This window comes from Cyprinodon tularosa, unplaced genomic scaffold (assembly GCF_016077235.1).
Source record: "Cyprinodon tularosa strain WSP-4 unplaced genomic scaffold, ASM1607723v1 ctg19, whole genome shotgun sequence".
Classification (NCBI taxonomy): Eukaryota; Metazoa; Chordata; class Actinopteri; order Cyprinodontiformes; family Cyprinodontidae; genus Cyprinodon; species Cyprinodon tularosa.
In genome coordinates, this window is record NW_024038678.1 from 1,564,460 (window position 1) to 1,636,548 (window position 72,089).

The 72,089-nt window shown below is 39.6% G+C and overlaps 2 protein-coding genes across 2 annotated transcripts; both read right to left on the reverse strand.

Annotated features, from left to right (window-relative positions):
• Positions 1-312: 312 nt before the first annotated feature.
• Positions 313-4,959, reverse strand: mmp9 (matrix metallopeptidase 9). The gene is made up of 13 exons (XM_038282972.1): positions 4,636-4,959; positions 4,115-4,353; positions 3,397-3,545; positions 3,184-3,312; positions 2,923-3,096; positions 2,661-2,834; positions 2,390-2,563; positions 2,154-2,309; positions 1,844-2,063; positions 1,601-1,740; positions 1,364-1,514; positions 1,142-1,245; positions 313-1,051 (listed from the first exon to the last, which is right to left on the reverse strand). The coding sequence occupies exons 1-13, from the start codon at positions 4,774-4,776 to the stop codon at positions 927-929; spliced, it is 2,076 nt and encodes a 691-aa protein (XP_038138900.1). The 5' UTR covers positions 4,777-4,959; the 3' UTR covers positions 313-926.
• A 16,611-nt stretch (positions 4,960-21,570) lies between these two features.
• adora1b (adenosine A1 receptor b) lies at positions 21,571-33,379 on the reverse strand. Its single transcript, XM_038282973.1, has 2 exons — positions 32,538-33,379; positions 21,571-23,315 (listed from the first exon to the last, which is right to left on the reverse strand). The coding sequence occupies exons 1-2, from the start codon at positions 32,867-32,869 to the stop codon at positions 22,508-22,510; spliced, it is 1,140 nt and encodes a 379-aa protein (XP_038138901.1). The 5' UTR covers positions 32,870-33,379; the 3' UTR covers positions 21,571-22,507.
• Between the last annotated feature and the right edge of the window lie 38,710 nt (positions 33,380-72,089).

Genomic DNA, 72,089 nt, shown 5'->3' on the forward strand with positions numbered 1-72,089 from the left:
TGGAGAGGGTGGATCTTTTAAAAAATCCCCCACAATACCTTTAAAAGTTCAATAGCTCTGGAACTGTTATACCCAGAGATTTGAAATTTTCTGCAGTTGTTTACATAATGCAAAATAAATGTAAAACATGTTTTTTTCAAGCATGTCTTTTGAGAAGAAAAAAACAGCTATGAATCATGTTTTAACTGCTGCAGTACCGGCTGTCTTTTAGTCACATTAGGTTAAATGCAGACATTGGAATGAGTCATAAAAGTCTTTCCCAAAGTGAATAATAAAGATGCTGGTGAATGATAAAGATGCTGACAAAGGAAGTTTTTTTTTTTTCTCACAGAAAGTTTATTGCATTGAAAGCTGGAATATTTATACAAAATTATTAGTTTTATAAATAATTTCAATGAAGGAGACACAAAACGTCTTCCAGTGCAAGTATTCGGCTTTAAAACCATTTTCAGAAAAAACACATAAAACCACACAGAACAAATAGGCTTGTGACATTAAAATAAAAACATAATATACTGTTATAAATACCAAAAATAATCCAATACTGTCAAGGGTCTGAACCAGTCAGACATAAAATTTAATCTGCAAGTCTGGATCTTTATCCAGATAACATGTGTTTAAGTTACTTGTATGGGTCTCAAATTTTAGGCCCTATTGGCCATCAGCTCTCAGAATATCAGACTTAGGGTAGGGCAGTGCAAAAGATGAAACATTAGCTTTCCTGTTCTGGTTCTTTGACTGTTATTCAGGTCAATGCTGTATGAGTGATAATTAGACAAATTAATTCCGGGTCAGTTGTTCATGTCGCAGAGAGAACAAACATCATAAAACAGGCATGATACGCAAACATTGCATCACATTCTTACTGACACCTGCACAGAGAAACAGTTGGTTGCCACAACCTTATACCCATCTGTGCATGTATCTTAATAGCGATTTCTTGAGGGATCTGCGCATTTCAGGAGGTCATATTTCACGTAGCCTACGCGGTCCACCTGCCTACGAGAATTCATGCGCCAGTAGAAGCGATCTCTGCAGAAGTAAATGTGGCCTGAAAAAGAAACATTGATTTTAAAGCAACCAACATGAATTTGATTTTCTGGTGCAGCTTGTTGAGCTTTATTATAGGATATTTGCTTACCTTTGTACTGAAACACATCATGAGCATCATGAGGGACACCTCCAAAGACATCACCGGTATTTTTGGGGTAGCCTTTGTCAACTGTTTGGGTCTTCAGATCCAACCTGTTGGGATCAAACATAAATAAAATCTTTTGTTGCTCCTTTAATGCAGATAGTAACCTGAGGATGGAGTGTTACATTCTAAAATAATTGAAATACAAGAAGAAACATCTCCACTCACCTCCAGAAGTCTTCTCCATTGAAGAGCAGTACTTTGCTCTTCCCCCTTTGCAGAGCTCCCTCCACCTTCTGCACACTTGAGGGCAAACCAAGCTTCTCAATGCTGCGAGGACCCAGCACACTGTTTCCTGTATACACCCAGAACCTGCTTCCTGTTGGAATCCAGAAGAGATAACATTAATAACAAATTTGGCTTACATTTCTGCTCTGATAAGTTTTTGAAGAAACCATCCATTACCAGAAAAGAAGTACAATTTTTTGGTTGGAACATCCTCGAACGCAGAATCAATTACAGTTGGTAGAGCTGGCCAACTCTCAGAAATGGAAAATGGCCCCTGCTGGCCTCCGTCGCCCCTGTTTGGTACCTTCCAGAATTGTCTGTGGACACAAAAAGTATGATGTAGCACCTCATTGGGCAGTATTTCTAGAAAATGAGTGGAATTATCTAAAGAATTATAGATATAATTACAGATTCACTCACCCATCTTTGAAGAAATGCAGATGTCCCTGAATCACAGTAATGGTGTCAAACTTGATGTGCTTGCAGGCGTCTTGGGTCGGATCTACTGTGGATGGGGTGGTCACGATGGATGGTTCTTCTGTGGCATCAGTCTCGTCAGTCTCATCAGTCTCATCAGGGTAAGGAGTTGTGGTAGGCGTGTCTGGTTGAGGGGGGGTGGGATCAGGGCCTGTTCTACTTCCTGCAAAAGATCAGAATATTCTTGGTTAATACAACATTTTGTTGTGTTTGATGAAAATCCTAATTTGAAACTATCGAACTGTCTGCTTACCATAGAGATACTGAATGCCTTCAATGTCATCTTTATGCAGAGAAAAGTTTTCCACATAGCTGTACATGGGGTACATGAGAGCGTCTCTAATGTTGGAGTGATCCAAGCCGAGGGCATGTCCAAACTCGTGGGCAGCCACCAGGAAAAGACTATAACCTGGAACATGACCAGTAGTACATTTAATATTGTATAATAATGATGAATGCTAATTAATCTATTGCATTCATTATGCTCACCCTGGTCAGGACAGAAGCCCCATTTCTTGTCTTCATCATAGTTGTCAGTAGTGCCACACCACAATTTGCCGTCTCCTCTCCCCTCGCTTGTACAGGAGTCATACTCCTTGCCCAGAAACACAAAGGGAAAGTGGCAGGGCTCTCCTTCAGAGTTTCCTCCAATTACAGCAGTGTCTGGACAAACAAAGACATAAGACAAGCAGTTAAACAAATTAACAAGCCATTGTGGCAGGACTTTGTGGGTTTTACGCCTTGTGCTTCCTTTACTCACCACGGCTTGGACAGAAGCCATATTTCTTATCCTTGTCAAAGTTGCTTGTGGTGGCACACCAACGGTATCCATCTCTGCGGCCTTCTGTTGTGCAGCTGTCATACTCGTCGCCCAGGAAGGTGAAGGGGAAAACACAAGGAGCTCCATCCGCATTTCCATCAAATGTGTACAGAACTATGTGGTTACGGTTAAAAGAAAGGCTGGGTTATTTCCAGTGTTCTTCAACAAGCTTTTAAACATATGTGATATTTGTCATACTTACGTTCACTTGGGCAAAATCCGTATTTCTTGTCTTTGTTGTAGTCTGCTGTGGTTGCACACCATGGCAGATTGTCTGAGCGACCTTCAGTGGTGCAGCTGGTATAGGATTTTCCCTCAAAAGTGAAGGGGAAGTAGCAGTTGGCACCTTCTGCATTACCAAAGCGAGTCTTCACCACTGAGATGACAGGTTGGGTGTTAAAGAAAATCTTGACAGCGAACACCAGAGGGAGGCAGTAGCATGTGATTTCTCAGGTGTAATTACCTGCTCCTTTCCCCAGAGTCCAGTACTCATCATCATCAAAGTGGGCATCACCCTGCATACCCTCACCAGGAGGATAGGCGTGAGCTAGGAGGCCATCCTTACCGTCAAAAGGGTATGGATCCCCGTGGTCTAAAAGAACAAGAAGCAGCTTATCAATGCCTGATTTTTAGAGCTATGTTTATCAATTCTCTAAGATGTGCAAAAGACACACACCAGCTTTTCCAAATGATATCATGATGTCAGCAGTGCCTTGAAAGAGGCGAGTAAACGTCAGAGGAGTGACATCACTCCACACCTTGAAGGCTCTTGCAAAGGCATCATCAATCAGAGAGCGGTCCATGTCAGGAGAATAGTTCAGGATTCTGAGGAGATGAAAAATCAAGATGACTTAACAAACGTTTCTCTACCATTTCAGATCAACAGTATTATAAAGCTACAGGTCAGACTTTTCAGTGAGGTCAACCAAACTCAATTTAAATACAGTTATTTAACATTAGAACATCATGTTTTGCAACTGTTTTATACAGTATTCTTTTGATTTTAGGCTGTAAAACATTATCTTTTATACTAAAATTGACCATGGCAAGAGCAAGCCTTCATGGACATACCTGTGGTATATATCACATTATATCACAAAAGGGCCAGGTCAGTGTGTCTATTTTTTATTTTTTGGCATTTTTCAAACAATTTGTACATTATGTAGAAGTTCTCTATCCTTCCCTAGTAGTGTTAATCAATTGCACTATTGTGGCCTTTGTGATGTCATTAGCATGGTTTTTTTTTTTACCCTAAAAAGCCTTTAAAAATATATATATTTTGTAAAATCCATAACAGCAGAGTTGTTAGAGTCAGTGGATATTTGTTAAGTTATTCACATGCCACTGTATGGAACCGCTAATGTGAAACAATAGGATGCCTTATTTCAACTCACCTGTATGTAACATCATTATGGCTCCATTTGAGGTCCCCATCAAATGTTTTATAATTGGCCACGTCAGGAACACCACAGCGAGGATGCTTCATGGCCACCAGTGTTGGTTTATCCAGCTCTCCAGTTTCCTCCAGACCCATCTGCCTCTGCATCTTCTTCAGTGCTTTGGATGTGGACACCATGGACTGGAAGCCACTGCGGAGCTCTGTCTCCATGTAGCCAAATTTCTTTAGATAACTCTGAGGAAGAAGGTAAAGCAGATCACAGTTCAGTTAAATGCATTTGTTTTCATTTTTTGTTAAGTGGAACTTCTAAATAGATTCTATAAAAGTTATAGTAGTTGTATATAGTTGTATATAGTTGTATATAGTTGTAGTTTTCATTTGGTAAATAAACATTTCCTCAAACATTGGGATGTCAATCTTTTTCCAGGTAATTAGTTTCCTGCACAGATTTATCAAAACCTAATTTTCTGAGCCTGAGCCTATGAAACAAACAACAACAAACCATCTGCTACTCACTTCTGCCAGCTCTGTATCTGTCATGTTTTTGACAACTTCTCCTGGGAAGGTGACAAAGACCGACTTGACAGGAAGGTTCCATCCGTTCTGCACACCTATTCCCAAAAGTAAACACACGACTAACGCACAGCCTCCCATCATGAGATCTACTGTGGCACAAAACGCAACAAATTTCAAAACGAACTTCAAGATCAGAATATTAAGTGTGAATTAAGGTAAAAAAAAAAAGGAAAATCTCAGATGATCAACAACGTCTACACTTCAGCGATGGCTTCTTTGCTTTTGAGGTGGCTCTTGTTGCTGTCTGTCTGCACTGTGCTGCTGCTTGGGGTTGTAGATCTAGTATTTATGCAGAGTAAAGTGTTAGTCACCATACGTCGCTCCCGCCTCCTCTGTCATAAGTGCTGCTCAAGACTTTACAAGGCAGGGAATTTCCACATTTATTTTATGCCTATGAACTAATGAGTGGTTGATAAGTAGATTTTTTTTTCTAGGAAAACCTTCCGTTTGTGTAAAATAAGAACACTTATATCATATTATTCTTGTTTATAAATTGTAGCAAGTTATTGTTAAGTAGTAAACCTCTTGGCTCTTTTGTCTAACAGAATCCACTTAAAAAAAACAACAAAGAAACACTGTATTGAAGGCGATTATGTAATCAAACAAACTCATATAGATTAAAATTCACCACATTGAACAAAAAAACTAATTAAGAGCATCAAAGACAGATACAGGAGTTGATTTGTTGTCATCCTGAAACAGCTGTTTTGAGTGTGTTCATAAATAAGCAAAACATCATGAGACCAAGCCAGACACTTCTGCTATTTTATTGCTCAAAGAGTTTATATAAAAATATCTGCTTCCATTTTCTTAAATATAGAATTATATCTCCTGTTTATTTTAAGATGGATTCCAACTAAAATGTGAAAATAGGTCAAGGAAAAGACAATCATAGAGAATAGGGAAAAGATTGTTCTGATATTTAATACACCAACCAACATACTTTTACTGATTGTTCTCAAAACCAGAATTAGTGTGCATTTTATACATATAATAGTTTCAAAATAAAAGCTTAAATGCTATATAATTGTATAAGAAACAATATTAAAGGAGATCAAATAAATACCAAATGAATCAGATGTCCTTATTAAACCTTTTCAGACAGTTTCAATACATTAGTGCATGTTTGGGCTGGTTATTTGTAACTTCCGGTTATCTTGTCACTGTACCTGCTGATGCAACACTGAGGATTTCATTCAGAAATGACCCAAGTCATTAGCAGTAGCTTGTAAATTTCAAAACACATATTGCCTCAAATGCTTTGATTATCCTCCTTTAAAAAAGAGGTAAGCCTATTTTTCTCACGCATGCTTCCCTCTTGCAGCAATTACAGGATGGAGACAGACATATATTTAACTGACATTTCCCTTCTTATTAAAAAGAATAACTTGCATATTTATCTGGGATCAAAGCAAGATAGGTACATCATAATGGTGGATAAAAAAATGTTATCCAAATTTTGGGATATGCAAGAATCATGGTGGTCAGATGTTCTCCAGATACAGTAGTATGTTGTGACTTTCCAACCCACATGGATGGTTAGAGTAGAGGATTTGGACACTGTTTTTACTGCAAAAACATGTTTTGTTTAGTTTGCTGTCCAGCACTTTTTAATGCAGGCAGAAATCTGCAAAATTATTGTAAGGCCGAGAAAGAAAGCCCCATGCAAACCCATGATGAGTAATGATTCCAGTGTAAAATATTTAGAATCCTCTGCAAAAAGAAAAACCTGTTGTCAAGCTGCACTGACCTAATTCAGTCTGCCTTTCACCACCTCTGCACACCCTCTGCCTTTCAGATGTTTTACCTTTTATGGTAGTTGTCCACCTTTCAAGGGGACAAAAATATGTAAGATGATGGCCTCACCTCCTATAGAGGAAGATGTGGTCGGTCTTACTTAGTTTGACACATATCCTTCTGCAAACTTTTAGTAGATGTGACTCATAAATGTTTTTATCTCCTCCCGTTCATCTTTCAGAAATATATGCTGACAGTTGCAGTAATAATACTGTTACTGTTTGCATACAATGCAAATAAAAGCTAATACTGATAAAACTAGAAACTACATTGTGTAAAAATAGGTTTATGGTAGCAGCTAACATTTGTTTATCGCACATTTATTATTAAGTCCTATTTATATTCTAAATTGTTTTCAAAAGTGTGTCTGTTGTTTTAATGTACATCAGTGTACATCAGAGTAACAGTGCTCCGCAGTACTGAAGCAGAAATTGCAACTTCTACTTCAATATTGCTAGAATTGTCCTTTTTTTCTATTCAGATTTTGGTCGCAATACTGTGCTCATCTCAGAGCTGCTTCTAAATGCTGGGCAGAGCTCTCTCTGCCTTGCTCTTTGAACACATTTCTCCGATATGACTTCCTCCTCCTTAATGGATAAGATGTTTGACTTATAAATATGTATTGGAAAATGACATTTTTCTATTGCTACCTCTGATTTTCTTGATTACTATGGGATGAATGAAATGCCAAGTTCAGCAATTTCTATGTGTCATTAGTCTTCTGCAACTTTCCCTTCTGTTCTTTTTAACCTTGTGTTTAATCAGTGCTTTAAACATGGAAAAGAATAACAAAATAAAAAATAAATTATAATAATTTGTTACCTGTCTTTAAAGACAAATTATGTAGCAGCAAAACAGCAGCTACATTATGTCTCTTTTTTTTAACGCAGCTTTTTTGCTGAAACGCGGTGAAACTTGGTGTTTTGTTGTGCCGAAAATAATATTCTTTTTTTATTTGTTTCCTTTTTTAATACTGTATCCAAAATTACAAGGCTAATTATGTTTGTCTGTACTTCCTTAGAGCTTATGCAGCTGTCCTTCGAAAACATCTGTCACTGATTTCCCTTGGCGTCAAAGATTTAATGAAAACGGCTCCACTGACTTTTACGAATGCCTCTTTTCATTTGTTTTCTACAGTTTGCACTTAAATTGAAATTTGGCTCATACCCATGGATAAACTTTTTTTGCATGGCATTCTTCCGCAAATGGCATTCTTCCGCAAATGGCCCTGCCACAGCCTGTTGGCACACACAATAGAACCATATGAGGTCAAGCTGCGTCACCGGAGAACTGGATTATATCAGAGCTAAGCAGCAACACCCTCACTCCTCATATGGGTGGGATTTTTATATTAATTTTATTACATTCAAGGACATGAAATGCCAAAATATTATCCTTTCTGACTTTTCTATTTACTTCATTTAGTCTGTAAAAAGACAGAAATGCCAATGCAGAAATACTGCTTCATATCTGAGCCATATTTTTCAATGTTGACATTTTAAGGTGCCTATATTTACAAAAGAGTGAGAGATCTTTTTTTTTTTTTTAAGCGGAAACTCAAAACCAAGCTGTTTCACAAGAAACCAACTCATACAGTACTCCCATTTTCTGTCAGCCTACGGAGATTCAGTGTTTATAGTTTAAGTAGAGAAATTGCTTACATGCAAATCTCACTCTGCGTGTGGAGAGTATTTCACAAAAACTTAACATTTGTGCTCTATCTTTCCCTCAGGCGGCCTAGATTCACTGTTTACTATTCAGTTATTGCATAATAATCTCGGTCTAAATTTGTCTCTAATTCAGCCATGCCCTGTTTGGATTCAGCTCATTAAGTGGCTTTTTTATGCTTTATGGTATGTTTCTAGTAGATTGTTATAAAATAGATAAATAAATAAATCACTCCCTGTCTGCTGCCACTAATGTGGTTTTTGGCCTGCTTCCTTTTCAGCTGTGTTGTGTTTTATGACGACTGGCTTGTTTGGTTTGTTGACTTTGTGGTGGGACTCAGAGACTTGTCAACAAAGAGGGCCGTCACCTCATCTGATGTGGAGGAAACGTTGCCCCATCATCGAACTCCAGGTACTTTACCAAGCTGACTCTCATGTGCCCTGCAGTGATTCTGGGAAAAGTTTTGTTTTTCTAACCCTGTCAAACAGTTTATTCTAATATTCCAAGAAAAGTCTGAAGCTTTATTTTTAGTCCATTGTTGTTGTTTTTTTCAACCTCACTTCTTCAGAGTAAAAACAGTGTAAATGCATTGTCTTAGAATATATATTTAAACCTTTGTCGGGACACTTTGCGTGCTTATGGGTATCAGTGATACATCAACCATCCTTCTGGCATAAATGTTAAAACCAAAAAACTGAAAATAAAGGACAGGAAGCATGTTATCGCCTTTAAAACCTTAAATGTCACTCTCAGAGAAGTTTGTATAAAGAAAATAAAAGACAGAAGGAAATAATTCAGAGACAGAGAAGTCTAATGGTGTGTACAGTCATCTGATAGGAAATGGATAAGCACAGGAGAGTTTGACTCATTTTTTTCCCGAGGAAAAAGACCGGAAAGTTACCTCAGCTTTACCAATATCTCCGTCAAATAGAGGCTTAGCGTCAGCTCAGGGGAGTCTTACTATGACTGTGTTTGCTTGTTTATCAAACCTAATACGTTTTTACAGTACCAGGCACAGCTGAAAATTTCTTACTTAATTCATTATTTCTCACATTTTCTTACAAGGTCTATAAAACGCCATTTAAATGGACCACGAAATATTTGAATTGTTTTTGAATGGTAATACATGTCATATTTCAGAATTAAAAAAAACAAAAAAAATTTAGAAGCATGAAAACTTTGATCAGGTTTTAAAGAAGATAATCTATAAAAAAAAACAAAACATATGGATAATGATCAGATAGATTCTACCACAAACCAAGAGTGCCACAAAGAGCTAAAAAGGTTTCTTTCTTTTTTTTTTTTAGAAAAAAGACTTTAAAGCAGATAGTCATTGGATATATTGGATTCCTCAGCCGTCAAAATTAGCTGTTATGTTTTAGAATTAGACTTAGACAAAAGGAAATTTCGTTTTGTACAGCTTTAATGACATTTTCCATTTCTTAAAGTGCAGCATTGATTAAATGTAAACAGTGTTGGAGAAAAAAACATGGTGCAAAAAAACACATTCATATAGAAGTTCAAAGCCTTAAATATATATTGTGTAATTTTGCAGTGTTTTGGTCTGGTGTTGTCTGTTTGATGCAGAGTCTGTGACATGATTGAGTTTGAGTTTTTTCAAAAGCTCAGCTGTTTGATGGCAGTTGGGAAGAAGCTGTTTCGGTATCTGGACCTGCACGGAATGCTGCAAAGCCTCTTCCTAGAGGGCAGCAGGGAGAAGCAGCAGGGAGAACAGTCCATGGTGGGAGTGTGAGGGGTCATTTATGATGTTACGGGCTCGGGACAGGCAGCGTTGGGATGAAATGTCTTTAATGGAGGGAAGAGGAGCACTGCAGCCTCTACACCAAACAGTGAGACAGCTGTTTAGAACGCTCTCTATGGTGATTCTGTAGAAGGTCGCAAGGATGGGTGGGGGCAGATGGGCTCTCCTAATCCTCCGCAGAAAGTATGCATTCTTTTGTGTCCTTTTGACCAGTGAGGTTTATGTTTACAGTCCAGGTGAGGTTGTATGTGATGTGAACCCCCAGGAACTTGGTGCTGTTGACCACCTCTACACCTGAGCTGTTGATGACCAGTGGAGCGTGGTTGGGCCAATTCTTCTTGAAGTCAAGAATGATCTCCTTCCTTTTCTCCACATTCAGGATCAGGGTGTTATCTTTGCACCCATCCACCAGCTGCTCCTCGCTGTGGTCCTGGTCGTCGTCGTCTCTGATAAGACCCACCACAATAGTGTTGTCTGCAAACCTCATGATGTGATTCGAGTTGAACCTGGGGACGCAGTCATGTGTCATCAGGGTGAACAGCAGGGGGCTTAGGACGCAGTCCTGAGGGGAGCCTCTGCTTAGGGTGATGACATCAGATGTGTTCTGTCAAACCCGGACTGACTTAGGTCTGTTTGTGAGGAAGTCTAGCAGCCAATTGCAGAGGGGTGTATTGAAGCCCAGCTTTTCCAGTTTTCCTGTCAGATGCTGTTGAAAGCTGAACTGAAGTCAAGGAATGGCATTCATACGTGGGTATTCTTCTCCTTTTTGAGTGCCAGGCTCAGGTGAAGAGCAGAGGAGATAGCGTCTTCAGTGAAGCAGTTTCGTCAGTACGCAAACTGGAAAGGGTCGAAACTTAGGGGGAGACTGAGAACAAAGTGTTCTTTAACCAGCCTTTCAAAGGACATAATAATGATAGAAGTCAGTGCGACAGGCTGGTAGTCATTAAATGAGGTCTCCGGCCTGAGGCCTCTTTGAGACCGGAATGATGTGGCAGACTTGAAGCAAGCTGGCACTATGGATTGCTCCAGGTCTTAAAAATGTCTGTGAGGACACCAGCCAGCTGGTCTGCACACTCCTTGTACTCCCACCCAAGTATGCTATCTGACCTTTGGCCTTTCTTGTGTCCTCAGAATTTTCCTTACTTCAGCTATGTCAATGTTGAGTATCTCCTCCCCCTGGTGTGGAACGACTTTCACTGCTAGAGTGTTGTTTATTGCCTTAAACCTTCCAAAGAAGTTGTTTAGGACATTAATGAAGTCAACATTTGCTGCATCTACCCGGGGGGAGGAATCCTGGATCTTTCGTCTGAGGTTCTGCTTCGCTGATCTGATAGCACTGTTTAATTTGGCACCAGCTGTCCTCAGTGCATCTTTATCACCAGACTTGAAAGCTGAGTTCCATGCTTTTAGCGATTTCTAAACCTCCCCATTCATCCAGGGATGTTGGTTATGCATTCAGAGTATTCAAAACAGTCTTGGGGATTCTCCATGGCCCCCTCACACCACACTCTGATTTCTTTGTCTCTCGGTTTAGCCCTGATTAGCTGGGGGCTGTATGCAGGAATTAGCATGACATAAAGGTGATCTGATAACCCGAGGTGAGGGCGGGGAGCTGCTCTGAATGCATCTTTGGTGTTAGAGTAAACCAGGTCAAGTGTTTACACCCCGAGTTGCAAAGTCCACCCGTTGGTAGAAACGAGGGAGCACAGTCTTCAAGTTAGCCTAGTTAAAATCCCCAATAATTATGTTTGTAGCAACTTCCAAGTTATGAAACAATGAGACAATGGGTAAGTGTGTTTTGGGGAATAAAATGCATTGTTCATGTTTGTTTGTTATTTTTGCACTGTTCTTGCTTTTAAGTCATTGCAAAAATCACACTCTCCACACTCTCCTTCTGCACAATAATCTGCTTCCTTTTTAAATGCCAAGAAGGAGAGAAAATTAATTGTAAACATAAGAGTGTGGTGACAGAAAGCTTCCCAGGGATTCACTTTGATTGTAAGTATGTATTGTCAAACACCTATTAATAAAGCTGGCCATACAATGTAAGATTTTTTTTGCCCTTTTCAGGCCGATTCTTCAGTCATGCCAGAATTCTTCCCCTCGGACTGAGTTTCAGACTCATCGTGTGTCGTGAGACGTATAGTATACAGGGTGTAACAAGGGGCGACTAATCTCTCATGACCACCTCCCGATCAGGAATCGTAAGGTCGGGAGAAACATGTCTGAAATTCAGTCGGCTTTCGTAAGATCGCATCTGAGTGTCGGGCCGCACACTGTGGGAACATGCATCGTGAGGTGTGAACTTTTAAACCCTGTGGTTTTGTCATACAGTTTGAGTTGTAGCTGCGTGCAATGATTAAAAAAACACTTTATATTGTATGCCCGGCTTTAAATATAGATTCATTATGTGTAACAATGGGAACCTTTCAGCTGCTGCCCTACACTGCCTTTCAATGACTGTGGCTTAGTGACTAGAGTGGTCATCTTGTAATCAGAAAGTTATTGTTCACATTCATATCTTCACTAGAATATGTTGAGTTACCTTTAGGTGCCTATAGACTGTGGATTGCTGTGTGATTATGGGAAACTTTGTGGGTGGCTCTACAGAGGCAACATTTTGAGGGCAATATGACCAGAACAAAGATTTTTTCGAGAGACGTGGTTGTTTGAGAAAAGGGTTACAGTTCTGGTCAGAACTGGAGCACAAGTCACATTTAGCTGAATAATTCAAAGTTTAGCTGTTTAATGGATTATAGTCATAGCAAACTGTAGTTCACAACTAAACCAAATAACAGGCAGGGCTCACCACACAGAGCTATAAATTCCCTCCATAGGGTGTTGGTCTTTTAGGTCTTTAAGGCACTGTCTCACAGACAACTTCTCCTTACGTCCTCTTCTTCGTTCAAGCTGAACAGCTTACAGTCACTTCTTTCTTCTGAGGTTGCTATTGTTTGATGCAATGATATCAAAGTAAGTTGTACTACATCCCTGTTTGATAGCCTCCCATCCTGCTCTTTGATGTGCCATGCTTCCTATTTATTTCCACTTTCTCATTAAAAAAGTCTGGATTTCCAGCATCAAAATAAACATCATATAAAAAGTTTGAGGACAGTAAAGGAGAAAATTAGTATGAATTATGACAAAAACTGTTTAATTTGGCCCTGCTGTTTCACATGTTGTGCTAACCTTTTTGTTTTGTGTTCTTACATTTTGGAGCCATACGAATAATATAATTTCAACAAAAATAATTTCAAAGAAAAAACAAATGATCCCTTTAAAACAAAATTTTGCTCACATAACAGACAATTGCAAGCCTCAAAGACTCTTTCATTGATAAAGCAATATGTGAAGCACATGAAAGCTTTTAAACTGCATGAGTCATGTAGGCCATTTTTGCTTATTATTGCACTTATTGTTTGGCTTATATGAAGAATAAAACACATCCTCTGCTTGTGCTTCCAAATAGGTACTCCACAGGATTGGGACATAATGAGCTGATGAGTGAAACAGGATATGATGGAGTGCTTTCAGATGGAAGGTCTGTGCGTCTGCACGGTTCTGCAACAATTTTGTGTGGTTAGTGATGTTGGTTAAAACAGTCTTGATGCTTTATTGGGTAATTTTGGGTTTGCAGTATCTGATGTGTCATTCTAAATGTATACATGTTCTACTGGATTTGAAATGCTCAACAAGGCTCTAAAGGTTTCAGAAAGACTTTAGAATATGACAAAAGATAAAACAATAAAGAAGGAGCTTTGAAGAGAGGACTTACGAAGCAGGAAGTGAAAGGGGTTACTGTGGTTCATGGCTGGCGCCTTAATACCCAGACCACTAGTCCACCCCAAGGGAACTGCAAATCTAACTTATATTATTTGCAATCTGTGTCGACTGGTATGAATCTATAACAGTAACACAAGACGGCTCTGCTTGTCCCCTTTGCATAAAGATTGACTGAGCCGGCTGTCAGCACAGAACAAGCGGAGGCAGACGGGGGATTATAGAAGGGCAGGCTTTTTTTTCATCATTAAAAATAATGTGCTGCCAGTCTTAAGCTGTGGTTTATATGGGTGGATGCTGTCCAAAACATAACCACAAGGAGGGTAGCAATACCCATGATGGGAGCTCTGATTGCACAGAATATTATTATTGTCTGTTAACGCCCTTATAACATTTTTAAGTTGTTTTCAGAATCTGCCACCAAGAGAATAAGGCCTGTAACCCATCTACCTCCCCACCACCCTCTAGTTAAAAAAAAAAAGATTTCTGATCCATCACTCCTCTGCACTTTTTTAAATACATGCCTCCGGGGAAAAAAACGGGAAAAACTATGGGAATTTCCCCTCCTCAATAGAGTAGGAGCAGCTGATAGTAGGTTGGAAGTGAGTCAGGCTCAGCAGTGCCTCCGCTGCCACATTTTTGGGCACAAACTTGTTGAGGCAGGCAGATGTTCCTCCTTTGGATGAATGTTTGCTGCCCCTCAGGTTCTACAGTGCCAGATGTGCGGTCACTGAGGTTTGAGCTTGCGCAGTCATAGGTAAAAGCAACGCTTCTTACCAGTACACACACCGCTTATTTGTTCACACTCTTGTCAGTTTCCAGTAATCAAGCAAAACAAAACTGGACTGTGGGATTACTGCTCCAGTTACACATCTGCTGATGACTGGATCACTATCAATGCAAAAGGCAGGTGCTGACCTCACCCACTTTTAAAATGCATCAGGAGCAAAAACAACATTGCATTTTCCGAAACATGGAACGCTGTGATTGACTTTGGTGATAGAAATAATACATGACACAGTAAGGATCATCTGATGTGGGTAATGGGATATATTCTGCACCATGGCTGAAAGCTTAAGACACCAATTTAAGAAGATAATAAAGAAAGATGTTTACAATAAAAACCCATGTTTTTTTTTTTTTGTCACATCTACTAAAGAACACTGTAAATGCTTATGAATTCCTTTATTTCGGTTCTTTGCTGAGGAGGTAGAGGTTTGTGCTGAGACCTGTGGGTTGCTGGTTTGAATCCCAACTCCATTCATCTCATTAGCTGCGTCCTTAGGCAAGACAATGGATCTGCCTCACCTTGCCTGTCACCAACAAAAACCGATGCTCTTGCTTTTTTTAGTTTTACAAGATGAGAGAACAGGAGGATGTAAACATCTCACTGCCCAGCGCTGTTATCTCATCCTCCACATTATTGTGCAACCAGGTCAGTTTTGCTTGATCCGAATTACATATTAGAACAAAGGTTTTAAAAGACGATAATTGGATTATGTTTTAGCATAAGCCACTCCTCTCAAACGGAACATGATTTCATTTCACAATTTTAAAACAGTTTTGTGATTGTGTTTACACGACTTACTTTGATTCAGATCAACACTTCATTCTAATCACTCATTTTGAGGTAAACAATTCTCTCCTGCTGGATCAGCAGCAATAGTGGACCCTGTCTTTTGAGCCATTAACTTTGAGGTAATCCCTCAAACTGAGTATGCATGTAAAGCCTAGAGATGAAAAACTCCCTTTTAGCAAAAAGAGAACCAGTTTCAGTGTTGGCTTTCATCAATGATGGACTGTGAATTTAAGCAGGTAGATACACACAAAAAGAACTCAGAAACAGTGCTTTCTATTTATGAAAAAAGGAAAAGATTAATGGCAGTAGTTGCTCCTTTAGTTGCTTCATCTAGGAGAGAAATAAACACATAAAAGAAAAGAGAGCACATCAAGTCAGTCACAATAAATGCTCAGCTGGTAGCTCTGTCTAGGGGAGAGACAGTTAACCACTGAAAGGCAGGACAAAGTATGTAATTTATAGGAGTACATGACATTCTTGACAGGGTAGCTCAGTCGATGCCCGCCCTCTAAGACTGTATCCCAGTTGAACAGGATGCCAGGCCAGCTGTAGCTACACTGTTGAGAAAAAACAGAGCAAACATAAAATTATACATATACTGTAGAAAAAATTAAAAATGAATGCAAAATTAGAAACTGGTAGGAAAATGTAGGTTAGCCACTCTAACTATTAGCTTTATAAAAAAGAAAGCCTTTAAAAGTAGAGTGGATGTCTGCCTCTTTGCTTTAAACTTGCCTTTGGTTCTTTAAGAGATGGGCTGAAAACTAAAAGATCTGCCTCCCACTCCTTTCACAAACTCAAGGAATTATCTGCAAACCATCAATTTGGGAGCAAGGTGGTCTCTGTTAGAAAAAACAGTTAGATCTTTGAGGTATAATAGAGCTTTAATCTGAGAGGGGGGCTTTTAAATTGTATTATAGACTTAAACTGGAAAGAGTCACACAGTAGTGCAGCACTAGTGATAAATTTTATGTAAACCTCATTTTATCCATAAATCCGTTGGACTATTATTTCTAATAATCTTTTTATGTTGGCCCTGAATATCCCCGTATGAATATGCTCTCTTTCAGCTGTCATTATGTGCAATTATTTCTTTAAACTTTATTTTTTATAGCTTGATTATTCTTTTCTCTTTTCGAGTTAATTAGTTTCTGAATAAGAGCCAGGCTGCTCTTCAGAGCTGCCATCAAGTGAGTTTTAATAAAAGATTATGCTCTGGAAAGGAGCCAGCTAAATAATGACTTTAGGAGAAATGAAACACTTTACCTCTAATATTTTTACCAGCAGGTGGCACTCTGGTACTAGAACCAGAACAGGGCCAATGTGGCTTAAAAAATAGAGCTTTGGTCGTGGGAATTAATGGCAGAGCAGATAATGCAGCAGCGAGCTTTAAAAGTCATGCATTGCCTCTGGAAAAGCTCTGATTTACACACAAAAATAAACATGTAGCTAAAACAATCCTCACAGTTCAGTCTGAGCTGTGAAAATATAATTTTGAATAAAATATGTTGCTGCCATGTTAATTTTCCTTTCACATCACACATTAATACTATTCCACTTTATGCACAACTGTTCTTATGTATTAAATTATAAAGAGCAAATCTAAGCCATTAAAGATAAACATATCAATGCATTTTCTTACTTTTTCAGGCTTTATTTTAATAATTGATTGTGACCATACATGAATTTGTACATTTACATGACCTTTTTTATCGAAGGGTCTCAACATAGAATCAAATCTTGTTGCAAAATGATAAATTGAAGGGAAACCATTAAGGCTTTTTAATGTGCAATTTTTAATGCCTTCATTCAGTTCTCTTTGCATTGTTCCAGATGATATTCTAAATCATGTTAGACATAATTTCTGTTTACCTCGCTGGCTAATACTGAGTGTATATATTCCATCTGCTGCAAATTTAGATGCTCTGATTGTTTTTTCTATGGATATAATTTTCTCTGCATATCATTGTTGATGCAAGCGCCATAATTATCTGTGATGCCAACCTGGGGTTCATTCTCTCTGATTTGTTTTATATATATACTGCAGCAGAGCTTGACACAGATGCAGAATCAGCGCGCTTGTTTTTCTTTTATGACGGATCGCTTCTGTTAGAAGTCAAACATGCAGAGCTAATGCTCACAATTAACAGTGGATTCTGCACTTTACATTGTAGCACCACCGAGGTGTGAAAGGTTTCTTGGTCTCAGCTGTATTGTTTACCAGCTTTTCCTTACAACAGATGTTGCAGTAGCAAAAAGCATTCCTACAAGAGCGATTATTCCTGTTGTGGAGCACAAACTGAAACACAGAAGCATACAATTTCTTTTTAGTACCTGCCAAAGCAATGCAAAGGAGCATTGCCATGGCATTCCATGCTCCTTCTCATTGCATGGAGAAACCTATTATCATTCTGTGAATTAAAAGGACTCTTTATGCCTTTATTTTACCTTTATATGTTTATTCTTCTTATATCAATGTTAATTTTGCTCAACTAAAACCAGTTTCTTGAAATAAGAGTACCACAGCCTTTTCACAACACGTCCCACTGCAAATTTCAAAATAAAAGTCTCCATTTCCACTGTTATGAAGCCTCTATTAAATTAATAACGGGAAAAAAAATAACGAATAAACAATTGAAAATGGACTCCATATCACTGCTGAGTCTTACTGTATCCTTAATAAAAAAAAACCTGCAAGACTTTCAAAATAAGAAATCATGTACTCTATCAAAGAAAAAGCCTTAACATTATACACAGCAAGTCATAGAGGCATATGGCTAAACATTAACACCCAAACTCAATCACTTTAGCAAATTAGACGAACACGGCCTTTTCGGAAAAGCCTTTTCTGACAGGCGCCACCACGAAGTATGGCGGCGCTAGTTGGTACCAAGTATGGAGACATAAGTTGCCATAAGGTTTTCACACTCCTCATATGAGCTGAATCCAACTATTCCCATGAAGCCTTTGCTGCCAGTATAACAACTACGCACCAAGTGGCAGGCAGCTTCAAAATTTCCTTGGGGAACTTTGTAGTTCACTCATTATTCCTGCCTGATGAAAGCCAACAGTAGATCAATCTGCTTCACCATGTTTACCTTAAGAAATTTTATTGGGTGGCATAGATATTATGCCATGCATTTCTTCCTTAGCCTGCAGCATTGCTCGAGCTGCAGGATGTCTTTGGAAGGTTGATAACTGTGCAAGATGACCAGCATAAAACATGACAGAAATAAACAGACCAGAGGCATTTATTGATCAGCACATGTGCAGTCCACCAAAGGGAAGGGTCAGGATTATAAGGGGCACTTGTGCTGTTATTGGTAACATTCATCAGACACATAATTAACTAGTCTAATTTTCCAAACAATGAATATGGTCAGTTAAACCTTCATGCTGGTCCTTAAGGAGGTAGGATTGTCTGCCCAGTCATCTTTTATCAAGGTTATGAGACCATGATATGTGTCTAATAACTCTTTATACATTTTTATATAATATATTATTTTGATAACATTTTCTTTTGCAACTGTAAATCTGATGAGTTTTAGAACCTGTAGCTAATATCCACCTAAACCCACAGACAGTTTGTGGCTTTAGGTAAAGGTCATCTTAGTCGTCCAGCTGGAAAACACAACTCTAGTATTCTCATTTCAGAAATACTTTTCAACATGATATTTAATCCCACTCTCTACGCTCAGCATATGAATGGCCTTATATTGAAATGTTGTAGCTACACTCTTTAATGCCATTTTCAAACCATTATCAAACTTGGCCATTGATTTCTAAAAAGTTTTGGTTCAATATTGTGTTGCGTAAAACAGGACCACATATTCTGCTGTGGGAATTCTTGGGAATGTTATATCTGAGTGTAGAGAGTAAAGCTATCATGTTGGCAACTTGTTAGGAGGAAACTTGCTAGAGACACAGCATTGCGTGGGAAGTGTTTACTGAGATTACATGAGTTATGAGGAATTTCATGTCTCAACCTATCAAAGAATTTAGTTTTTTTCACGATGGGAACAAAAAATGTTCCTTTTAACAAGCACGAGCTGCATTACTGTGCTGTGTTAGAAAAGGACCCTGAAAGCCCTCTGCTGCAGCAATCTGCAAGGCAGAGAGGAATATCAAAGGCTTAGAGCTGGTGATTGTGGTCAAACAATTGTATCTCAAGTGATGAATCATAATGAGGAAACAGTAGAAAAGAAACATTACTTTCTACGGGAAATAACTAAATAGATATACAATTTGAGTGGCTGAGTTCAAACAAACCACATTTTCTCTCATAGAAAATAAAACTTTACTTGTATTGTCAGTTATTGTAAAGATTGTTTTGCTTTTACAAGATCACCAGTGGTACAGTTGTTGATATTGCTTTTAAATGATAAAAACAAACAAAAAATGTTTACCTTAAACTTTTATAAGTTATATTTTACTTTTTCAGAATTGTTAAAAGTTTCTTGGAATTTAAATCAGTGAGACTTTTTTGTCTGGTGAACCATGTGTCGGAAAATGCATCATGTTGGTTTGGTGTGAAACAAAAAATAGATACTAAAAAACAAAAACAAAACAAAAAACACATGTCCACTGCTAAGCATAGTAGGGGGTCTGTGTTGCTGTGGGACAGCTTCTTTTCAGAAATTCCTAGGACCATTTTCAATTTTATGTCATTGTGTTTTCTACCAGAAAATGTACGATATAAATCTGGTTTATTCTCTGCCTTTGATTGTTCAACACTTTGATAGCAACCTGCTATTTTTTAATTGTGCTTTCGTTATATATTAGCTGACTTGGCTGAATAAGCATATCTTCCTGCTTTTTACACATCTTTATCAAGAATGGAAGGACTGCATGTTTCTAAGTTAGTTTGCAAACAACCACTCATTTACATACATTTTTAAGCAGTTTGTGCATTTTGTACAAAAAGAACAACATGGGTGCATATGTAACTCCAGTTGTTTTATAGAATGTAGAACTTCACACAGTGCAATTTCCTTTGGACATTTCAAACATTTCAATTTCTCATGTTTTATTGGATTTTTATTTTTTGTATTTTATTGTCTTTCTGTTCTACTAAAGAAACAAATTTAAAGAAATAACACTTTTACTACCCAAACCCATTGCTGAAATGACTCATAACGCTGCATATCCTGTGAGCGCACAAAAAATAATCAGAAATGCTCCATTTGCGTGGATGTGTCTAGCAACAGTAATTTGTGGCCTGCCAGGGTTGCTATTTACAATAATTTACTCTGCAAATGAATAGAACACAGACTGGTCTACCTGACCTTTCTTTCAAATCATATTTCCTGCTGCTAATCATCTTGAGTTCACAACCGCAGGTTCTAAAAAGACAAGCCCGACTGTGTTATCAATACTCATTTATAGGACTCCTCTGAAGTTTCCTTTTCATTTTATATAGGTATCAAAATGTTCTTCATATCATCTACTAAAATGCTGACCTTTAAGGAATTGCTTTGGCGAGATTCTATTAAAAGGTTACAAGACAGAGCGACCAGGACCATCATATGTATTTAGGAAATGAGTTGTCACAATAGTTTACTACTACTGTGTGAAAAACATGCTAAGAATGAAACAAGGTGATTCTGGTTCCCCATGCCCGCCAAAAATGATCTAGTAAATGGGGAAAGGTTTAATGTTTCTTTCATAAACAATACTGCACATTTTAGGGTAATCCACACCTTAAATAATGTCATCATATAAATATAGGCATCTAAATCTAAACAAATAAAATCTTTAACTAAAAAAATGTATTTATTTATTTATTCATTTATTTATATATATATTTTTTTACCTTTGATATCTCTTGAAACTCAGAATCTATTCAAGCAAATATAATTATGCTTTTCAAACATGTTACAATCATTTTAGATGAAAATATTGATTTTGTTTTTAATAGGTTCTTTTTCTAAACTGGTAACTCCTCAGATCTTTTGTTCCAGGTACATTCATTTTGAGAAGGAGAAATCATTTGTGGCAGACCCCATACAAATGTTTCAATGGCGTAGTTTAAAAAAAAATTATTCTCATAAACACTGTAACATTTTTTAGACTAATGTCATAAGAGATGGGACCATTTGACCATCTTGAAGTAGACGACAGCTCTTAGCTGCTCTGAATTCTTTCAGAATGATGATGTCAACAGCATTAACAACTGCCAGATGTTAACCACATAACTTCATTTCAAAAGCCCAGATTTATCTCTAAAAATGAGAGACTGTTAATCACAGTTATGGCCAAAATGCTTCACAAAAGACAAAAACAGCATTACTTTCTCTTACAGTGTGTTTAAGAGGAATTTGACATTTTTTTAATTATCAGTCTTAAAATGCTTCAGTTTGGCAATATGCAAAAATAACGAGTTTACAGGTTAGTGAAACCTCACAATCTTCAGGCTGACATTTCAGAATTGAATCAGTATTCTTTAAATGTTTGAATAAGGCCAAGAAAGCCACAGTCGGTGATAGTAAACTGTTGCCAATGATGAAAAGAAAACGTACAGGATACTGACTGTCCGCTGCTACAAATGTCCTACATGTATTACTCTTATTTTGTAATTTTAAAACCTCTGTGTGCTCGTTTTTTTATCACCATCCACTCCTTCTGCAGTGGAAATCTGCAGTTGGATCACCTGAGGCCAAAGCTGGAGCTGAGAGACACTAACTGCATACAACACCCCTTATTTCTTAACCTCAGGACTCCTTGCACACGCTGCTGTACAGTTTAGACCCTGAAGATTAGTCGAGTATTCACAGCTGAATGTTGTCTCATATTTACATGATTACAATCTCTTTTTCTTTTTTTTTTTGCAGGAGTCAGTGAAAATATACAGTCTTAAATAGTAATATTACCCTTCTCTATTTAATGTATAAATGTTCAGGCAAGTTATAAGATAGAGACTTTGATAGTGATAAACCACAATAACTTATATTGCACACAAACTTTTCATCATAAAGAATAAGACAATTGAAGTGCCATGAACTCATTATCTTACTAAGAAAAGCACATAGTCAAATACTTATATTACTTCAGGCTTCCTGCAATATTTTTCTGCATGCTCTTCCCAAGAAATTCTTCCAGAGACCCATGTTGCTAATCGCAAGAGCTTTGTAGTCTTGTGCTTTAATCCATCAGTCTCATCAAATTACATTCAAATAAGAAGGGAGCCTACTTGTCCATCCAGTTTTCTCATTTGTTTTCTCATTTGTTTAGGATGCGTTCTGTTCCGTGAAATGGGAAAAATTGTATGTTTGCTGAGGTGTTTTAATCTTCTGCTCCTCCTGGAGTGTCTGTGGAGGCTGCTGCTGCAGTTCAAGTGGAGGATAAGATTTAAAGTCCCCTATATGAGTGGGTTGCTGTGGAGAGGACGACGGCGGTCCCATATTAGTCATGTCTTTTCTGTCACTTTGCTGGAAGTCCAGCATCTGCGTCTTCTTGCAGCAGAAGTACTGCTGCAAAATTTTATGAAATGCGGTGCGAAACTTTTTGATCCGAAAAGCATAAACGATTGGATTTACAGCGGAGTTGCCATGGGTGAGCAGGATGGAGATGTAGAGCAGAACCTGCGGAGCAGCGTTTTTGCAGAAGAGTGTGATGCAGTTGATTATATGAAGAGGCAGCCAGCTAATGGCAAACAGGACAAGCACCAAAACCAAAGATTTGGCAAGATTCAACTCTTTGTCGTAGTACTTGTTGGGGTCTGAGTAGCTGGAGGTGATTTTCTTGTTGTTAAGCTGCTTGTGGATCATGTAAAAGATCTCAATATATATGACCAGCATCAGCAGCAGTGGCGGCAGCACCCAGCCGAAAAAGTTGAAGTAAACCATGTAGTCCATACCAATGACTTCTTCAAACCTGCAGGTGACAATAGGGTTCGAGCTGTTTGAGCCATTCTGCTGCTGATGCTCCTTTAGCTTGTTCCAGCCTAACATGGGTGTTAGTCCCACAATAAACGCCACAGTCCAGCATACCACCACAGCCAGAGCAGCACGCTGAGAGGTCACCACCCGCTTGTACCTGCCAAAAAAAAAAAAAAAAACAATATGTCAACATGTTTTTAGTGAAGCACTGATAGGACTTGAATGTTCTCTCTAATATAATATTAGTAATTAAGTAAAATTGTTGTGCAGAGATTAAAAGATGAATGTACAGTAAGTTAATGCACATAAACTGTTGACTAGTCAGCTTTGCAATTAACCTACATGCTGAACAATGAGTCATTTTCTCTGGAATATTGGCTAATCCAACTAATCAGGGTGAGGTAAACTGAGCTGAATGGAAGAGGCAGAAAAAACAAAGCTTTTTTCAGTGGTTGGTGGCCTCTTTCTCTGTGCAGATCTGTTCCCACAAAAATATATTAAATATAGCAAATCTCCATATCAGAGTCACTAACACTTCTATCATGGTTTTTTTCTTCTTCTTCTTCTTCAAAAAAAATATAATATATATATATTTATATCAATTCTGATCTTTTCTACATCAGGGGTCACCAGCCTTTTTAAGACTGAGGGCTATTTCATGGGCACTGAGTCATAGGACGGGCCACCAATACTGATCTACAGTATGAACTGGAGGAGTCAGCATTCCCTAAACTTATTCCTTCCATAGATGCTCATTAAGATTTAGGTCAGGGCTCATAGAAGGGCACTTCAGAATAGTCCAATATTTTCCTCTAAGCCATTTCTGAGTGTTTTGGGTCATTTTCATGGTGAAGACTTTCCATCACTGGACAGCACATTTTGCTCTAGAATCCCTTGATAGTCTTGAGATTCAATTCTACCCTTCAGAGATTCAAGAAACCCTGTACCAGATGAAGCAAAGCTGCCCCAGAACATAACAGGGCGTCCTCCATTTTTCATAGTACACATTATTTTCAGTCTTTTCTAAAGAAACCACTATTTTGGTCCAGGTCTGTTTTAAGAGTTCCTGTTTTTTAAAATTATTCTGTTTCAACATGGTTGACCTTCATTTGTTTATTTTCATATAATTTTTGTTTATTATTACTTTGATCAGATCGAAGTTATTTCTGGGACCATTTTAGTTTTTCTTTCATTAATAGAGGGATGCAAACTATTTTGTCCATGTGTGCATATTAAATTTGAAAGTATTATAACCAGACACATTTAAACAGAAAAACAACTTTTTATACTGTATCAAACATGACCTTAAATTATGCAACATCTAATGAGGATAAAATCAGACACATCTTCAAATTAATTCCCTCTTAAAATCTCTAAAATTACACACAGGTGTATGAAAACAGATGATCAATACCAAGCATTATCAATACTGAACACATTGTGATGGATATTTGTCTTGTTTCAACCTCAGACATTTGGTTTATTCCTGATTGTTGAGATCTGAGTTCACACTATAGTGAGATTTCTTAAAAGAGAACATTGTTGAAATTAGAGAGACTGGTAAGTGATTCAAAGTGGTATCAAAATATAATTGTTTGGACACCAGAAGACATGTTTCGCTTAAACAAAGCACACCAACTATCAGACACCGTAACTTATGCAACATCTAATGTGCAATTACCATTTAATACCCAGTGCAATAACCTGTTTTTATAGCTGAAACCCAGTGCAACAGTTATATATTTATATATATTAGGGGTGGAACGGTTCACAAAATCCACGGTTCGGTTCGGTTCACGGTTTCGTTCTCACGGTTTTCTGTTCAGTTCGATATATGTTTATTGTTACACCGAAAAATAAAAAAATTAATAAAAATTATAAAAATTTATGAAAAAATAGAAATTTATGAAATTAATGAAATTGTAATTATTTTTAATGATTGTGGAAACCATGGATCATTTCCGCATGTTTTGCTGCTTTGAATTTAATCATCTCGCGCATGCCCTCTACGATCCCCAAGGAACTCTGAGCGGAGCGGACGGGAGCCACAGTGGGGGCTGTAGGCTTTGCTTTGTGCTTTGTGTAGTAAGCAAGAAGAAGCGAAGCAGCTTAGCCGGGTGTCACAGGGAAAAAAATCAGTTGTTGTGTGGGACTGGCGAGTGGGAAAGAACAGAAGTTGGAAGACGCGCAAGCAGCACTTTATAGGTCTGCTGTATGGGACCGCTTTGCATTTAGAGTGACCTACAATGATGGCGGAAAGAAAGTTGTGGATAAAAGTGCAACAGTGTGCAAGCATTGTGCAACACGTTTTGTTTATGCTAACAGCAACATGACCAACATGTCATGCTAACCCCGAAATCCCTCATACTCCGTCAGCAAACCCCGCTGCGCTCCAGACCGGCTGCTCAAAGAAAAGCCTACAGCCCCCACTGTGGCTTCGTCCGCTCCCCTCTGAGTCCCTTGGAGATGGTAGAGAGCATGCGCGAGATGATTAAATTCAAAGCAGCAAAATATACGGAAATGATTCAGGGTTTCCGCGGATCATTTAAAATAATTACAATCCATTATTTTTGGGGGATTTTTTCATTAATTTCATTAATTTTTATGGGATTTCAGTGTAACAATGAACATATACCGAATCGAACCGAACCGAAAACCGTGACCACGAAACCGTGAATTGAACCGAACCGTGGATTTTGTGAACCGTTCCACCCCTAATATATATATATATATATATATATATATATATATATATATATATATATATATATATATATATATATATATATATATATATATATATATATACACTCTATATTCAGCCATGCACCTTTTCTTCCTTTGGCACCTTCTTCTTCTTTTTGAATATTTCAGCCGATGTAACAAGTAAATTTCTCCAACGTGAGATCAATAAAGTCAATCAATCAATCTGGTAGAATTACCCCAGGTGTTAACTGTTGCAGTGTAATTATCAAGGTTTGCTTTTCTGTTGCAGTGGCTATTTAGTTTAACATTTGAAAATTCACCATAATTTCTACCTAATAACAGAGGGTGATGGAGAAAAAATGTGAGACCATCTTCAAAATAAAAACAACTGAAAACTGAATCTCATAGAGATGCTGTATTGTGATATAATTAACACAAGGAACAGTAGTAAGAAGTACATAGACCTAAAGTAAGGACAGGGACAAACTTCCTTAGACCACTGCTAAAGAATGATAGAGGGCTGCAGTGTGTAGTACTGAACATATCGCCATCAATGGTGATAACCATAACTGCTGTCTGGTAGGGTGTCGTAACCTTTTCCAAAGAATTTGTGTCAATACCTCTTTAGGTAAAATAACGTTTTGTTGGATGTGTGAGTGCAATTACATAATGTTTTCTTTCGGCAAGATAAAGCACACATATGAAAATATTTTCAATTAAGAACTAAACAATTTGATGGGGTGTTTTTCATGAGGTTTCATGTGAGTATCAGATTTCATTCAAAACTAGATCTCACCTACGTTTCACTGATGTGATCTTGCCCTACATGCATACCTGTCATGGTTCAGGGATCTGTGTGAGTCTGTGTTTTTAGTCTGTTTTTTTTTCCCCCAGACTTCCATGAAGCTGCAGGTTCCCTGTAAGGGCGGCGCTGAGTGGTGTGTTCCCACACACCTGCTTCCTATTACCAATCTGCTGGAGCTTAACAGAAAGAGGATGCAGGTCAATGAATGCTTGAGTGATAACCAGAGTTGTACCTCTAGCACTAGATCCTTCTACTTTTCCCCTTCTGCAATCGTTTAGGCAGGAATACATTGTTTGCATACAACTCTACGAGCTCTGATCCATTTTTATCTCAAGTATAGCTGAAATTCCACCCGCATACACAAGCTGGGCAGTAAGCATAAAGATACAGTTGCTTCTTTAACAGGGCCTGTTTAACCTTGTTTCTGTACTCCTGAGCTCCTACCATGAGTAGAAACACTATTTATTAAAATATTGTACTTATTGTGAATGTGCTAGTTGGCTGTGCTTGCTATATATGCCTAACATCTGTACAGTGTTTTTTTCTGACAATTTTTTAAGATTTTAAATGTTATTTTTCCCAAATATCACCTTGTCTCTCTTCCTCTTACACTCATGATATTTCCGTCACCCAAGATAGACCAGGGTGCCACTTCAGTCGGAGCTACTCGGACACAGTTGCAGAAATTCGATCTGATGTGTCTCTGACTTTAAGCTCCTGCTAACCCGTTTTAAAGTAACCTCCTGAACCCTATCCTATAGAATAGTCTCTGAATTCTCTGTGACATAAACCCTCCAGATCATCCACCTCAAGCAACCTGTCTGCCCTCCAACACTCAGCACTGAAACACTAGAGATGTAACAATAAATCGATCTATATTGATTCATTGATTGAATGATTAATCATCCAGTTACATTGAAGCACACATGAAGATATCAATCCACCTGAAGGACGTCTTAGCTTATTGTGTCAGTGTAAACAGCTGGTCTATTTTTAGCATTCTTTTGTTAAGAAGAAAGCAGTTTTTAATTCATATTCCAGATTTGTAAGTTCCTACATTATACTATATATATTATCAAAGCATCACATTGATTGAGGATTTCTGAAGCAAAGTGGATCAAAATCGTACTGTGAGAGACTTTTTGATATCTATAAATATTGTATTTTAATCCAAGCAAATCAATATAACACCATAAAACTGGTGCTTTACACCCCTACAGCATACCACTCAGACTGCTGCATCTCTCCCTGTTAACAACCACAGCAACACCTTTTTTTGATCAAAGCCTTCCAGTCCAGCAGCTTATTCAATTTAATTACATTCCCCCTTTCCTCCAAAGTAATACACTGTCCCAAGGTTCAAGACTACCTCCAGAATCTTGTCATTTACAGTCTGGATTCTAAATAAACACAATTTTTTATGGCCATCTACTGAGAATTATTTGCATGTCGGTTTAAAAACTGCCTGAAGCCATGACAGATTTGATACAAACTTGTTATTCTACACATGTCTCTATGTGTCTTTAGCATAAACTGTTGGTCTGAAAACTAAGGCAAAAAATTACATTATGAATGTTTAGTTAATTTACAAACTTTTTTCACTTATTAGTCCTTTCGGACAGGTGTTTTCTGTTCTCAGGCTTGAACAGTCACCTCTTGACAAGAAATAACCTCTATTGTTTTTCCTGACAAACGTGCTGAAAGACCTACATGTTTCTGTGAGACTTAATAATATTCTCTGGTCCAAATATGTTTGATTGGTGCTATCAATTTTTTTTTTATATTTTTTTTTATATCTGACTAAGAACTGTTTCTAATTGGTTTCAATTTTTGAACATCAATGCCTTCATCTGCAATATCATTAATGACATTTTCTTTTCGTGCTCTGGAAGTTGTTGGATTTTTTTGCTTAGTTTTTTTTTACATTCATGCTTTGTATAAAGTTCTTCAATTTACACTGACATTTAATTTTCCTTTAACTAGAAAGTTTCTAATTTTTACTTAAATATTCATGTTTATTAATAGCTGGAGTGTTTGTCCCTTCTGATGGGGTTTTTAATCTCCTGCAGTGTATACAGCTTTTTTGCATTCTGTCTTGTGTATACCTTGTAGCTTTCTTCCGTAAACTTGTTTTTATCATATTTTTATTTCCCCTCTAATGAGACAAGAACATTCTATTCTATTCTATTCTATTCTATTCTATTCTATTCTATTCTATTCTATTCTATTCTATTCTGGTTCTGTCGGATGTTTCTTCCTGTGAAAAGGGAGTTTTCCTCTCCTGTTGCTACAAACATGCTTGCTGAAGTGTCAGTGAGTCGATGAGATCAGCAGGTTTTTTTGAACCAACCTGACTGTATGATCTGGTTGAAATGTAAAGTGCCTTGAGATGACATATGTTGTGAATTGGTGCAATATAAATAAATTGAAATAAATAAATCTAATTATTTTCTTCTATTCTACTTATTTTAAGTGCAGCAATAATGTATCTTACTAGGGCTGTCCATTAAGTGAATAATTTAAACCCAAAGCTGGTAAACTCAAACCCTTATATCCCACTGCAGTCCAAATTAGACATATGCTGCTGAAAGTCAAATCAATAAATGTTGTACTCTGTAGCAATATTGCTTTCAATTTATGATTTTTGAGGGGGAAATTACTTCAGTATTATTTTGTTGTTGGATTTTTCATGATATAGTATTTGGCCCATTAGACGAAGTTTTCTGATACGATTTTTATATCATACACTGTAAAAGATGAATGAGGAAAGATAGACGTATGAGATTCAATAAATATTGCTCTCTTGTCTACAGAAACAAAACAGACACAGCCCTTAGGGACACATTTACACAGCTATCTGATCCACCCCAATGTTAGAAAGCATGCAGAGCAGTAATTTGATCACTTTTAGATTACTTTGATATTTTCAATGTCTGATGAGGAAACGTTTCCATCACCACAAGCTGACCTTTGCAGAAAAAGAGCCTGGAGCCAAACACGACCCTGCAGTTTAGCCTGACTGTCACTGGTGCTATGTGTTGTGTTTAGCATTGATTAGGGGATATATGTGTTCAGTTTCATCAGGAAAGATGACCACTATTCAGGCGACTTTAGATTGCTGGAAGCAATTAGACACCAACAGCTAAAAATTAACCAAGAGTGTTGCAATTAGCCCTATAGCTTTTAACTGTGATGACTTCAATTTCTAACAATAATTAACAACATCTTACTTTCAATTGCTTATTTTATCAGTTTGTTGTCATAACCTCAGACTGTTCTAGGTCCATCATTAAGGTCTGGGTCCATATCATCATTTTATGATATTACATACAATACTAAATTTTAGATATGCAAATGTATCCAAACCCTTTACTTGGATTCTCCTAAATAAAATCCAGTTTAATCAATTTCTCTCAGAAATCCCTAAACAGGTTGTTACAGTAAACAGAGTATGTAGGAATGCACTTTAATTTAATTATAATATTCTCTGAAGGCCTAAGAAGTTAAGAACATTAGTGAAAAAAACACCATAATGAAAACCTAGACACAGAGCAGACAGGTCAGGGATGTAGAAATGTTTAAAGTAGGATTTGGTGTAATAAAAACATTCAAAACTGTAAATCTACTTTGACATTCATGTTCAAATTGAACACACCACCGTTAGCATACAAAGTGTTGGTAAGGTATCTTTTGTTTAGCAGGGGCTGGGAAACCACAAAAAAGTGATGGAATGATGGATGGATCTAAAATTGGAGACGACTAAAAGAAAACCAGTTTGAGTGTGACAAATACCTGACCATGTAAAGGACAGGCTCAACAAGGAGAGCAGTAATCGGGAAAAAAGATGCCTCAAAGTAGAGCTGCAGAGATTTAAACTAAGGTGGCAACATGTTGACAGGACAACACTTTGAAATCCTTGTGGAAGAAAAAAAAGAAGAAAGAGTTTTTTGAAAGAAAGTCTATAGAAGATCTATTTGTACACCGGAAATGTATAAATGTTAATTGAACTGAAGAGTTAAATCAACACTTTTAAAATGTCTGTATTGCTCAACGCTAGATCTAGTTGAAGTAACACCTTTAAGAGTTTTAAACAGTTAACAATGAAATAAAGTTGGAAACAACACTTCATTGTTGTCATTTAACAGTCAGGATGGAATTTATCTAACACCATGGTCCAAAGAAAATCCTTCATGATGATGAGCTACTGTACATCATAGCCACAACTGCCCTGGGGCAGACAGAAGAGAGGGTACAGTACACAGACCCCTATGGGCCCCCAATGGGCCCTCATCATCAGTGGACAATGCAGTTGAAGTGTCTTTCCCAAAGATGCAACAGGTGAGATTGGATCATCTCCAGATGCAGGATGAACTTTTGCATTCTATGCCACAATTGGATTAAATTTTTGGGATTAACAGCTACTCTTTACTCTAACTTAGTAGAATAAGACAAATTAAACAAGTGTTGAATAAACACTGTACTATAAAAATACATCACCAACACAGCAAATTATTGTCTTGGAGGAGAATCAATAATGATATGGTAGAAAATCAACTTCCTGGGCTATATAGCAGAGCACTAACAATGCACATGCCTGGAATGACATCATCCACAGTGGTGGCAGCATCAAAATTTAGGGATAATTTGGTCAAAAAAAACATGGAGGCTGATCAGGTGTATTGGGAAGATCACTGACTTAAATGAAGGCAACAGAAATAGTGATTGGTTCCTGCATACAAATTGGGGGAGATTAATCTTCTTCTTGGACAGTAACCTAACAGACAACCAAAGCTGTGATTTCCATATATTAGAACAAAATCCATGGGAAAGCTTAAAAAAGTATAGGCTATCTGTAGTGGCTCTCTATTATTACAGAAACTCATTGCATTCACTCAAGAAAAAGAAAAGGAACCCTTTATTTAATAATTACAATGACAAGATCTCATCATTTTAAAAGCAGGAGAAGCATCCCTTGCTGGTTTATTACTCTGGAAAGAAGAGAGAATCTTCCAGCAGGTCAAAGTGGGCTTTTTGTCTAACTTAGGATACCTGCACAATGATGACATATATTATTGATGTCATTCATCTTAAGTAAACTCTTTATCACATGTTCTTGTACCTAGAAGGAAATAACAGCCTATCACATTTGACTGGAGGCTTTTTTCCGTTCTTGACTTCTGTCATAATTACGATTTCTTTTCTTATGAGATCCTGATCTTGTAATTATATATTTTTTTATAATATTGATTTCTTTTCTCACAAATATGAGATTAGGACCTCGTGTTTATGAGACCTATTTTTTCCTGTCTTAGTCAATGCTATGTACTTCCGTACTCCAAGCAATATTATTGAGCTTTTTTTAGCAAAGAAAAGTGAAAAAATATGATCTAGATCTGCAAAGCTTGCGAATACATAAAAATGAGTAGAAAATGCTGCAAGAGCTTTTTTTTTTTTTTTTACAAACTATTAATATAGAGGGATTAAACAAATTAATTCATGTTTTTTTTTATTTCTAGTTCTATGAAACAATGAATTTCCTTTTCCATCCATTGCACTGCTATATACTACTTGCTCTTATTTTTCTTACAAAACAACAAAAACACTATACACCAGGGGTTTGATTCTTCCCTCAAAAGGATATTATTTGGCCATTAAGGAAGCTCTTAAACTTTAGTTTGGATAGATCTTGAACGTGGAGCTAAACATAGCAATCTGAGGTGAAAAATGATCCCTGCCTGCATCGATTCTCAGGAAGAAAGCAGGAGTAGCTGTGACCTCTGCTCTGCTCATCACCACCACCTTCCCACATGGATCAGACCTAAACCTGTCCCGTCCTTCCCGTGCGCTTTCATGGAGATCCTACATTACCTGGTTGGGATCTTGACCCTGAGATAGCGGTCAATCGCGATGGCCAACAGAGCCAGGATTGAACTTTGCGTCAGGACGAGCATGATGCACGTTGAAAGCAGGCAGCTGTAAAAGTGAGTCTCAAGTCCGATGCTGACCGTGATGGCCAGGGGGATGACGAGCGCTCCCACTGCAATATCCGCCACAGCCAAGGAGACGACGAAGCAAAACGTGGTGTCTCGGAGGGACTTATTAATTTTCACCGCCCAAACCACCATCACATTCCCAATCACAGAGGCGACAGCTATCAGCACCTCCATGCATATATAGAGCCATGAGACTCCGTCAGCCATTTCTGCAGATCTCTCTGGTCACAATAATTTAAAACCTTTGTTTTCTTCTCTTGGTTTCAAATGTGTTTTTCAAATGTAATGTACGTCCATCAGTGTCATTGCGCCCATATTTCGTACTGTGGATAGCAGATGTATGTCATCAGCGAAAAATCCAACTGTTTAAAATAAGGAAAGACGCGCCAGAGGATGCGGAGGGTTCCTCTGGAGCAGGTGCTTTTGTCCAGCGGCACTAGTGGGTCGCTCCCGCACCGTTTCCTGCGTCTCCCCCACTTGCTTGGATACTCTTGCTTTGCCTGAGCTCAGCATCCTGTCCACTTGCTTCGGTTTCCTCAAGAAGTGCTTGGTGTTTATCAGCCTACGTCTTTTCTTTTGATAGAGCACGTTTTAAAAAGCGTCGCTGGTGCGTCTTTTGGCAGGAAAAAGCGCACAGATGCAGTCCATGCGCAGACGGCTGCGCGCTCACTGTCCCGCGTCTCTCTCACTCCCCCTCTCTCTCCCTCTCCTTGCTCTGCTTTTGATTTTTGTTTCTTTCAGTAAGGAGTTAACGACAGTTCCATAAAGTATGAACCTGCTTAACTGGCTTCTTCCCTTTCGTGGAAGGTTGTGATTTCTCAATTTAAAATGAATTCCCTATAGCTTTCTGCGGAACTATCAAAGGGGGACTATCTCTCACACAATGCTGGTCTCAGTTGTTTCTTTTTAAACACAACTTGTGAGTCAGTTGAAAACCCTTTAAGAGATTAAATCAAACATTTACAGATGAAGCTTAATAATTCCTGAAAAGTGTAGACACACATCCGTTTAAAGCTCCACACATTATAATTTAAGAATTTAGAATCATTTTGTTGGTATTTTTACTGAGTCCTCAAAACTTTGTAGAAAAACTTCATAGTTTTGAGTAAAAAAAAAAACATAGGCCTACAGTAAACTCGTTCTGGCATGGATATGTCATCTCTGTGGTAGGTACAGTGGTGTAAAAAGTACACACATTTGTTACTTAAGTAGAAGTATAGATACTGCAGTTTAAAAAACACTCTGGTAAACGTTGACCTGTTTACTCAAGTAAAAGTGTAAAAGTATGTGCTCCAAAAACTAATTAAAGTATAAAGTAACCTTAAAAAAAAAACAGTGAGATGCCACTATCTGAATTGAAAGCTCAATTTTTCAACTATTTCGAAAAATTCTTGAAGATAGGACCAAGGATGAGAGCTGTCTTGTTGGTCTCCGTCTCCCGAAACGCTCTCGCCTGTTTTGACCTTTCAGACATTTCAACATCTTGTTCTGAATCCTTCATTGTAGCATGGCATAGACAATTCACGTTTGCAGTTTGAAGAACATCTGCTTGCTTCTGATGATTTCCTTTAGCTAACCAATGAGGGTTTGCATTATATGACTCATCCAATTACACTAGTTTTCACTAGATGTGGATGGAGCCAATGATCTGCATTGGATGGCGCACATGATGTGAAATAAATATTTATGAACATTAAACCGAAGCCAAGAGTAACGAGTAACGTTTGTCTTAAAAATGTAAGGAATAGAAAGTACAGATACTTGTGTGAAAATGTAATGAGTAGAAGTCCGAAGTAAGAAGAAAACTAAATAATGGAGTAAAGTTAGGATACCTAAAAGTGTACTTAAGTACAGTATTTGTACTTTGTTACTTTACACCTCTGGGTATGTGTTGAACATTGGACATGGTGTTGACATTTGTTGGCTCTAGAGATGTGTTATAAATTCTTAAAAAGGATGATTTAATCTTTTCAAATAGTATGAATAAATAATTTTATCCAATACTCAATATGGCTTCCTGTATTTAGTTGTTTTTACCAGAATACCACCGTAGGTATTTTATCAAGTTCTCTTTAAACCCTTATTTGCTTCCATAATTATGACCTAAACCATTAAATAAATCTCCAAAGTGAGGGTGGAGATAAACAATATAAGACAGAGCAAGAAACATTACAAAAGGAACTGACAGCTGACTGAATGAGTTGAGAAGGATATAAATAGATGAAAAGATTTACTGATGAGCTGTACTGTATTTGTGGGTGAGGACCAGCGACAAACTTTATGTAACAAATCAATGAAGATTTTAAGACTGAACAAGGAAAAATAGCAGCCACAGCTGAACCAGAAAAAAACAACAACAAAAAAGACCTAAATACAAACAAAACAATATATAGATTACATTACCACTGTATTTACCAGATGGGGATTTTCTCCCCCCCCCCTCCCGAAAATGTCAGTCTAATCATGGCAAGATATTTACGCTGTTTTCGATAAAAAGATAACTATTTCTAAGGAGCTGCCTTATATCATGACTGTATGCAGTATATAATTATTTTTAAGTGATACAAATATAAGCGTACAGACTGGAGTCAAAGATTCAACAACTTCTCTGGAAACGTGAGTCAGCAACCAGATCCTCTTCTCCAAGTTCACGAAACAAATTTCCCACTGAGCCTGAACTAATCGCTGTGTCTTCCCCTCACTTTTCAGTTCAGGTTGAGCAACGTTCAGAGCAACACTTCTCTCTGCATTACCTCTTCAATAAAAACTATTCAACCTTTTCTCCTGGTCTCCCTGATTGGTCTTTAACATTCGGGTCTGAACTTTAATAAATCATGACATCAACAGCATTTTATGTTAATAATTTGTGTCTTTTTCAATATTAAGGCTACAATAAGGTTTTTGACATTATCACCCTGGGCTAAATCCACCTCTGGGTCGTTTGTTGCTGAAAATCTCTATCTACATCTCAGCTGACAAAGACATGTAATTCCAGTTCTGCTGCAGTTAACTATAATTTTTATGTTTGCATTTGCATTGAAAAAACAATAACAAAACCTTTTCCTTATATCTTCAAGCGAATCTGTTGGCATTGTAGACAAAGTCTGATAAATGTGAGAGAGACTCAATGACCCCCCATGCTGCCTTTGTTGCAGCTATCTTTATCATCCTACTTGTTGCATGATCTCAATTAAGAAATGAATAAATTGGGTCACATAGGAACACCAAATGTTTGTAATTGCTAATTAGAAGTAGATTGACCTAACAAGTAAATACATTAAACGAGAATATAATTATATTGCATTTAGCTACATTAGGGAAGCAATAGTCATGCTAGCATGAACTGATTTGGTTAATTCATGGCATTTCTCAATCACCTCTTGAAAAAAAAAATCAAATGTTGATTTTTCTCTCTATTTTATTTTCTTGTTAGAATATGGTGCTGCAATGAAAGATGGAATTATTTTAGAGCTTTGTACATGTTTGCAGGGGAGCAGCACAAAATACAGACAGTTCTGTACGCCAAGGCTGCAAACCTTTATCTCTTTAAGAGAATAATGAAACAAACAAGGGCAGTACTGGGATCTGGTCCAGTATCTTATCTTGATGTTTTAGGTTCAAAGTCAGAGATGTGTGTGGGCTAAAGCAGGAATGATCACACTGTATAAGCTGAATATGTGGGTGTCACAGTGAACTTTGCTCACTCAAATGTTCTATGGAAGATAGAATACAGCATTTACGCTTGACAAGTTAATTATTGCAGAAAAAGATAGGGTAACAGTAAGGTGAACATTTATGTATATTGAGAGATTATTAGGGCAGGAAGTCCACTGAAAACACTGGAGCTGAGTAGAAGTGGTCAGCATGAGTTAGTTATAGAGGTCAGCCAATAAAGAGGGTAGCAGCCATATGGTCCTGCTGCACAAACTCTTACTCACCTGGGAGATCTTAATAAGCAGGATCCAAGCCATAGATGGAAAAATCAATCATTACAGAGCATGTTGTAAACTAACACATCGGTACTGCTGACAATTACATACAATAAATTCACCCCTTGCAAGTATCTTAGTTTAAATTACAGCACAGTCTAAACAAATGTTGTTATATCATTGTGAGCCAGTGCTGGGCTCACATGTATAACTTTGTTCTCAGACATTTAAACATATTTTTTCTGGGTGTTGTAAGCAAAAATTGAGAACATTAGTACAGCTTTGAAATAAAGTATTTCAGACATCCCTACAAATGCTTAATTTAGTTCAATGTAACCCTGAAATATTTCATACCACTTATAGATTAATTTTACATCAATTTTAATTCAATCAATTCAATTCAAATTATAATAAGTCCTCATGATGACTAAAGGACACTATTTCCTTGATATAGACATTATTTGGTGAAGTGCCCCAAATTATTGAGGTTGAGAGATCTCCTTGCCATCACCTTAATCTACTGTTCCCTCCACAGTTTTTGTATAGAATTTAACTTCGAAGCTGGACAATTCCATAAGGTCAAAATCAGTTTCAGTCAGAAACAAATTAAAGAATTACTTTAAATCTTTACCTGACAGAGGTATGAATAGTTCTTGGCTTAACCGTTTACCTCTCCTATAATGGAGGTTTTTGAGGGATTTATTTTTACAAACACTGATATGACAAGACCGGTTCAGTGACACTAACTTCAATGCCCGCAGAATGTGAACATCAAGAAATGCTTCAGTAAACATTTGTCAGATTTTTCTACTTGGGGTTGAACAACCAGTGAGGTGAAGCGTGCTACAGCTGCGTGAACCAGATTCTGCACTTCAAGTACAATGCAATAGAAGAAAGTGTTTTCATACTGTAGCTTCATTTGGATCCAGACACAAAATGCTGTCTGCATGTAGATTGCTTCCCTCTCAAAATATTTGTTTGATACACATTCATTATATCTATCTTTTTGGTTTTGATATATTTGTTGATTATAAGTCTGTGACTAAACGATCTAAATTATTTCACCCCGTCCTTCAAATGAATATGCACCATCTCCTATTCAAGGATGTTTGAAATGATTATCTTGTTGTAGAAACCACTCTATTTTTTTTATAAATTCACTGATGAGGTGTCTTTCAAGTTCTGAGATGTAAAGATAATAATTTCTTGCCCTGTCAAACAGGCACCCTTTTTGTAAGCTGGAATAAAGATTTTGAAAAATTATTTATATATTTTAAGAGTTTTCTGCGTTGAAACCATTTTTGCTGGTAACTACATGTTCTTCATGCCACTTGCTACCATTTGAGCCCGTAGAATAATGGATTGACCTCATTCCTGAAAGCTTAAATGTTTTTTGGGATAAATCCTTCAGCTTTTTCTAAAGGATTTTTGTTTATTGAGACAAACACTTTTGTCAGTGCGATACCTTTATTTTAGGCTATAGAAATCATTTATCTCTGAAGAACTTTACAGACAGCGATGTGTTCTTAAGATACAGTAATTACTTCTTTATTGTCATGTTTTAGTGTTTAGTTTCAGTGAGACTAAATGGCGGCAGGGGCAGGTAACAGTTGGCAGAGTGAAGTGCGAAATCCACTAAAGAACAAAGCAATGTGAAAATTCAAAAGCACACAGAAGGACATAGAGAGTATGAGAGGGACTGAGATTAGAATGGAGAGCAGGAGAAGCTGAAAAACGGCTGAACTAAACTAAGAGGCTTTAGTTGCGGGAATGTTGATTTTTGGAACAGAAGTAGTCTGTAGAGAGCAGGAAACTCTCTTCTGCTCATTTGTTAAACTCAGTAAATCTCCAGAGTGACAACAATCGGAAACTAAAACAACGGCATTTTTGGCTGTGAAATTACATATTTCAAAATGTCACTGGCACCAGCTCCAGTAGAAAGGTGAATAGCAAAGAAGTTCATTTCAGTTTCTAATGAATTTCTATTAGTAATGGCAGAAGAAACCTTCCTGGAATAAGATGGAATAGCAGAAGAATGTGTGGGAGTAATGATTTTATTTCCATACCAGTGCAAACCTGAACTGAAAGTATCAGATCTGGAGTCTGTGAGAACAGACAGGAGTACAAGGCCAATGACAGAGGTGGGAGATTGGAATAGAAAGAGTCGATCCAGAGTTAAGATTATGGTAGGGTACAACTGATTGAACCTCGGGTCACTGTTTAATGTCTAGCTTTAATATACACTATCTATTAACATATAAAAGATTGTTTTACATACATATATGCTCATATTAATGTGCAAATCTCAAATATAAACACAAGTTTTTCAAAGCTATACATACAGTTTGTTTTTGTCTACATCTCGTCTTCCCTGCATGAGCCAAGCTAATTTGCTATTGAGGTATCCTCTTTATTGGCTCAGTCCTTCCACCTAGGTCATCCTCTTCATTTGCCTTTCACTGCTGTATTATAATTAAAAACACTCAGAACAGCTCATAGAAAAATCTCCTACACCATTGGTTTGATTATGGATGGTAATTTCGTCTTTGCAGATTTTTTTTTCTTCTTTTCAAACCTGTTGAAATATTTTATTCTTCAGGAAGAGGAGTAGTAAAATCCCAGTAGCTGACCAGTTTTAACAATTCAATGTGACGCATTCAACCATCTTGAATGTGAACCTATTCACTCTATGGCTGCATTTGAATGTTTTAAAATGTAGCCCCTAGCTCCTGTTCCTTTACCTTTCATGAGGTCAACAGTAAGAAATCTATTGTGGGTAGGAAAGAAACTCTCTAATGTTAAACCCACATATGGATAATGCTAGTTAAATGTGGGACATAAGCCTTCTGAATAGTAACTACAAATAATTAATACGTAGATGTAGCAAACGGCTTCAGCTCTCCACTATAAAATCCGAAACATTTCCAGGTTTGTACGTTTGCATTTGTCACAGAGAAATTAAGCAATGTTTTTTTTTTCTATGAGGTGCTCTTTGCTTACTCACTATGTCACTTTTTTTTTACAAATTATTTTATCTTTTTCTATAATAATTGTCCTATTTACATAATTTACTTCTAAACTATATTAATGTGTGGCCCCCAAATTATGGTATATAAAAAAACTTACCTTGCAAAGGATTGTGAGATAAAATTCCTTAGGGCTAGTGAAGGACCTTGCAAGCTCCCGACGGTAAGGGATCTATGATAGGAAGCATACAGGTTCCTTTTCTTACCTCCTTCTTTACTGCAAGCGCTATTTGGACAGCTCTTATTATGTCAAACATTAAAGCACCTCTGCCTATGCTGAAGTGTCCTTAGTGATTTATTATTATTTGGATGTTTATTAACATGTCTTGACATCTCAATGTAATGCTTGCTTTGTACAGCCGTTCAAAGAAACTGAATAAATAAATAAAATACTATCAAGGACAAAGGCCTGTGGAATAACAGCCCCCCACCACACACACACACACATATGCAGCTTTCACTATTCCCCTACCAGATGTTGTTCTTATTATATTTTTCCCCCTCCTTACACATTGTGATCCGTTTTTTCCCCTATTTTTTTGACTAATCTAAGGACTCTGGCTTTGAGTGCAGTAAGGTCTATGACACTGCATCCCATAAGTCTCTTGACTGTTTTTTGTCTTTTCTTGGATGGGTTTTACCGAAAGTTGATCTTGTCCCAAAAAACACAAAAATTATGTATCTATATGCGTAAGTATATAAAATATTGCTGTTTTTAATGCAGAAAAGAGTGTTTTGTTCCCTTTGGAGAGGGGCAGAACATTATCTCTAACGAAAAGGTTGGGTATGTTCAGTTCAAAAAGGTGCACACTTTAGAGATGTTCTTTTGAAAGATCTGTCAAGCTCATGTCTTTTGAAAAAAAAACAACAAAAATATGTTAAATGATAAAAGGCATTATGTAAAATAGATTAATATAAAAAGCTTTTTATTTTTGATATATAATATCTATGTGGATACTTTCGTGTTTGGATGAAGAACATCACAATAACACATGATCACAATTTAATGAGAAAATACATTGTCTCTCTCACTAGCCTCCCCTAGTCTGCTGGACTGAGACAGAAATGATTATTGCTCAGTAATTAAAAGCCCCAGTGATGAACTGCTATGGACAAAATGAACACTTTGAATCTTACCATATTAGTCAGGACAATATCCTCAGAGATTAGCAGTTTTATGATGTAAGCTCAAAGTTATGGTGACAAGTACTCAAGAATTTCTTGGAGCTATAAGGAAAAGTCCTTTAGCTTGAATAGGGGAAGCATCTTCTGGTTTACAGACAAATCCTAGAAGTTGAGAAATATGGTAAGGGTTTCCCTCCATCACAAGATTGTTAAATCAAGGAAAATGTATTATTAGTTACTGTGATTTGATTTGTTTTTAAGAAGTTCTGAACAGTTTGCTGCTTTAAAGGGGTCATAGAATGATTATATAGGGTATTTGGTGCTGGTTCTTAAGATTTCTGAATAGGGTGTGTAACATTGGTTGGTCTGGAAATGACATATTCGCTGTTCTATGGGCCCTAATGCAAGCCTGGTTAAAAGCCTTAGAATGAAATGACAGGTTTTCTTTCTTTTATGGTATGCTCATGAATATTTAGATGACCTGTGTGATGATTGGTTGGTTTACAACTAGCAAAGCTGCTGAGCAAAGACGCATCATAGCAGCAAGCATTCACTCACTGAAACATCGAGATTGTTGATATGGTAGGGTGAACAGGCGTCACCTTTTTCGAGGACATGTCCTACTTTTCATTCCATAAAAAAATATTTTTGGGGAATTTCAAAATCGTCTGGGATTTTGGTCAACTACAGTGCAGCGAAACCGAGCTGTAAGCTCGGGGGCTGGTCCAGGAACCCCGGCGGATGGGGGGCAGGGAGCCAGCAGTGAGATGGAGCGACCAAATCTGACTGTTAGCCTGGACACAGGCGGCACCCTGCTTCCCCCTGCCTTACCGGTCCCCTGCCCCTATCTGCCGGCTGAGGACGGGCGGCTCATGGCTCTCTTCTGTGGTCCGACCCAGTCAGATGTCCAGCTGTCGACACTTCATACCTGACAAAACTACGTAACAAAAGTACAGGCCAGAACCAAATAAGGCAACATCCCAGAGTTTACGTCAACTCGGGGCTTCGTTTGAATTCGCCCATTTTATGGTGGAAGTTTAGAATTGTAAGATTTGCCGAGAAAGGAGGTGTTGGGTTTGAACTTCTCTGTACGTCCATTTCACCTACTGAACTATCCTTATTCATCTATGACAATGTAAACTCGGTTTTGCATTCTATGACCCCTTTAAAAAGGGTATATGTATAAAGGGAGTGATTTCCATTTTTACAAGAACAATACATAGAAATGTAATAACATTAAAACTGTAATTATGATGATGGAATATTGCATATTCTATTTAAAAGCAATAAAAATGCATTTACTGTATTAAACCGTATATTATCCGTGTGACCCAGATTTAAGGTAACGTGGTTAGTGTTCTGGCTGCTGAGTCTTATGTCATGCTGTGAATAGATGTACTTCACCATTTATTGATTTTCAGTTGCAGAAGAAAAACAGCCTTGTAGACATTATAGCTCCAGTCTTCTTAGGACTGTTAGCTCCCTGACCTACAACCTGTTTGAGAAATGTACCACAACCCTCCACTTCAAGCTTGTACTGATAATGAAAATGACACTTCAACAGCAAACTGCATCGTCATGGAAAACGGCCTCCCTTGGTAAAAACAGGGATGTTTGGTGGCAGAATCTCTCTAAATACCCTGTTGATGTCAGGGATTACTGATAGAGCTGCCAGAAGCTGGAAACTGTGAAGTCACTGACTTTTTAAGTTTTTGACTTAACAAGTCCAGAGATCTAAATAGATTGTTTGCTTTATATAGCAAACATTTAATGGGCTAATATCAAAGAAAACCCCTGAATTGCCTGAATAGAGAAAAGTATTTTGCATGATGCATTGTAGTGTAACAGCACAATATGCACACTATATTATCCTGTTACACATAATGCAAAGCATGTCTGTCTTTTTATAAGAAAATCCTGTCAATCTTTTCCTTAACAGTAACTTTAGTGATACAAGTTGTGAAAAAAATACATACAATAACATCAAGCTTTCAGTTAATTCAACTATTTTGTTTAGTATAATTTTTTACATCTACTTTTACAAAATGTGGATGATTTTTTGTTCAAATCCAAGGTGTAAAGTTCATAGCAGAGTGATGTCTGTCTAGTGCACATCTGACTGGTGTTAGATGTGCGATCTTTAATAAAAGACAATCGGTCGTCACTTCATTGAAAGTATAGCTTGTTCTAAATGTAAACCAGCTGGCAGAAACAGATCAGGCAACACAGAGCAAATCAAAGGAAACAGAGTTTGATGATGGGTCTGAGGAAGAACAGGTGTGACAGTCTGCAACAGATTGAAAAGCTCCAGAGCACACACTCATGTGCACCCCTCCCCTACAGAAACAGTAAAGAAATAAGAGGGTAGGATGAAGAGCACACTTAATCCAAATTGTCATTGTGAGGCACAATAAAATATATGCTTCTTGTCTCCAATATATAAAATTCCTCTCCTTTGTCCATAACATAGGAAACCAGATTGAAAACATGTAGTACTCAGGTTTAGTTGTAGGCGTTATTGATCTGGGACTCCTCACCACCAATCTAGGAAAGGAGGAATATTCAGAAAAATCTTTCAAGCTGGTCGGGTAAAGTGACACTTAGTCCTAGTCTACCAAAGTTATAGTTATAGCCAGTAACAACAAATTAAATCATTCAATTTATTCAGTTCAGTGTCTGTACTGAATTATGCTATATATACACACATAAACTAGTCTTTACTTGCTTTGCCTAACTTCATGTATGCATTATACAAAAAAATCTTCAATTTGAGATAATGTCAGGTGATGAGCAAATTTTTAAAATGTATTAAATGTTTTCTTTTTTATTTAAAAATTAAAGACTGTTGCCGAACAATATATTTACTGAGATAAATTCTAATTAAAAAAAATGTTTCTTTATATAGTACTTGTGTAAAAGTAAAGCCTATTTAGAAAAATATGTTTTTTGTACAGCATTCTGATCTTATAGAGTATTTTACAGCCTAGCAGAACATATGATTCTGGCTGTTTTAGAAAACAGTACTTTTACAGCAGAGCTAATTAACAACTAGGTTTAATTTTCTGCCAATGTATGTAAACAGCTCTTTTGAGGTAATTTGTTGATATATACTGCCAAATTGTTTGGATTTTTCCTTTTTTACATGTTTTGTTTATAACATGTGTCTCCAGGTTTTGGAGAAATGCTTTAAGTGTTCAATCTTTAGGGATTATGAAATATCATGTTATGTGACAGGCAAAAAAAAAGCCATAATTTCTATGTAGTTGTGTTCACTGTTTTATATAGTGTTGTTGATACTGGGATTATTTATTAAGTCACTATAGTTCCTAAACAAAACATGATTAGCCACTTTTTTTGTATACTGAATATGAAAATAAAGAAACCTCATTCTGATCAGTATCTCATTCTATTTTCCTATTCTACACCTACTTCTCCACCTGTGAATGGGAACCTTTTTGCTAGCTGATAAGGCTCATGCCTATGCATGATAAGACTTGCAGCAGTGCATGTTGTTGAGGTAGTTCCTGGGAAACGTTGAGATAATACCTTGGAGCAGTTTTGCTCATTTACAGTTGGGTGGTTTAGAATTCTAATGGACCTAAGTGCATACAGGTAGACTGAGGCAGATTGTGGGGTTGAAAGTTTGATATATTGTTTTATTTAATATGTTTTTATCCCAATATATTTGGGTTGTTTTAATATTGTCATGGTTTTTCTGTCCTTGTGACATTGTCTACTTTTGGTTAGTGTACAAATCCCTCCTGCCCCATAACACCCACAAAACATGATGTTGCCAACATCAGAGTTCACAGATGCACAGTGTTCTCAGGATAGCAAGCTTTCCTCTTCTAATATTCTTTATTGTTACATCACACCACTGGATATGTCACCCAAAAACTAAGTCCATGTCCTTGAGCACTACTGTAGCCTTTAATATGTGTACTTTAATGGTGCTGTTTTTAAAGCAATTGCTTTTCACTCTCTCAGTGGCCTTCAGGCCAAGTCAGGACAGGACTTGTTTCATTTGAATAATAACACTCTGTTATCACATTTGCAGCTTGTTTTGCTTTCGAGTGTATATGCATACTTTTCAATGAAAGAGTTTATTCTCTGGGAGCCAGCTAGCATGTTCTTCCAGAATGATATGATAACTGAACACTTCCAAGGTAATTATACTTCAGTGTAATTGTTTGAGCAGATAAAGGTTGCACCCTCAGGCATGTGGAAATCGTTTGCAAGGATCATCCAGACTTGTTGGCCATTCATTTTACTTTACTGTCACATCTAGTTCTGTTTCTTTGTCCAGAAATAAATGAAATTCTACCTTAATGAAACCTCTTTTCAAGCATGTTTTTATTTGAAGTTCAGATTTTGAAGAGAGTAATATCAACAAAGAGAAATATATGCCATGCCATCTGGTATTATTTATCTATATATATATATATATATATATATATATATATATATATATATATATATATATATATATATAGTATATATATATATATATATATATATATAGTATATATATAATACTAGATGGCATATGTATATATACACACACATATATATATATATATATATATATATATATATATATATATATATTATAGTTTTTATATATGTATATATATATATATATATATATATATATATATATATATATATATATATATATATATATATATATATATATATATATATATATATATATATATATATATATATATATATATATATTACAGAACAAGCTGTAATGTAATCCTAAATACATCAAATCATAGCATAACGTACTACATTTAATGTTATATATGAACCAGCAGGTGAGTGGTGGTATTGCTCAATTAACTGTTCAACAGTTAATAAAATAAAAAACTTGGCAGCTCTGATATGCCCATCCTGTTTCAAAGAAACAGCTTTTTATTAAAGCCAAACATTCTCTTCCACCTATCTCATGCACAGGGTAACAGAAAATACTGAACATAAAATCGCTGCTCTTCAAAAACCATGGCCAAGGTGCTGATGTGAACGTCTTTATCAGGGGACATAGAAACATGGTGCATAGATTAATAACTAAGCTGCCGTCAGATGCTAACACAATGAAATGTCAATGATTCTCTCGAGAATGAGGGTGTTTGCCCAGTATGGTGATTTTCAACAAAAACTACAATCGTTTATAATGAAAAATATCATAGATAATGAGATATTAAGAAATAGATAGCCAGAAATAGAGCATACCAAGGTAGTCAATATAATACTCCAGACTACAATTCCACTCTACATCTTTACATGCCTTTCTCAAATTTTACACTTTTAATGAGGCCTAGGTGGAGTGAAAGAGGATTAATGGGGGAGCATCCTGCTCCCTAGGTATAGTAAACCTGAAAGCCACAGACATCATCACAGACCACAAAGGCTCTCAGCACGAACCCTATGGCCAGAAAAGCTCCCCACAGCAGCTGTTGCATACCACCTGCTGAATTCATATCAAGACTTCCTGAGAGTTGTCATAAAAATAATGTCACCTTTTTTTCCAAGATGACCTAAATCAGCCATGAAATGGCACTGCTTTTGAGACATGCCATACACAGTCCTTCTATAAAGAAATGTAAAGATGTATGAAAGTTTGTAAGCAGTTCAGCCTGACCACAGTTAGGTCAAAGATAAGATCGAGATATATCATTCTAGGAAAACCTTTATACTTCTTTTAAAAAGAACGGGGCTTATCAGTTGACAAGAAAATGAACCTGAAACTGAGACTTAAACTAAACTATTTCATATTTTATTTTTCTGCAAATAACATAAAAGTGCTAGCTCTCCATTTATCCTTTGTTTAAGGAGCAACCTGGCAGAGCAAAAATATTCCTTATAGGGAGACTGTTTTATTATGTGAGAGATCTGTAACCAAGACGCACTGTTTGAAGCCAAGGCAAGAAAAAATCAAATTGTTCCCTAAACAGGGGCTACAAAAGCCATAATGAGACAAATACTGAAAACCGATGACAAGCAGAATAAAAAAGGGTAAACAGCATAGAGAATTACAAATCTGGCAAAATGCAAAAAAGTTGAAGAAGTTATACTTTTTCAGTCCTCTGTCGCTCAGTTTAGAAGACTAGCTTAATAACACTATAGGCTGTAGATTCACTGAGGAAAAATGAAAGAAAAAAAACAACTGATGCACTGTAAAGGGATTCATCAATGGCTTTAAGTCCTACCGGTATGTAGCATACAGCCCTGTTGGATCTCTTTATGTCTGAAGAGTGAAAAGAGGAACAAAAAAAGTAGCAAAGCATACATTTCTCCTCCATGTAAACATAAAAAGACCCTCTGGCCGGGCATTTTAAGCATCGACGGGAATGAGTCCTGCATTCTCTCGAGACAGTCACTTTGGAGGCCACAGAACTGTCTAAGATGGAGAGGACATTTTTGTAAAGAAGTGGGAACAAACAGAGCAATTTTGAACCTCTAAGAGTACAACCCCTTAAGGTATTGCTCTCCCACTTTATAGCTTCTTCACACTGCCTGGTGAATGTGGACAAATGAAATTGGAACTGTAGTTGTTTCATTCTGAAAAACTCACATGGAAAGAAAAAGACAATTAGAAAAATTTTACTGATACAATTACTTTAACTCTTTGGTGCTCAGACCTCTGCAGGAAACATGAATGCTGAATTTTGTTTGATATGCATAAAGAACAGTGATTTTTGGTGAGATGGTGTGCTTGAGCTGTATGGAGAGATCCAGCGGACTGCGTGAGCTGATGCTATTGCTTCACTCAGGGACCTGGCAAGATGGAAGTCCAGATTGGATAAAAACCCAGGTTGTGAGAACCTGTCCATGATGAGCAAGCTTGAAGCAACAGTGGAGAGGAAAAACTCTTCATTGGGAAGAAACCTCTGACAGAACCATGCTCAACATGGCGATCTTCTGCCAGACCGGTTGAAATGAGACAGGGAACGCAGTAGGAGTCCCAGAATAATGACACTTTGATGAAACTTTAGCTACGATGGTGGAGGAGGGGCTGGAGGTGGGTCGAAATGGGGTCATCTAAATCGATGTCAGACATAGCACAACCACCACCTGCACTTTGGGTAGCAGACTGAGATGTGAATTGGAGACCTTTTATGATGAACTCTGGATGCTGATTGGGCTTTTGTGGAGGTGTAGTTCAAAGCTGATTAGCCTGTGTAGGAGGTGGATGAGGGTAAGTAGCCAAGGCTTCATTTCAAACTCTTTCTGTCACAATGCAATTGCTTACAGTATAGTAAAAATAAATTCAGCAGCCTGAGTAAAAAAATTGTCAAAGTTTAAATTAAAGCTACAGTGTGTAATTTTCAGCGACATCTAACGTCCAGACTGCAGACTGCAGCAACATGAACATCTCCCCCCCACCGCTTCTCCCCCCCAACAGTACGGCGAGCGTTACGGGACAAAATGTCTTCCACGACGTCCGCATCACCTACCTTCTCAAGTGATGAGGTTTGTTTACATAGATAATTTTACAGATGGTATTTCATTAGTCTGTGTAGGGTATAGATTTCATGTAGACTTAAGATAATAAATATACCCGTAATGGGCGATCTCGCAATCTCTAGTTTGTTGGCTCTGCGCTGCCGTAGCGCAAAGATGTCTGCCTCCATGGCTGCGAGACCCGCTCCTATGTAATTATAAATAACAAATTCGAAGGCAACGCAAATATTAAGGTTAAGAGGCTGAGCTCGTAGATGATGATAAATAACATAGTTATGTATAATATATTACATTTCTGACTGTATATCCCTGTAATTATTACACACTGTAGCTTTAACCTATCGTGTGTAATCTCACCCTAAAGGAGATATTCCTATCAAATAAATGTTATTGAAGCAAAGTCAGATACTAAATCATGTTCTACTTATATTATATGCTCTCCAGTTTTACTGAGTATAAACCTGATTTGACAGAGACAAGTAAACCAGGAAAGGACATTTTTATTCTAACTGTTATATACCGGGACTATAACTCCAACAGTGCATTTTTCTTCAATGGCCTTAGGATTGGAAGAAAATGAAACACTCCTGTTCTGGAAGTCTGGAATAACTTTGATACTGTGGTGATGTTTTTTATTCAAATACCCATGGAAACTTTTTAGTAGAGGTTGGGACTTGATGTAGTTATATTAGAAGAGACATGAGTTAACTTGAACTGTAGCATCTCTGCTTAAATATGACTTTTCTCATATTAATTAAAAACATGATAAATAGATTAGTCATAGTAGTTTATAATTTTATTATAGCTATAATTTATAATAATTATATGACTATATAATATAATAGTAACTATAAATACATACATACATACATATATATGTGAACCGCTTCGTATGTCGGTACGGAGAGAAAACAAGACATTAGTCTCCTATGGCGGCGCGTGTAGACGCTGCGGCTCGGAGCTCCCGTGTTTTCGTTTTTTTTAGCCTGTTTTTATGGATGTTTTCGCTCAACACACTACTGGAAGCCGTTACAACTTACAGCAGATTAGAACTATGGGACATAGGAAGACAGTTTGGACTTCACGCACCCACCAAGCTGGACTTTATTCCTCCAGAGCTGCTACGAACACCTGGGACTATGATCATTCCCCCCATACTGCTAAGGCGACGGAGGAGGCAGCGTAAACAAAAAAGGGGTAAGAGAGCCGGAGTGCGGGCTAGGCTACAAGCTAGCCCTCACAAACCGGCCCTCCCCAGCCTCTTCCTCACCAATGCAAGGTCCCTCGTCAACAAAATCGACGAGATGCGACTCCGGATTACTTCTCGCCGGATGAACAGCTGTGTGACTATTGTCTCAGAGACCTGGCTGGAGGATAATATCCCGGACGCAGCGGTGGAGATAACGGGGCGCGCTCTGTTCCGGGCGGATCGGACTGCAGCTTCGGGTAAGAGTAGAGGCGGAGGTTTAGCATTGTATGTACACAATGCCTGGTGTACAGCCACACACCCTGTCGGAACATTCTGCTCTCCTGACTTGGAATATCTGGCGGTGAAATGCAGACCCTTCAAGTTGGTGAGAGAACTCACGTCCATTGTGATCGTGGCCGTCTACATACCACCGAGGGCTAATGCTAAGTTAGCATTAGAGGAGCTATACTGCCTGATCAGCGTGCAGATGAACTCCAACCCGGAGGCGGCCGTGATTGTGGCGGGGGACTTTAATCACGTAGAACTGAAGGCTGTGTTTCCAAAATTCCACAAATCCATAAACTTTCCCACCAGAGACAATAACATTTTGGACCAGGTCTACTGCAATATCCCCGGAGCCTACAAGGCTGTAGCAGCTCCACATCTGGGCATGTCTGACCACATCTCAGCGGAGCTGATTCCTGTCTACAAGCCTCTGGCCTGCAGAACTAAGCCGACCATCAGAAGAGTTCAGGTCTGGACTGAGGAGGCCTCCTCTGCACTCCAGGACTGCTTTGAGCATACAGACTGGAGTGTGTTCAGGGACGGTGCAGATTTGGAGGAATACACATCGTCCGTTCTGTGCTATGTTCAGTTCTGCACCGACATTGTCCTCCCTGTTAAGACCATAAAAGTGTTTCCAAACCAGAAACCATGGCTGGACAGCACAGTACGGGCCCTGCTGAAAGCCCGGGATGCTGCCTACAGGTCTGGAGACAGGTTGGCTTATAACAGGGCCCGGTCGGAACTGAAAAAAGGTATTAAGCAGGCCAAGCTCCAGTATAAACAGAAGATTGAGGAATATTTCATCAACAATAACCCCCGTAGCATGTGGAGAGGCATTAAAACCATGACAGACTACAAACACAGCACTCAGCTGACCAGCTGCGACCCCACCCTGCCTGACACCTTAAATAGTTTCTTTGCCCGCTTTGACACGGCGGGCAGCAGAGAAGCTGTACATCTACCCCAACTGGAAGAGCAGCACCAGCCCCTCGTCTTACAGAAGTATCAGGTGACGTCCACCTTGAGGAGGATCAACACTCACAAAGCTCCAGGACCGGACAAGGTGTCAGGCCAGACGCTGAAAACCTGCGCCGACCAGCTGGCAGGAGTGTTTCTGGACATTTTCAATCTGTCCCCTGCAGCTCGCCATGGTTCCTGAGTGCCTCAAGTCTTCCACCATCATCCCTGTACCGAAGAAGAGGTCCATCACCAGCCTGAACGATTACCGGCCCGTCGCTCTGACCCCGGTGATCATGAAGTGCTTTGAGAGGATTCTTCTGAGGTACATCAGAGACTTCATCCCCACAAACCTGGACAGCCTTCAGTTCGCCTACAGAGCGAACCGGTCAACAGAGGATGCTGTCTCCATCACTCTGCACACAGCCCTGACCCATCTGCAGCATCCCAACACCTAAGTCAGGATGCTATTTGTAGACTTCAGCTCAGCATTTAACACCGTCATTCCAGACAAGCTGGTGCTGAAGCTACTTGAGGTGGGGCTGCCCGCTTCACTGTGCCAATGGATCAGAGATTTCCTCACCAACAGGCATCAGGTGGTGAGAATAAGTGGCTTAACATCGTCCCCACTGGTCCTCAACACAGGCACGCCGCAGGGCTGTGTGCTCAGTCCAGCTCTCTTCACCCTGTTTACACACGACTGCGTGGCCATCCACCCCACCAACACAGTCGTGAAGTACGCGGACGACACAACAGTAGTGGGTCTCATTTCAGACAACAACGAGACCCACTACAGAGAGGAGATCCTGCAGCTCACTCAGTGGTGTTCAGCCAACAACTTGGTGCTGAACACAGGGAAGACCAAGGAGGTCATTGTGGACTACAGAAGGTCCAGGAGGTCGGCTCACACTCCCCTTCTCATAGATGGAGAAGTGGTGGAACGGGTGGACAACATCAAGTTCCTGGGCCTCCACATCACGTCTGACTTCTCCTGGAATACAAACACCTCCCACCTGGTGAAGAAAACACAACAAAGGCTTTTCTTCCTCAGGAAACTGAGACGGGCTGGACTTTCCTCACGGCTGCTCGTGAACTTTTACAGGGCGATGATCGAGAGCATCCTCTGCCTCAACATGACTGTGTGGTATGGTAGCTGCACAGCACTGGAGAGGAAACAACTGACACGGGTGGTGAGAACAGCACAAGGCATTGTGGGATGTCCCCTCCCAGACCTGGACTCCATTTACACAGACCGGGTCAAGAAGAGAGCTGGATCCATAGCGATGGATTCCAGCCACCCGGGTCACAGATTGTTTGTGCCGCTGCCATCAGGCAAGCGGTACAGGAATATACGGACTACAACAAACAGACTGAGAAACAGTTTCTTCCCCACAGCCGTCAGAGCCATTACTCCCTGCCGTCTCCCCCTCTCACACATATCATAACAACCCCCCCCCACCCCCCACCCCCCCCCCCCCACCCCCCCACACACACACACACAGCCATATTGTTCTGTACCTTGCACTGTCACATTTTCTGTGTTTTGCCATGATTGGACCTGCTGCTGCTTCTTTGGCATGGCTGAGTGCCTTTAGTTGATTTAGTAGTGTATGTTGTTATTATTATTGTTGTGTGTTTGCTTGTCTGTACTGTATATATTTGACCTTTTGCACGGGAGCTGCAATGGAAATTTCGTTGAATTCTGTTCAGTGACAATAAATGCTATCTATCTATATATATATATACAGCTTTGTGCTAGTTACTGAAAAGCAGTAACTACAGTAGTTTCTGTTACTAGTTACTTCATTTCAAAAGTAACTTAGTTACAAACTCAGTTACTTACACCATAAGGTAATGTGTTACTGTGAAAAGTAACTAGTTACTTTTTTTTTTTTAAAGGTTAACATTATGCCCTCATAGCTTCCATTTCAGAAATGTTATTGCACTGGAGAATAATACCATCTGTTGAAGAACTTGACATGCATTTGCATCATGAAACTCTGCAAAGCAATTCTATATACAGGCAACAAAGATATGTTTCAAAGTGCCAATTTATTTCAGGGCAGAACAAACTGACAATGCTACATAGTAGGTAGTTGCCTGCAAAATTGCCCTATAGCAGATGGCCTGCTATAATTTGGTTCTGGTTGTTCGTCCTACTCCGTGCGCGCTCCCGACGAGGGGATACAAATTTTCGCAGAGATAACTACCTTGGCACGACACCGGTAGCTTCTAGCTTCGTCGCAGCATGTTGCTTTTGCAGGTGTTTCACGGATTAGAGTTGCTGTTCTGGGCTGTAGATAGAATCTTTGATCCAAGGCACAAATTAAATTTAACCAAAATGTTCCTTTCTTTTTTCTCGACAAAAGTAAAGTAATGAGAATATCTCCAAGTGAAGAAACTCGACTTGGGCTCTGCAGCAGCCGCCATGATGACTAGTGTTGGTAAACACAAACACGCCCTCAGCATGTTTCCTTCCTGTCTCCCTCACTCTAACACAGGAAGACAATACTTCACTACAGCTTTTAAGTCTCTAGCTGATCCCGAGACTATAAAATAACGCAGTAACGCATCATGTAGTATTGTTAACGGAGTTACTGAATTTAAAAACTAACACGTTAGCATACTAGTTAGTGAAAAAAATACCGCCGTTACAGTAACGCGTTACAAAGTAACTCGTTAGTCCCAACACTGTACAAATATATATATATATATATATATATATATATATATATATATATATATATATATATATATATATATATATATATATATATATATATATATATAGAGCCTAAATCATGGGAAAGCTTTACCAAACACAGATCATTTGGATCCAATTGCCAGCTCAATCCCAAGGTTTAAATCCTATGGAAAATATGAGGAATGAACTGAAGACAAGAGAGTATCAGACAGAACCCAAGATTGAGAGCAAAGAAGAATGGTCAACTCTCTTTTTCAAATTATGCATGCTACACATTTTTTTATTTATTTTTTTTAACAGTGTCCTGTCTGGCAAGGTGGCAATAAGAATAATTGTCTTGATGCCAAAAGGAGCCCAACAGATTTTACTTTCACAAGTGTAGCGGTATCGCAATTGCCATACCGCTCCACTTGTTTCATGTATATAAATTGCTTTATTATAATTATGCAGGGAGTTTTACAGTTTATATGGACACTGCAATGTAAGTAGAGCAGAAAAACAGAAGAAGAAGAAGGAAAAAGAAAAAGAAAAAAAACAGGACAAAAGATGAAAGAAAGAGGAGATAGGAAGGAGACAATGACAAAACATTTTCAGTCTGCTTCAACACCTGTAATGAGATGGAAAGAAAAAAAAAAAAAAAAAGAACAGCACAACCAAAAGACACGGTACGAGATATACAATAAAGCAAACACCTTGAAACTATCGCTAAAGTAATATTATTAAGTCTGACATGTACTCAGTGTTACCTGAAGATATGAATGTGGGGTTTCTGTTTGGAAGTGAATCTCTAAGTACCTGAAGCCTAGCACCTGTAGTTGTTTGTGAGGGTGAACTTGTGCATGTAAAGTTTTAACCATAGAAAAAATGCTCAATAGTGGTTGTGGAGAGCCGGAGAGGCACACCCCCCAGAGCACTGAGTCCAGCGCCGGGAGACCCAAAGCCCCAGGCGCCCAAGGGGACCCCAGAAGCGAAGGCACCAAGGCGGGGCCAGCCCCGGAAATCCGACCCCCACCAAGGCAGGAGGAGAGACAGCCACGAAGAAGCCCCCCAGCCACCGCCATGCCGGCGCCCCGGGGAGCCGCGGGGACGAATCCGCGGGCCCCGCCGGCAGCCGGCCACCCCGAAGTAGGGCCGGGCACCGAACACCAGCCCCCCCACGGCGCCTACCGAAACGCCCCAGCCCCACAGAGCACCGAAACACGCCCCGCCCCCCGGCACCAAGCCCCGGCGACCGGCCGCAACACCCACCGCGACCGCACCACCCAGGAAAAACACTCAGGCGGCCCCGCCCCCGGCCGGGGCCCATGCGCATCCGCCACGAACCGGCCGCGAGCGCCGCGGGACCCCCCCAAAACGCCCCCCCGGCCAAAAGCGCAGCCCCACCCCACCGAGACCGATGCCAACAGCGTGCAGCGAAACACACCGCGCACAGAATCAGCCCGAGAGCAGAAAAGCCGCCCGGCGCAAAACCGCAAGAAGAGCAGACCGCAGCCGGCGCAACCACCCCCCCCAGCAGCCCGAGGGACAGCACAAAGCCAGAGCGGAGCGAACCGCGCCGCCCCCCCACCGGACGAAGCCAAAGCAGCTCAGCCACGTCCGCCGCCCCCCCCCCCCGCCGCCCGCACCAGGCCCTGACACGCGGCCAGAGCCGCCCCGGCCCCCCAACACGCGCCGGCCATAGCCACTCCAGGCCCCCACCCGCCCCGCAGCCCCACCCGCCGCGATCAGCGGGAACAGAGCAGCCCCGCCATGCCTCCAGGAGGGAAAACCCACCCGAATACCCAGCCCGCGCAGCCAGCCCGCCCAGACCGGCCCCCCAACACCACCCCCGCCGGAGCCGCCCGGACCCCCACACACCAGCGGCGCGCCGCCAGCAGGACCCCCACCCAGCAGGCCCGCCCGCCCCCCGAGAAAACAGACATGCCAAACCCCCCCCAAAAAAAAAAAAAAAAAAAAAGGAGCCCCCACAATGCGACAGCGGACACCAGACACCGACCCGCCCGCAACCGCTCCCCCCCACCGAGGAAGAGAAAAAAAAAAAAAAAAAACATAATAATAATAATAATAATACATTTTATTTAACAGCGCCTTTCTAGACACTCAAGGTCACTTTACAAATAATACAAAAAATAAATAAAAAGAGATGAAAATACAAAATACAGATACAGGAACATAAAACAACAGAGAACAAAAAAAAACAATTATGGATAGGGAAAAGAGCAGTGTATTCACAGATAAGCGAGCTGGAACAGATGGGTTTTGAGTCTGGCTTTGAATAAGGGGAGAGTGTCAATACTGCGGAGGTCAGGAGGAAGTGAGTTCCAGAGCTGTGGAGCAGAGCGGCTGAAGGCTCTGCTCCCCATGGTGACAAGTCGAGCTGGAGGTACAGTGAGGTGGATGGAGGAGGAGGATCTAAGGGAGCGGGAGGAGGTGGCAATGTGAAGGAGGTCTGACAGATATGAAGGAGCAAGGTTATGGATGGCTTTGAAAGTATAGAGAAGGATTTTGAATTGAATTCTGAATTGAACTGGGAGCCAATGGAGTTGGTGAAGAACAGGGGAAATATGATGGAAGGAGGGGGTTCTGGTGATGACACGAGCTGCTGAGTTCTGAAGAAGTTGAAGTTTATGGAGAGATTTATGAGGGAGGCCAAAAAGAAGAGAATTGCAATAATCAATACGTAAATAGGTAAATAAATAAATTAATTAATAAATTAATAATTACAATTAAAATAAATAGGCAAGAGGAGAAGTGCGAGCGGAAAAACCGGAGCCCAAAACAGGACCCAAGACCCGCACCCCACCATGCCGTGCAGCCCCCCCCCCACCCGAACCGATACCATAGAACCGGCATAGGAAAGAAACACCGCCCAGGAACCGGCATCGTAGCGAAGGCACCGGCACCGACCCCGAAAATCCCCGAACAACACCCAGCCCCACCCCGAAGCGGATCCAGTCCCAGGCCCCAGGGATCCGAGGCCCCAAGGGCACCCGATCCCCAGACGGGAGCCCCAGCAAAGCCCCGGCCGGCCGGGGCCAGCGGAGAGGCCGCCAGGAATGAGCCAGCAGTCCCCCGGGCATCCACCCCCAGCTCCACCAGTGCACCGGTGAGCCCCGACGCCAGCCAGCGGAGGAAGAGCAGGACGGGGGGAATGGGCTCCGCACTTAGCGGAGACTTGAGATGTATTTGGGAGAGGGTGCGGTTGAGACCCCAACCTGGGAAAAAAACACAAAAAAAAAAAACACACACCATCTCAATCATGCCTTCCCTCCCTAGTGCCCCCACTCGTACCACAGGAAAAAAAAAAAAAATTGAATAAAATAATAATAATAATAAATAAAGAAAATAACAACGCGGACACACATTCACACATAACACTCACATCCAATAATACCATGCTACACATTTCTGACATATCATAGGACAATATTATCTGCTGACCTGTTGGTCAAAGGGGGTTGTTAAATGTATTAACAGTAGGGATGTAAATAAGTGGGTGATTTTATAGATCTAAAAGACTTTCTATAGAATGGTTTTCTACTATTTTGAACTTTAATTGTAGCTGTGAATAAATGTGTTTGCTAAATGAGTAAATGATGTAAATGTGGCTTTTATAATAAACTCAACTAACCTATTTTTGTCTTAAATTAGTTACCTGTTCTTGAAAAAAATGCTTCTTTCTTTTTTTAATTAGTGCCTTTATTCTGGCAAACAATTGAGCTGTCTGTTTTGAATCCTGCTTTGAAAGGTTTCAGGCTCATGGAAACCCAGAGGACAGCCCTAATTTCTAAAATAAATATTGAATCTTTAGATTATAATGTGATCATGATATCTTTGAGTGTCTCCTCCTATTTAAATCATACATTTCATGTTTTTCTCAGTGTATTCTGTTTCCCTATATGTAATAATTAGTGTTTTCTGTCACACAAATATCATGAAATGCAGTGAAACAACCCAAACCAATGGTTACCTAATGCAGCTGAGGGTGGAGAGTGTTCCTCTGTCATCCAACACCAGCCCCAAATAAGATTACAGTGCAGAAAATACCCAGCCTCTCAGACTGCTCTGCTTTATCTCCTGCTTTTCACCACTCAAATTGTCTGCACATGAAAGGAAAGCCAGTAGCGAATTTAGCTCTTTGCTGCTCTCAGTGTATTGAGGTTAAAAGTGTTCTTTCAGTCCAGCTTATTATAGAGAAGAATTGCAGCTTCTCCTTCGGATAGCTTTATCTGAGAATTTTTACCAGCATTCACAAAATTATGCAGAATTGCATATCTTGCTTACATGAAAGCAGGGACATTTTATTTTAAATACTAACTTACCTAAGTAGCCTTTAGCCAATCATAACATCTACGGGAATTATTTATGAAAATCTTCCCTTTCTTTTCATGTTTGTGTTCCTGCTAAGGATATACAAATCAAATATGTCCTATCATGCTATTTTAGACCATGATATCAAAAAGATTCTTTGAAAGAACTATAAATCAATGTGCATGTTCAAAGCTTACAGATGAAACATAAAAATAAGCTTAATCTTCAGCTACTCTGTAGTTTTTCAAATTAGTAAACAAAGGTGACAAAGAGAGAAGCACTTGTTAGTGACATTATAAAGCCTCGTCCTTCAGAATGAAATCACTTTGTTATAGAAAGAGTCAGGGCAGTGACTGCTGAATAATCATAGTAGTACAGAAATGAGCAGCCATGCCTCTTCAAAATCAAGCTTGTGTTTTTGTCTTGCTCAACAGGACTGATCTTTCATAACATAAAAGCAACACAGGGGATATTTGCTGCAAATCAGTCAAAGGCAGAGAGCAAATAATAAGACAGAAAATAAGGAGGGAGTCATTAGTTTTGAAAGATGAGTGTGTGGATGAAATAAAATAAAGATAGACAGATCTAAAGGAATAAAGGTGAAACTCTGAATCCTAATCCGCTTCTAAGGTAGGCTCCAGCATGAATCAAAGTATCTGACGCAGCCTGGTTTATATTCAGCAGCGTCTTATGTGGCTGGTCCATTTTGCAGCGATGTTTCTTTTTGAAGACCAGGTCCACATAAGGAAAAAAGAAAACTGGGTCAAACATGTAGACCTTGCTCTCTGTGGGAGAGGATGTTGAGGCCAGGCTTCATCTTCTTTTATGTCTGCTCGGTTAATTTAATTCAATTCAATTCAATTCAGTTTATTTATATAGCGCCAAATTCACAACACATGTCATCTCAAGGCACTTCACAGTTCAACCAGATCATAAAGTCAAATTGATACAAAGTTCTCCATCTAAGGAAAACCAGTTGATTGCATCGACTCATTGACTCAATACAATCCCTCACACTAAGCATGCTTGTAGCGACAGTGGAGAGGAAAAACTCCCTTTAAACAGGAAGAAACCTCCAGCAATTTAGAACCTGTCTGTATTTCAGTGTTGAAAAGTTAGGGACCTGTAATCAAACCTGATCTCCGTAAGCAGGAGGATACATCAGGAAGCTGAACAATGTTCTGTATGCTCAGCTTACACGGAAACACAAGTTGATTTGTAGCTTATTATTCACTCGACTGAGTAATAACATGCAATCAAAATGTGCTGGCTCTATGGACATAAATTATCATCTTCTATCAGTGAAAACTACATAAATATTGAATAATTCATTTTCAAAGTTGTACTTTTTTTTCCTAAAGATTCTTTTATTTGTTTTATTATTTTGACTCCTCTGACCTATTCTATTACTCATAAATACTGAGACAGACTATTCATAATAGCAAAAACAAACACTTTAACACTGCTCTCCATTGATTGACAAAACTGACAGTTTGCCCAAGGCAGGCAGCACACAGAGTGTTAAATGTGCATTAGCGAGGAGATCATGCAGTTGCCTTGGTTCAGTCATTTATTCGTGCCAAAAAACATTCTCTTATTTTTAAACTCCCCTCCAAAGATGCCACACACTTGTTATTCAGCTTCCTTTCAAGATAATGAAAAAGTTACCTATTGATTCAGACCCCATTGTGACCTTCAGTTCAGTGCCTTAATTATGGCAGCTCTTCCCTGCGAACACATTTTTCAAAGCAGTTCGCCATGTTAAATTTGTGACATGGACAGTGCAGAAAACTATTGATTGGATGGACCTCAAGGTCTGCTAGTAATGAGAGTTGGCATCCAGAGCCGACAGTTATCCTGACAGCTGAGACAGAAAGGTTGATCTGTAGAATATGGAGTCAGTGTACAGTGGGTGCAGCATTATCAACAGAAACATGGTGGATGGAGGGCATTGAACCGTTGCCAGCTGCAACCAACAGCTTTTGGTTCAGCCACACTGTGTGGCAACAATGTTAGCAGCTGTAGAAGCAGTCCAGATAAAATAGAGTTCATTGAGGAGATCCTGCATAAGTTAAATTTGAACCTGTTCAAAAACTGATAAAAAAAAAGGGTTAGAATTTTTGTCTGTTTGGATTCAAAGTTAAGAATGACTTTATGGCTGAAGCTAGAAATGACCACGTCTGCCATAAAGCCAAGAACCAATTGCCCTTTTTGAGATTTAATTTTCGTGGATGCCAGTCGTATTGGATTTTGCTACTGGAAATGTACACTACCTGCATGGGGCCCTGCAGCATTGTTTCCTTCCAACGCTGACAAGCTTAGGAAATGTAAGGAAGTTATGCAGGTCTCCTGAAGATAATGAAATATTCAGCACATGATGCCAACATTGCGGGGGATTTTTTTATTATTTTACCTCGCACAATACAAGCAAACCCTCATAAAATCTGTCGTTTTTCATTTTGCTAGCTCAGCTCATGCATGCAATGCAATGCTCTTATTAGACTTTGATCAACGCTTTAACCACCTTAGGGACATCTTTTTTTAATCTCATGTAACATATGTAATCAAATAACCACCTGAGTCCTGAAAGTGAAGAGGGAAGGTTGTTTTGTTTCTGCAAACTGTTTTAATGCAGATTATTTTTTCCCCTGCTATGTTTTCTGTCATAGCTGCCAATTTCAAAGCATCCTCAGCCTCATGTCACTCTGAGTTCCTTTAAAGCCATGGGAGGCTTAATAGGAGGTGTAATATTTTATTACGGTAATAGGAAAGTATTTCACTTTCCAGACAGTTTTTTTTTTGGTCCTGTGTCTAAAAAAGCTGTTAGCAGATGTTCAAGTACTGGACCATGATGTGAGTTAACATGGTAAGGGAAGCAAAGTTCAGCCAATAATGATAGCATTAAAGGCTAAATAATTTTGACTCATATTTTCTGGAATGTGTCAAAATTTTATCACTTATCAAACCACTGCTTGAATTTTTCTGTCTCCCAGGAGATACCAAATTCAAGTGCAAAGTGAGGATGAGTAAAGAATCACAGAAAAATAACTCAAAATATGCCGTTACATGCCTACTCACAACTTCAGTTCAGATTTAAGAAAGGAAAATACAAATAAACAGGAATCAAAAGATTCTAACCAACCATAGCTGAACCAGGCATGAGTACAACAAATAATTTTATACAGTTTGTATAGAGCTAAAGATGCAATTATGTCTTTGCCTTATAGTTAACAGATCATATATCACCATTGAATGCCCTTTGACTGTACTTAAACCTGGTGACTAGGACTGCCTGCCTGAACAAAAGGGCTTATCAGAGAAATATCTATTTTTTTTCCTTTGGCCATCCACTAAAATAAGACAATAACTTCCTCGCTCTGGTTTCTGTAATTATAGAGTTTTATTGAACTCATTATTACTCATTTCTGTGCTGTAGCATGTAGCAGGCCCAACATTTAAAAGCAGTGGAAATCTTAAAAATATATGTCAGAGCTTCCAAATTTCTGAGATTAGCTTACTGCAACCTATCCGTGGCACTTCTTGCTCCAGGAAAAGTACAAAAATTGTAGGCTGCAGTTTTTGATCAGGCCTTGCTTTAAAAGTAGATGGAAGACTTGTCATGAAAGAGAAGATGGATAGCCAATTTATATGAAAGCAGCCAGCTGATTGAATAACAAAACATGGACCAATAACAAAATCAAATTTGATTGTTATACATTGCAAAACGTGGTAAATGATGCGGTAAACAACATCTATTTGAGTTTAGTTAGTAGAGGTTTTACATAATTGTTTGAATGCAAAAAAGGCAATTCAATATTTTGCTGTAGCCTCAGGTTTTCATTCATTGCTTCCCTGATTTATCATCGAATAGCAAATATTTCGCCTTACTAGAACATGATTGAGTTGGATTTTTATCATTCCCAAAGCTCTGTTCCAACTTCGAGGATAAATAGAAACCTAATATTTGAAGGGCTGCTTAGGAGTTTACTTGATTGAGCTACAAGGCATTATGTGTGCACACTATATATCTATTACAGACAAGTTTTAAAGAATCTCTTAGTCGAATCTGGAAAATTAAATAAAAGGGAGTCTTTAGACCTGGAGATTATAATTTTGTGAGTTTGAATAGTGACTATTTTCTCTCTGCCTCTCTTTTACCATCCATTTATTTGGGCTTTAATTTTTTATTCTTTTCTTCCCACAATTCACCAGTCCATTCATCTTTGTGTTTATTGATTTATAAATTGATTTAGCCCACCCCACTGCTATTCATCTTTACATGAATCCACTCACTATTCATCCATTCTCACATGAACCACCCTGCTTCCACCTGTCTACATCAAGGCAGTCTCCATCAATTAAGGAAGCCATTGGGCCATCTCTCCTATCAATATCCTAAATCAAGTCATTTCTTACATCTTTCCTACACCTATCGTAACCATCAAAACATAATTTGCTATAAAAACCAAAGATTTATACAGCTAATTAGCCAAGGTCTGTCACATACAAATGAAACGTTAATATGCAGATTGCGTTATGACTTGGACTTTTTATATATAAACCCTTTGAATACCTTGTGACCTGCTGACCAAAACAACATATGTGACAGCCTTGAAAAAATCCTACCAATTAAATCTTTCTTTCGAGGCCAAACATATTACTTGTCCAGTGATGCATGCTTCCTGCGTCACCTGCCTTTCATCCGATGGGAACTAATGTTTGTTCCTATGGTAACACACATTGGTGTAGGAACTAATGCATTTTGAAATTTGCATCAGATAAGGAAGATTTAGCGATAGCATTAGTGGTGCCGTCTCAGACACGTACGCAGGGCACTGAGTAATGGGGGTGAAGTCAGGCTGAATGGTTTAGCTTTCAGTGGTGTGCAAAGTAAATGAGGCTGGTTTTTCAAAACCAAACAGTGAGCATTTCCCCTCATTTGCCTCAAATCCTTTTAACCTGGGCCTCTGACCGACGTTAGCAAACAACATAAATGTTTTACAGCTGGATAAGCAAAATCAATTTACATAGCTGTTGAGAGATTTAAGCTTGTGACTCATTGTGATAAAGTGGTGCACGAGTTAAAGCTACTATTTGTGGAGGTATGAAGATCATTAAACGCTACTGTAAAGACTGTCAAAAATGTAGTAGAAAATCAGGGTAAAGCAGTGACATGAGGGCTGTTAAATTGTAAGATAAAAAGACAGAACAAAATGTGTAAAAATGTGACATGAGGCAGAATAAAGGGTTGTCTCCTATAGCTCAGATTTTTCTTGGAAAATACTTCCCCTTTAGCTAATCACGCCGGAATTTTCTTGTTTGAAAGCTCCTTTTCATTTTACTGTTCGAGTAACCACTCTTGACAGAAAGGAGATGGAAAGAATGAGTTAACTGGCCAAGACAACAACTGGTTGGAATGCATTTAGGGCACAGGGCCTCAGAGGAATAGCTGCCAAAGCTGGCAGCAGACAAACTGCTGACTGAGTCAGAGCTCCTAAAGCTGAGGTGTAACAAGACAGGAAACACCCAGTGGTGCTATCCTCTTCCATTTGCATATTTATGCATGAGAACTGATTCAGTGTGACACAACTGAACATATAGGCTATTACAGCTCCAGAGGGTTTGTATTGTGTCAAAATGTGATTTAACAGAGTTAAGTGTTAAATCTGATGGTCACAGAAACACTAAATCTGCATGACTGATTTCTTTTGAGACAATATGAGTATAATGGAGCTTAGCGGAAGTGTAACTTAAGAAACTCATTTGCTCTCCTGCATCCTCCTGCGACACACCCAATCAGCTTTGAACCACACCTCCATTAAAGCCAATCGGCATCCAAAGTTCATCTTAAAAGGCCTCCGATCCACCTGTCTGCTCCTGTGCGCAGGCAGTGGATGCGCTGTGTGACTTCATTGAAATGACACTGTTTCAACCCACCTCTAGCCCCTCCTCCACCATTGTAGCTAAAGCTTCATCAGCGTGTCATTCCTCCCGGACTCTTACTGCGTTCCCTGTCTCATGTTAACCGATCCGGCAGAAGACCGCCATGTTAAGCCTGGTTCTGCCAGAGGTTTCTTTCCAATGGGGTATTTTTCCTCTCCACTTTCGCTTCATGCTTGCTCATCATGGACTGGTTCTCTCAACCTGTATTATCCAACTGGACTTCTATTTTCCAGGTCCCAGAGTGAAGCATCTAATATCAGCTCATGCAATTCATTGGATCTCCCCATAAAGCACAGCATACTGTCTTGCTAACCAGCAGTCTACAGACTGACCAACTTCATCTATCTCCAGTTTCAGGCCTGGGGGGGAAACAGCCCTGTTCTTTGCTCATTCATTCTATCAAAATTAAGAGCTTTGTTTCCTGCTGAGGTTTGAGCGCCAAAGACAAAGTAATTGTATTAATACATTTCTTTTAATTGTCTTTTCTCTTCATGTGATTTTTTTTCAGATTGAACAGTAATTATGAAATGAAAGGCATGGCTTTGTCATTCAGAGGGAATGTATTTACCTTTAGTCCTTTAATTTTATTTCATTTCATTTCATGAAAGAGAAAAGAAATATATTTTCTTTAAATACTGTAAATTGATGACTTCTAGACTCCTGCTCCTCCTGACTGATATAACATTTTATGGTAAGTCAGTGTGGCTTGCAAACCATTTACCATCTCAACCATTTGTACAGTAGCTCTGACTGTATGTTTTTGGATCATAGCAGTGTGGAACATGAAGCTCAGGTTCTGATTTTTCTACTCTAACAGGTTTTCGTTGATCCCCTCCTTGAAAGCAATAGGATGCACTGCATTTATTTAGGTGTATTGGAGAAAAGAAGCTTTATTAATGAACATGCTCATTTTTGTTTGGAAGATAAAGAATGCAACATTTCATCATTTCCCTTTATAACCATTTTTTTCCTACTTAATTTGGCCTCATAAAACCACTCAAAAAATGAAATGCAATAGCCTTCCGCAGAGTTTTTGTTTCTTGAACTTAAAAACATTGAGGGGTATGAATACCTTTGTAGCACTGCAAAGGCTGGCAATGCATTGGTAACCAATGTAGAACATATTTATTTTATTAGCTAATTTGTGAAAACCACTTGAGGTGATGACATTTAGGCCAGCACAGTATTTTTATCACTCAAAAGAATCTGCTGGCTTCCACTTCAGTGACTGAGTACCCAATCATTAATTATAATTTACATCAGACTGATGGATTCATTTAGAAAAAAGTTCTCCTTTTCATTTAGTTAAAAAATGAATAAGGTGCTTGCTTTATGCATTTAGAGCAGAAGGGGAAAAAAAACACAGTCAATAACAAGATTTATTTAAACCTGTCTAATAAATTTTAAGCTCCAAGCTGTGGAAGGTTTAGTAAAAATTTGCCTCAGTCTGCATCGGAGAAAAAGCAGAAGGTCTTTGTGTACTGAAATAGGATTTAAAATGACAGAGATTGGGCATGGTATATTGCTCATTTGAAGAATACACAGAGATTTAAAACTGACCAAGGCAATTCAATTGTTTAGAAAAATACTATTAATTTTATTTTATTAATTAAATCCAATAACGTAGTTAATAATAATAAATAAATGCAGTTTATTTCTGAGTAGTATTTTGCATAAATGCTGACCCGAAAAGGTTTGTGGTTACTTTCAAAATTACATCATAGTTTTTGCTTGAATGTAGCTTTAAAAGCTGAATAAATAATAGTGATCCTGTTTCACAGCAAACATTCGTAATTGTAAATACTAGTACATCCTAGAGTTGCTAATCCATACATTGTGTCATGGAAATGGTAATAATAGGAATTTGACATAATTATTACATATATTTGCATGCCTGCATATCAGATACAGTGCTTTCAAGGAACTCTATTTACCCGTCATTATCCACGCAGTCATTAGTTTATGGTGTAACAGTATCATTTTATGCAATGCATATTTTTATTTTAGCAGTAGGTTGCACAGCAGCAAGAGACTGCTTTTTAAATAATCATGCAAAAATCACTTCAAATTGAATAGGTCTATATGATGATTAATATTGTCCAAAGTTGCTTCTCGTATAGGAAATTAAATTGGTACACTGCTTGTTTTATGTAACTGTTTTTGTTAGATTAATACTAAGTAAATGTTTTTATGCTGAAAATATGCAACGTTTCATTGTATTTAAACATCAACAAGATATTTTCATTCAACTAAATATAACCACAGTCATTTCAGTAAAAGGTATCTCGCCAAAAAAAAAATTGTCTCCAGCATTTAATGGAAAGGATGCCCTTTTATTTTCCCAGAATGCTTAGCATCATGTTTTTGTTGTTCTCTGTTGCACTGTGAGTGAGATGGAAGCATATGGAGTTGCCTCTTAGATGCTTTTAAAGCCTGTGCTGGTTCTATTATTAAAGAGTGGCTCATTATTGATCCTTAAGACCTACACTGTTTTTAAATATAGCTTATCAACAAATTTAACTAGACTAAATCTGTTGAATGTGGTTATTTAAGGGCTTTCTAGGTTCGATTCCCAGCCCAGGGTCTTTCTGCATGGAGTTTGCATGTTATTTTTGTGGATGCGTGGGTTCTCTCTGGGTACTATTCCTCCCACAGTCCATAATCATGACTGTGACGGTCTCTAATTTTCTTCAGGTGTGAGTGTCTGTTTGTGTAGTTGTGTGCCTCTGGTTGTCCCTGCAATGGACTGATGACCTCTCCAAGTTGTACCCTGCTTTTCAACCATACAGTGCTGGAGATAGACACCAACCTAGAACAAGTGAGAGAAGATTAATAAAAGAAGTTAATTAATAAAAAGAAACATGATGATATAAATGTTGCTATTACTTTGCCTAGTTGTGTCATCTGGTTTGACTTAATTAGGTTAACTGCAATATGAGTTCATTACATTCCATCAATGAAATCCAATGCCATAACTGCAACACAATATTATTAATTAAACTGAACTAAACTGGCATAATTAACCCTTATTAGCATGTGCTGAATTCAAATTCACAGTATTGAGTAATACAAACATAAGTCTGCAATGCTGGTCTTTACTTAAATGATTATGCTAAAGGTAAATGTAAAATACTCTGTGTTTAAATAACTACGGTAAGTTTAGTGAAACCAGTTGACTGGAGTGAATTTAATATGTGCTTTACTTCTGTTCATTGTATCTTAATTAAAGAGATAGATCAGGTTTATGGACATGAAGTTGTGTGAAATGTTCACCGTCTGTCCCTAAGGTGTAACAGTGTCCCTTCCGTCACCTAGGATCCTGCTAATGAAATGGACGATAATGTAGGGTAGAAAAAAGTATCTCTAGTACCGGGGCGCAATTAATCAAAGAAATAAACTTAACAGCTCACCAACAAAAATACTCGTACTCGTACTCGTACTCGTCGTCTCCCGCTTTATCCGGAACCGGGTCGCGGGGGCAGCAGACTAAGCAGAGACTCCCAGACTTCCCTCTCCGCAGACACCTCCTCCAGCTCTGCTGGGGGAAGCCCTAGGCGCTCCCAGGCCAGCCGAGAGACGTAGTCTCTCCAGCGTGTCCTGGGTCGTCCCCTGGGCCTCCTCCCAGTGGGACGTGCCTGGAACACCTCCCGAGGGAGGCGTCCAGGGGGCATCCGAAGAAGATGTCCGAGCCACCTCAACTGACTCCTCTCGATGTGGAGGAGAACCGGCTCTACACTGAGCCTCTCCCGAATGACCGAGCTCCTCACCCCATCTCTAAGGGAGAGCCCAGCCACCCTGCGGAGGAAGCTCATTTCAGCCGCTTGTATCCGGGATCTCGTTCTTTCGGTCATGATCCAAATTTCATGACCATAGGTGAGGGTAGGAACGTAGACCGAACGGTAAACTGAGAGCTTTGCCTTTTCGCTCAGCTCTCTCTTCACCTTGACAGACCGGTGCAGCGTCCGCATTATTGCAGCAGCCGCACCGATCCGTCTATCGATCTCCTGCTCCATTCTTCCCTCACTCGTGAACAGGACCCCAAGATACTTGAACTCCTCCACTTGAGGTAGGGACTCTCCTCCAACCTGAAGGGGACAAGCCACCTTTTTCCGGTCGAGAACCATTGCCTCGGATTTGGAGGAGCTGATTCTCATCCCGGCCGCTTCACACTCGGCTGCGAACCGCCCCAGAGCACGCTGTAGGTCTTGGCAGGAGGGAGCCAGCAGAACTACATCATCCGCAAAAAGCAGGGACGAGATCTGCTGGTCCCCGAACCAGACCCCCTCCGGTCCTTGGCTGCGCCTAGAAATCCTTTCCATAAAAGTTATAAACAGGACCGGTGACAGAGGGCAGCCCTGTCGGAGTCAAACATGCACCGGGAACAGGTCCGACTTAATGCCGGCAATGCGAACCAGACTCCTGCTCCGCTTGTACAGAGAACGGATGGCCCCTAATAAAGGGCCCCCGACTCCATACTCCTGGAGCACCCCCCACAGGGCAGCACGAGGGACACGGTCGAATGCCTTCTCCAAGTCCACAAAACACATGTGGACTGGTTGGGCAAACTCCCAAGAACCCTCAAGCACCCTGCAGAGGGTGTAGAGCTGGTCCACTGTTCCACGGCCAGGACGAAAACCAGACTGCTCCTCCTGCAGCCGAGGTTCGACAATCAGCTGGACTCTCCTCTCCAGCACCCTGGCATAGGCCTTTCCGGGGAGGCTGAGAAGTGTGATTCCCCGATAGTTGGAACACACCCTCTGGTCCCCCTTCTTATGGAGGGGAACCACCACCCCAGTCTGCCAATCCAGGGGGACTGTTCCCGACCTCCACGCGATGCTGAATAGATGTGTCAACCATGACAGCCCAACAACATCCAGAGCTTTAAGATAATCAGGACGGATCTCGTCCACCCCCGAAGCCTTGCCACCGTGGAGTTTTTTGACCACCTCGGTGACTTCAGCCTGGGTGATGAACGAATCCAGCCCCAAGCACCCCGTCTCTTCTTCCCCCATGGAAGGCGTGTCTGTCGGGTTGAGGAGATCCTCAATGTATTCCTTCCACCGCCCGACAATATCCTCCTTCAAGGTCAGCAGCTCCCCACTCCCACTGATAACAGTGTTAGCGAAGCACTGCTTTCCCCACCCGGAGGCGCCGGACGGTTTGCCAGAATCGCTTTGAGGCCAACCGATAGTCTTTTTCCATGGCCTCTCCGAACTCCTCCCAGGCCCGAGATTTTGCCTCTGCAACCGCCCGGGCCGCGACACGCTTGGCCTCACGGTACCTGCTTGCTGCTTCAGGAGTCCCACAAGCCAGCCAAGCTCGATAAGACTCCTTCTTCATCCCTTACTATAGGTTTCGGGGATTGCCACCACGACAGGCACCGCAAACCTTACGGCCACAGCTACGGGCAGCCGCATCGACAATAGAGGCAGAGAACACAGTCCATTCGGACTCCATGTCTCCAACCTCTCTTGGAACCTGAGAGAAGCGCTCCCGGAGGTGGGAGTTGAACACGTCCCTGACCGAGGGTTCCACCAGACGTTTCCAGCAGACCCTCACTACACGTTTGGGCCTGCCGAGTCTTTCAGGCTTCCTCCTCTTCCAGCGTATCCAGCTCACCACCAGGTGGTGGTCGGTGGACAGCTCCGCCCCTCTCTTCACCCGAGTGTCCAAGACATGCGGCCGAAGATCAGAAGATACGACTACAAAGTCGATCATCGACCTTCGGCCTAGGGTGTCCTGGTGCCAGGTGCACCGATGGACATCCTTATGCTTGAACATGGTGTTCATTTTGGACAATCCATGACTTGCACAGAAGTCCAATAATGAGACACCACTCAGGTTCAGAGCTGGGGGCCCGTTCCTCCCGATCACACCCCTCCAGGTGTCACTGTCGTTCCCCACGTGGGCGTTGAAGTCTCCCAGCAGAATGATGGAATCCCTGGGAGGGGCACTTTCTAACACCCTCCCCAAGGATGCTAAGAAGGCCTGGTACTCTGTACTGCCGTTCGGCCCATAGGCCGAAACAACTGTCAGAGTCCTCCCCTCGACCCGAAGGCGAAGGGATGCGACCCTCTCATCTACCGGGGTGAACTCCAACACGAGACGGCTGAGCTGAGGGGAGACAAGCAGCCCCACCCCCGCCCTCCGTCTCTCCCCGCGGGTCACTCCAGAGTAGAAGAGAGTCCAGCCTCTCTCAAGGAGCTGGGTTCCAGAGCCCTGACTGTGCGTAGAGGTGAGCCCAACTATTTCTAGCCGGTATCGCTCCACCTCCCGCACAAGCTCGGGCTCCTTCCCCGCCAGTGAGGTGACGTTCCACGTCCCCAGAGCCAGTCTAAGCGCCCGCGGATCAGGTCGCCGAGGTCTCCGCCTCTGACTGCCGCCCAATCCTCTATGCACTGGTCCCTCATGGTTCCCCCTGCAGGTGGTGGGCCCACTGGGGGATGGCCCCGCGTCGCTCCTTCGGGCTGGGCCCGGCCGGGTCCCGCGAGGAAGAGCCCGACCACCAGGCGCTCGCCGACGAACCCCAACCCCAGGCCTGGCTCCAGGGTGGGGTCCCGGCTCCGCTGTACCGGGCGACGTCACATGCCTCGCTGTAGTCCTCGTCATAAGGGTTTTTTACCCGCTCTTCGTCTGACCTGTCACCCAGAGCCTGTTTGCCTTGGGAGACCCTACCAGGGGCATTTAACCCCCAACAACATAGCCTCTGGGATCACTCAGGCGCTGAAACCCCTCCACCACGTTAAGGTGGCGGTTCAAGGAGGGGACCAACAAAAATATGCCCTAAAAATAGTGATTAATGATATCAAGGTCTGACATAGTCAGATGTCTGAAAACTGGTGAAGTAGTCTAGAAAAACACATGCATAATTTTTCTAACTTAAAAACCATTGATTGTTTCATCCCAGATCCCGACTGGATCTATGTGTCTCATAGCAGGAGGTGCGATGACAGTAGGGACGCCGCCAGGGGCGTCTCTAGGTTTAAGAGACAAGGGTGGCTTAGCCCCTAGAAGATAATGCGCGCGCGTTGCGCGCGCCGAATTTTTTCAGTGCACCTGCTAAGGCGTTGTCTAAGACAAGGGTGTAACTTTGTGTTGAAAGTTGGTGGGGACGGCTCATAAGGAAAGGGAGCTACCTGCGCGACGCCTTTTTTTTTTGTTGGAAAGGATAAAGCCAAAAAAATGCGAATAACATTTATCAATTTAATGCTTACAGTTGAAAACATAACTGTTACAATATTCACTTATATATTTTGTGCAAAAAATATCACATAAATCTAAACAGACAGTACAAATCAAAGAAATCAAATAAATATATCAATTTTGTAGAACATTTATTGACAGTCAATTTTGGGTCACTTTTTAAAATTAATTTACTTTTAAACCAGGACTCGGACAAGATCTTATGGGACCTTAAGCAGAATATGATTAAGCAACTCCGTCTTTCTGTCAAGAACATCCACTAGCAGGGTATCCAGGGGGGGATTTACCATTAGGCAATACTAGGCAGTTGCCCAGGGCCCCAAGTTCTGGGGGCCCCATAAAACTCTGTTTCCATGTATGGTTAATACAACTATTCCTTATTTGTGCTCATTAATTATGTTTTTGATAAAAATCCTTTGGCTAAAATGCCATCAGAACGCTGATAAATAGAGAGGAAAAAGGGACAAGAAGAGAGGGACAAAACCTAGAACAGATAATGGATGTCTGTTCTATTAACATTTCTCTATCTGTAGAATGGGTCTGTTTTATGGGTTTTCTTCTCAGGGGGCCCCCTGCCTGTCTTTGCCTAGGGCCCCAAATTTCCTAAATCCGCCCCTGAGGGTATCAATACTGATTTGATAGAATCTGGGAGAGCGGACTATGTTCAACCATCCATTTTCTTGAACCTTATCCCTCAGTGGGATCAGGAGGTGCTGGTGCATATCTCTAGCCACGTTCTGGGTGAGAGGTGGGATCACCCTGGACAGGTCACCAGTCTGTCGCAGTATGTTCAACCAGCTTAAAAGTAATCGCTAATCAGATTTATTATTTGCACTTTTACTAAGTGAACTTTCTAACTCCCTTAAATCTGAAATTCCAATGCCAAAATTGTTTAAATCTTTTATCTTTGGACCCCCTGCAGAGTGACGTCACACCTGCAAGATCCTATCCTTACCTTCCTGCTAGATTGCAAAAAGCAGCTTGCTCATGAGTTGTCAACATAACACGCTAAATCTTAAATGTACATATAAAAGAAAAAGGGGCTTAGTGCTTGCTACTGAATGGCAACACTATCAAAGTCAGGAAAAAGTTTTAAGTAAAGCCGGGGTTAAAACAGTAGCTACAAGAAGCTTCAAATAAAAGGTGTTCTTTATGTTCAACCTAAACACCAACTCCGATAGACCATCAGTAGAGCAGGTGTTTAAATTAATCAATCACTGCTGCGAAAGCTTATAGCAGTGAAAGCTAATATACCACAGCCATCACTTAATAAACGCAAAATAAA

Coding starts and splice junctions, on each gene's coding strand:
- mmp9 (XM_038282972.1), bottom strand. CDS start 4,776: ATGATGGGAGGCTGTGCGTTAGTCGTGTGTTTACTTTTGGGAATAGGT. Junction 2,835..2,922: donor CGGATTTTGCCCAAGTGAAC/GTAAGTATGACA, acceptor GTAACCACATAG/TTCTGTACACATTTGATGGA. Junction 1,052..1,141: donor TGATGTGTTTCAGTACAAAG/GTAAGCAAATAT, acceptor TTTCTTTTTCAG/GCCACATTTACTTCTGCAGA.
- adora1b (XM_038282973.1), bottom strand. CDS start 32,869: ATGGCTGACGGAGTCTCATGGCTCTATATATGCATGGAGGTGCTGATA. Junction 23,316..32,537: donor AGGGTCAAGATCCCAACCAG/GTAATGTAGGAT, acceptor TTTTTTTGGCAG/GTACAAGCGGGTGGTGACCT.